This window comes from Rhopalosiphum padi, chromosome 3 (genome assembly GCF_020882245.1).
Source record: "Rhopalosiphum padi isolate XX-2018 chromosome 3, ASM2088224v1, whole genome shotgun sequence".
Lineage (NCBI taxonomy): Eukaryota > Metazoa > Arthropoda > Insecta > Hemiptera > Aphididae > Rhopalosiphum > Rhopalosiphum padi.
The window spans coordinates 16,848,782-16,903,605 of record NC_083599.1 but is presented as its reverse complement, the minus strand read 5'-3'; the positions used below and the strand labels follow the sequence as shown (position 1 = coordinate 16,903,605).

The following is a 54,824-nucleotide window of genomic DNA, read 5'->3' as shown; positions in this document are numbered from 1 at the left end:
TGACCGGTCAGCTTTTATATTTATCTATTTAAGTGTACGTATTTTTTTTAGTATAATAATGTGTATACGCGTATTATATTACACTAGCTGTCTAGCTAGCTGTGAATATTCAAAAATTCTTAATAACTTTTTTTTGTATATAATTCAATTGTTTTTCTTTATACATACCTAATTTAAAATAATATAAAACTTATTTCCTTTCATATTTAGTGACACTCATACTATAGTATGGTTGGCACAAAGTCCTTTAAAAAAATTCCTTGTAATAGTAATACACCCCTTCGAAATTGCACTGCGAATAACATCTCCTCGTTTGATAGTGACACACACCATTTTATTCCCTTGGCGGTTGTTTCCTTCGCGTAAAATTAAACAACAAAAGGTCCTGTTCTTTGTCTGGGTCGTTTTTTTGGTCTTCATTCAAATTGACAATCGTTTATCATTTCAGTTACCCTAACATCGGGCGTAGTAGAGTCATACACACACCAAAATATTCTAAAAATGGTACGATTTTTATTCAATTTATTTTAAAAAGGATTTTGTTACAAACTTAATTATTTTATGTACTCTTTCAGGTTCAGTTAATACAAATGACAAAGAAAAATGTGGTTTAAATATAGTTAACAGCTAAAATTCAATCTAAAATATTATATTTATATTATATGTATCATAGGCCATATGGAAAATTAGTTTTTTTGCAAAAAGACTAGGCTCTTTGCAATGGGATAGCCCATTTGCGAACTACTTATTCATTACTTATTAATTTTGTAAAATAGTTATTTCTATCTCATAGAAATACTAATTTTTAGATTTTCATTTAACTTTAAATTTTAAATCATTTTAAGACTTTTGTAAGTGACTTGTCATTAATGACACAAACAATATCTGACTCGACACCTTTTGCACATATTACTTAGCTGTAATAACACCCACTAATTTAAAAGTCAGAGCTATCAGCGACAGCTGTCATACTATGTTGATCAATACATACTATTTTTTTAAACTAGTTAGATACCTAGTATCTACTTGGTTTATTTACAACTTTCAAAAGAAAAGTTTTATAAAATATTACCTAAGCAAGAAAATCAATAAATAAATCTATACTAAATTAAAATCTGTAACTATTTCAATATTTTAGTAATGGAGGTATTATAATAATAATATAATACCTCAAAAATTATTATAACTTACTATTTGTAGGGAATACTAAGTCAAGTATTGATGTTTTAAAATTCAAATATGATTATTAATTATGACTGAATAATAATATACTGCAATATTATACCTATTGCAATAAATGCAATTATAACAATATAAATCACTATTGAACCTACTATGAGTAAGATATTAATATTCACTTAATCTTACATAATCTACTAGTATATTTTAATAATAATATTTTTCATGATTTGAAGTTTTATAAAAGAATGTGTTCAAATTTCTACAACAGAATGACTTAGTACTTGCTGCGCTAGTAGAGATGACATCTTACAAAAGTTTATACAATAATAGAATTTTATTTAATGGTAATTGAATGTAATAATAATATTTATAATACATTTTGCACATCAATATAATATAATAACAATCAAACAACTAGTCAAATATTCAACAACTGTACAAAATTAATGAGTAATAACTTATTACTAATAAGTAATGAATAATAATGTTACATGTTACATTTATGTTACATATATTGTACTGTGTTATTATCAATAACCCTTAAAATAAAATAATTAAAATGATTATAGTATTATTTTATTATTATAGTCATTTACCAAAATGATTGTAGTTCTTAAAAGGCCTAACTGCTGTTAGTCTGTATGCAATGAGCCTGAAAATCAGCAAGCTGTTTGGAAAAATAATAAGTAGTTCGCAAACGGGCTACCCCATTGCAAAGAGCCTAGTCTTTTTGCAAAAAAAATAATTTTTCATATGGCCTACGACATATATATAATATTATATACAATATATTTTATATAAATCTTATGGTTTCATTAAAAAAATCATTTTTCAAATTAACGAATTCAAATAAATTTATACAACTTAATTTATAATTTGTTTGGAAAATGAACTAAAGTTAGATCTATGTTGAGGATTTAGCAATTTAGTTGACATCATACATGAGCTACTTAAATACTAATTCAAAAATGTTATAGGTAAGCTAATTTATAAATATTGATTTTTAATTATCAATAATTATATTATCTTATCCACTATATATAAATTCACATTTCATATTACCAAAACAATACGGTTTTATTTGATATTAAAGAAACTTAAATTTAAATAATTAAAACTTAATCGTCATTTATTTATCATATGATCAGCGATTTTTCAAAATTCACACGTATATATGAAATATATTTATTAGAATATAAATGTAATGACTAATAACAAATTAAATCATGTTAATCATTAACTAAATATTTAATATACAATTAATTCAAATTTTTATGTTTATTATTTGAAATCTTCTTACGACATTTATGTGTGGTATATGATAAAATATTTATGTAATGAACGCTTTAAGTAAAAAAAAAAAAAACCTAACAAATTATTTATAATTTTTGCTTTTAAACGTAAATTTCGTTAGAATATACATTTTAAAAATAAATAAACACACAAAACACATAAGACTTATTATTTATACATAATGCATTATTTAGAAAAATATGTATACCATTATATTTTTCAAATTAATTAGTTTCAATTTTACATAACTCGCTTATTTTACATCTCAATAGGCAGTTTTACAAAATTAATTAGAAATGTATGCTATACAAGACCTTCTGCAGTAACAAAAACTCGAATGGAAAATTAAAATAATATTATTAACATTGCAATAATTTAGATAAGTACATAAATAAGTTTCTGGGTATTTCAAAGCACAAGGAATACCTACTACAAGTACAAGCTGTTCCAGAGGATTATACAAATTGTGGAAATTGAACGAATGGACCGCACTGAATTTCATATAAACGTTCGCGTATTACTTTCATCTAAAAGTTAACCAACATTCATTACCCTCAAAGTCTGAATTATGAATTAACGTCACACCTGGGGGTCTACTGTCGTCAGTTACTCAGATGAATTTAGTTAGTAATGTTATTATTACTTCGTGATGGAAAACTTTGTTCGTGGTAGTATCTTTGAATGTGTCAATTTACGCGGATATTAAACACGTGTACATTGTGGCAAATTATTAACATTCGAAGCTATAAAATTTAATTTAATATCTTAAATGTAAAATAGGTAAGTAATGAATAGTAAAGTTACATCAGCATGTACGAGTACAATCATATATATATATATTATATTAAGACGATTGGTTATTGGTCCACAGTCCACACATCTAGCTTTACTCACATATTATAATATTATGCCAGTATCGAATAGATTTTATAATTTAATTTAATTAGTATTTGAAAATGGTTGAATTTAATATAATATTTGTAAGTTACTTTTTAAATATAATGTCTATGATTACAAAATGTGTGTTTTTATGTTTATGTATATATTATGAGGGTTACGAAAGCAGACAATTTTGTCTAGGCACAAAGATTCGCATAAATAAGTTTATTTTATATATAATATAAAATGCATACTATAAGTATTTATAATAATTGATAATTTTTTTAAAAAAACGTATGTGGTAAAAACATATTTTTTATTTTCTTCTTTTTATACGAATAAAATTATAGATATTAATAATATTATTATCTATCATTAATTATTTACCTATTTACAAATTTTTTGGGCATTGTGCACTGTGCAGGTATTGTTTTTTTTTATTTTGTTTAATTTGACAAAGGAATTGTACGCGTGTATTGTTTTTTTTAAGAACCTATGCATGAATACTAAATTAATAATATGGATGAATCATATTCCGTTCTATAATTTAGTGTAAAAATTATTATTAGTATTTTAGTAGTTTATTATTGGTAATAACTAATAAGTTATCATTAAAATAAGAAATTATAAGAGCTAATCTAAAAAGCAAAATTCAGTCGTAACTATTATTAGTTCCTTCTCATAATTTCCTTTTGTCATAAATTAGGTAATATCGAAAGGTTAAATTAAAGCCTTTAACCACATATAAAATAAATATTAATGTATTTACCTATAATAGCTAAGAATTTAGAACAAAAATATAACCACGACTAAGTTCATATATGTAATAGGTATGTACTATGAATTATGATAATGTTATTAAATTTGTGTGCATTGGTATTCGATCTACGCAATTTTAACTTCATTTTTTGATTTTAACTTTTCAAAAATATTTAATGACATATTGACCATATATTTTATGATATTCTCAAATGCATGTCCTTCGCCACTCTAATTAAACATTAACACGTTTCCCCAACTTAAACGAATTGAATTATTAATAGAAGACGGAAATTTAAGAATTGCTTCTATTCACCACCTCCATTCAACCTAAATGTAGTACTGTAATATCCAATTATCTCTTACTCCCCACAAATCAGCGGATTAGGGCGGTTATTGAAGGAAATTGGAATCAACGAGGAAATTATGTAAAATGTCATTACTCGTAATGAATATTTCGGTAGCCACCAATCTTGCACAATTATTCGTACAATTACAAGCGACTATTTACCGTTCTCCTGCTGTGAAAACTCTAAATGTTCCAGTAACTTTTTTAACGGAAATAAAATATCGAAATTTCTTTAAATGTATGTAATATACTTAAAATATATTAGTTGTATTCAATTAACGTTCTATAAATAGTATACCTTGGAAAAATTGTTAATCATCAGTTAAGCTCTATATTAACTGCCAATAAAATACAATTTAAAAATCAAACCACTATAATATTATGTCACAATTTTTTAATTTTCAATTTATTTCTAGAACAATTATTTGAAGAACTTGAATAATATATATATTTTATAAATAAATTATCATTAAAATATATTATTGTTTTAATGATTAAAAAAAAGGTTAATTCCATTTAAAATTTTTATTTGATTGATGAGTTTTACAAAAATAAGCAAAATGCTGGTCATGAAAATGTATTCACACATGTTTATCAATAATTATATGTACGCGCGCGCGTATACCATACTCTACATGGAGAGTATTTCCAATTCCAATTGTTTTGCTATATAGGTAAACAAGACAGGCCCAATTCCGGACGTTCAAGGGGTGATAAATTAGTTCGCATTATGCGATACCAGATTATACGGGCGACCAATATTAAGTTAATGACATCAATTTGATGGATGGTCTGAAAATGTCGCGGACAGCCATAGAAAGATCTCTCTGCACGTATAAACGGCTTCCATTGTGATATTGGATTGCATTGTACTGGACTGCAAGTGCTGTTTCGACCAGAGGGAAAGGTCATCCGGGCCATAGTTTGGAAGGGGTGGTGTAAATGGAGATGAGCGTGTAAGGACATCGCTGGTTGCCGAGAAAACGTCGGGTCAAAGTACATTTGTAATCAATCAGTAGTCCTTTTGGGTAGACGGCCGAATGCGTGGAACCAGAGATTTGGAAAAACTTGAAGGGGAGGTACGATCTCTAGGTGTTATTTCTTATCAAATCCCAGTCACGTCATTCGCACTACACCCCTGCAGCGGGACTGTGTGTGGTTTCGTCAAAGTCGTTTTCGACTGTCTTCCGAAAGACCTTTCTTAACCCAACAATTAGAAAGGGTCGTTGTTGTGCTTTTTGAAAGTAATTAAACCCAGCAATATCGTTTATGTTTCTCTAGACTTTATAGAACTCACTATTGACATTCAAATTCTACTGTGACAGTCAATAGATAATAGTCCAAACGTGAGTTAAATATATAGTTACATACCTAAATATAACACAACTTGGGCGATTTTTTAAGTATTATTTTTATGTAAATAACATTATCTATTTGTATGTTCCTACATTTTTTTATATCTGGTTGAACACATTTTTAAGTAAACTACTATAATTTAATATTTGTATCGATCTTATAAGTTTAAAATAACTTAATATAATTTTCGGTTATTAAATAATAATCAAATAAACTTGCTAAACTAAACGTGTCTACCATATTAATATGTTTTGTTGTTTTTGTTTTTATTGAAAATACATTCCTTACATCACTCAATATCTATTATGTCAATCCTAATTTACAATATGATGGTTTAGGTAAAGTGAATAAAGACAATTTGGAAAGGAAAGGATATATATTATACTGAGATTGGTATGTCACGCATATATGTGAACCTAATGCGTATAAGGTACTATACTAAATATTATTGATCTATTCAATATTCAACTGTGCTAATATTTTTATTGAAGAAAATTATTTCTATACAAATGATGGCTTTAGTATCAAAAATATAATATTTTATTTTGATTAAAATAATTAACATTTATCAAAAAAAAATTATTTTAAATTGAAACTTCCGTTTGATTATATTTTAATATAATATGGTTTTCATAGATATTATTGTCGTCAATAAATTGGCTTGCTTATTATATTATATACACAAGTTGTTAATACTACATTTTCTATATTTTTGAATAAACGAAAAAAAGATCATAAATAGTTGAAAATTAATTATATACGATATACCAAACATATATGACATATTGTATATAAATTAAAACAAATTATAAATATATTTCATAGTATTTAAGAGTATTTAAGAGTATATTTTAAGAGGTCTTTAATAAAATGCTAATAATTTAATTAAAAACCTATTTGTTTAGTACCTATATAAATTTGAAAACGTAAATAAAGGTTTAACGTTAAAATACATATATGCGCTCGTTTCAGTGAATACACTTCTACACTACATGAAATAGTTATTTCTACATTGTGCATTGTATTGTAAAATACTGTATAATCCTATTGTACAATGAAAATATATCATTCTACTATACAATTTATCTAATTTATTTATTGAGTTAAAATGATTGCAAGAGATAAATAGGTATTCCTTATTTTTTAAATTAAAAACCCCATCTTTTTTATCATAACAAACATCATCGTTTAAGTTTATAAAATATTAAAAATGTTATTGTATTTTTATTAAAATTATTGTAAAATAATCGAAATTTATGTTTCAATAAAAATTAAACAAATATCAATAGAATTATGTACATAATTAATTATAATGACAAGGCCTAGATTTTAATGCAAAGTACATTCATTTTTGGTAAGTCACAGGTAATGCTTTTTAATTTCAAAATTAAATATTTTTGTATGATTAGATTGATTAATTCAACTTCAAAAGTGATGTTTTTCGCTAGTCAAAGCCCAAACTCACCGTCAAGGCATTTATTAACCTTTTAAACAATTTAAAGACATTATTGTAGTAAGAATACATATTTTTAATCATTTTTAGGGCATTTAAATATGGGCCTTATAACTATAATGTGTAATAATTGATGAAAGAGGAAAATTAATGCATTGTTTCAAGCAGGTGTTTAGTATTTACTAAGTATCATATGAGTAATAAGTTAGTCAACTCAATCTATTCCACGATAGTATAGAAAAACTATGGCTAAAAATTCAATGTTTAAGACTTCAAAAACTTGAAAACTACATACAATCACAAATTTAAATTTAAATTTTTAATTAAATTAAATAGATTTAGGTATTTAATATCAAATACATAACCAGACGAACTGAATAATATTACGATTGTACGGTAACACACGTTTAAAAAAACGTTTATTTTCATACTCGGGGAACGAAAGTAATGTATAATGATTTAAGTGTCTTTCTTGAAAATTATAAATTTATTATAATTTAAATAATCAATTGCAATCAACGGAAAATAATAAAATATAATGTTATAACAAAAATAGCTACACTCCAAAACACCGATTTTAGCAGCATTATTAACTACAGAGACATCTTGTGTTGAATTTTCCGTGTACCACTACTAGCTTCAAATATTTAGTAGTGTACAGGAGCATTTAATCGCAATTTAAGAGTAAACGATAGATGTCGATAGGTTAAAATATACAAATATTCTTTAATTACTGTTATTACAGTAACAGTTTACCGTACTAATATGTATTGGAATAATGTATTTAGTTATTCACTTGATTTATTATTAGACATAAGTGGATACTGTTTCACACATCACATATTAATAATTATTTTGTTTTCCTCACACAGTTAGGATAAACACGCACAGTTGTGTTTTATACTGATACTTTTAGCTAGATTTTAAATATTTGAATTGCTTTTCAGGTCAATTAAGACCTTGTTTTTTTTCTTGATTTGAACAGTTCGGAATACTATTTCAATAACATTACAAAACGACAAAACTGCACTAGTCGAATATTATGAAATAATTCAAATACTACTGTAATAATGTAATAAAAACATTTAAAATTGAATTCCACTGGGTTGGGCTCACTATCAAGTTATCAAACATTTAATGTAATAAAATATTAATTGTTAACCTTTATTATAAAATAATAAATAATGCAAAAAAATCCGTCGACCCTGCCAGGATTCGAACCTGGAATCTTCTGATCCGTAGTCAGACGCGTTATCCGTTGCGCCACAGGGCCGGTTGCTTTCACCAATCGTTTTTTTATAATATAAACTATTTCATAGTATATTATTTTTGTCATTAAATAAAATAATAATAGTATGACACAAAAACATACTCCTATAACTATATTGATTATATTATTATGTAATTTAATTTTCTGGAAATTATAGATAACATTAAGATAGAAACACATAGGTATAACATTGTTACGAGAATTATTTTCGTATATTAGGTACCTACTTAATTAAATTGCACAGCAAATTACCTTCAAAAATTGATGTTAAGTTATATTATTTCTAAGTCCTAAGTTAAATACCGTAAAACAGGGTAAATTGTAACATCATAGTGAAATACTGAAATACAACAACTCCCAAGGAATTTATTATCAAGCATTGTGTATATTAAGTAATTAAAATATTAAAATATTAAGTATTTTGCTATTTATAAATCTATGTTTTTCTATTAAATTATAATATAAATGATAATGAGTTCATAAAATCAAAGATTTGGAAGGCACCTAAGTTTTTTTATTTATTAACCTCAGTTAAAAAAGTTATAGATTTTATACATTTTTTACAACCAAATAGTTTGTAAATAATAGCGATTTTAATGAATTTGAAAACATTGAAATGTTCATAAAAGAAATTGAGCGTGTGGAACTTTTATATCTTATAATAGCTACAATAATAATATTAATGAGGAATTTTATACTTATTAAATTTTCAAATTTCTTAACTGAGTAAAAGTTGTTATCGTTATTAATAGAAAATTAAAATTAAAACAATCGAAAATATTAAATTTTTATAAATAAACAAAAAGTCCAAGTACTCGAAATATTTTGAAAAATTATACCATGTACAATGTACATTGACCTATGTCCTATAGGTAGCGTATATTTTAAAAATATTTGATGACAATTTTAAGTATTTCATTTTTTTTTAAATTACAACAAAATAAAAAAATCGTTTGAGGAGAAATAGTTATTTTACAATACGTGTCAAATGTCGTAGACTTTTTAATTTAAAATGTTGAAACACTCATAAAAAATAAGTGAAAATCTCCAATCAACTTTTTATAAATTATAATCATACTAATCATAGATAAATGAACTTATGAAAATTCTTGTAAAATATGTAAAAAGGAAAAATATTAAAATTTTAAAATCTACAAAATAATTGATAAAATTCATAATTTTAATAAATTTCATTAAGATTCTAACTTTAAAATTGAAATGCTCATCATTAAAAACTATTATAGATAAAAAAAAATGCCATTAATAGTTAAAACAATAAAATTATAATTCAAGCTTTTCGGCAAAACGGAACCTAAAAAAACCTAAAAATTAAAAGATGTCAAATATCTTTAAATAACTCAATAAGAGTCCAAATATTTTGAATATAATATATAATATATCATCATATTTACAAAATGTTAATTTAAAAATTTGGACATTTCATATTTGGGTGAAACGTTTATATATTTATTGACAGATATTCGTTTTTGAATTACACAAAATGTCGAAAATAAGTTTTACGTAAGAATTCCTGTTTACCCCATCATTAAGAACATTATTGATGCATTTTTCAATTTGACTTCTGATAAGTACCAATTAGATTTAATTTGCTACCAAAACTACTACTAAAATGTATTTAAAATATTATATGTTTCTTTGTTTAACAAGACGTTAAACTTTTAGATACATATTATGTCATATATATCACTAATTTAAAATGACTAAAAATAAAACTTTTTTGACAAATAGCTAAATTTATACAAAAATTTTATTTTCAGAAAATCAAATTGATATAATATATTTACATTTTACATCTATTATCAATTGGTTTTTAAAATATATTAAAAAAAAAAATGTACATAATGAGTATTTTAGTAATTTTACTACCTATAAAAAAGTTATTTAAGTAACCTTGTAACAGTTTTAACTTCAGTTAAGATACTCTCAAAACTTCATATAGGTAAACTAACTACTTATAAGTATACCTATCTAGTTATATTTAAAAATAATGATAATTAGTTAATTAAACTTTAACCAAACTATAACTCTTAACTATTATAGGTAAGCAATTAGCCAATACTTACCCTATTTAAAATGCTCACTGCTGTCCAATTTTATTTATTATTATTACTTAAATATGTTTATAATCTTGATAACTTATAACATAGGTACTAATGATAAGAAAAACAGTAATAATATTGAAAACATTGTTAAAAACTATTTTATTACCAATTGTTTTAATAACGAATTCTTCAGTATTTAAAAACATGTTTTATATTAAATTGTTTCATTATTTATTATTATTTTTAATACAACTTATAATATTCAATACTTCACAACAAAAAATATTAATTATTTATAACTTATAAGGATCAAAAATTATGGTTGACACAACTTTTAACTGCTAAGCTCTATTAAAAAGCCCCGCCGAAATTGAAATAGGTTTCTTCTGTCTATTTTCAAGGTTAGATATTTTTTAAACACTTATTTTTGTAAGTTAAAATGGTAGATATATTATTGTAGTTATATATAACTAGACCTATACGACTATATTGACTACTATCTATACTTATTATTAAATCTAACAAAACATAAAAAAAAAATATTTAAAATAAATATGTATAGTTTAAGTGTTTAGTGTTGTACCTATAACCTATAGGTTATATCTAAAAGGGAAATCGTGTTTAATAAATGGTAAGTGTACAAAAAATAAAACTAGATAGGTAACAGGTAAGTATTTCTTTAAAATCAGAATGTAAATAAAATATCAAAACTTAACTCAACCACCTCGACCTCTTTGGTTCGTGTCTCGCAATACACAAATGATTTATAAAATGTAGTTTCTATTTTGAATACCTATATAGGTATATCGTATATTATAATATATTATATATTATTTTATACTATATATATACAGTAAAAATCTTTGGATGTGTAAAAAAAACACTAGCTTAATATTATATTTAATATATATATATTTTAATTATTTTAGTTTTAAGTTACTTACCTATATGGTTCAAGGGCGCATACGGCGGTCCTAAACGGGCGTAGGGCAGTATATATAAACGAATAAAATAAACTAATAAGAATAGTTAGGCATAGAAATTGTTTTATTATTAGTCAACATGAAAATAAGTTGTGCACAAACATCAGCCATACTGATGAGTAGTGATTGGTCGTATTGTTTTTCTTTTTTCACTCATTATTAATTTCTGGAAGAAAAAAAAATGTTTAAAACAGTAGACGTGGTAAAAATTATGCATAATTTTGATCGATAGGTACTTTGATAACGATGCATTTGCACTGATAATTAAAATAAAACATAATATGTACTACAAACCAAAACGTATTTTTGAAGTGATATTTATTCATTTGAGCAATAAAATTTCGAATCTAAAATGTGTAACTATTAAAATGTAAAAACTAATTCCGATTGTTAAAATTATTATAATATTTACCTGCAGTAATACCTATTTTATTTATTTTTTATTAAAATATATAGTATAGTGTACATGTTCTGTTGGGTACGTTGTACGTGGTGTCGTGGTCTCCGTATCACAAACTTGACAAAGTGTCAATATTATAATTTATACAAAGTAGTAATACGAGTACATATCAAAACAAAATAATTGTATTATGAACGTTACGACGACGTACTAACGACAAGTAGCAAGGAACGGTAAAACCGTTGTAGTAGATACAGGCAGTACGGCATATTAATTTAAAAATAAGATGACTTGGTGACTAGTGTTATCATAGAAACTGTAGTACGTACTCAGTAATTAGCTTTGATTTTAGATTATTATATAGCAGATATCTTTGTATATTGTATGTGTATTGTGAACACTGGAGTTCAAAATCAAATAATTAACCGGTTGTACATAAAATGTTGCATTGTTGAATCCGCGGAAACCGTGATGGCGTGATCACTATAATTTCAATAAAATAAAAATGAACAATTTGCAATAGACAAATAATTAAATGTTCATAGTAAATACAATAACGATTCTCTCTTGATAATTTGCATGAACAGTATTTTAGTCACAGTTAATTACAAATGGAAATTTGATAACTTTTTTTGTGAACGGGAGAGGCGCATTGCTCCTATTACCCCCTTGTATTTTACCCCTTGATACGGCTTTACCTGTATAATTTCATTCATCATTAATGAGACCGTATGGGATGATAAGAATACTATTATACCTACTGCCAACAATTATATTAATCAATTTATACTTTTGTGATTCCGTAGCTTAATATCTGTATAAGAAAACGAAAAAACATACGTATAAATAAAGAAGCTTAAGAGAACGTATATTAGAGTAGCCAGTAGGTATAATAAAATTAATAGTTTTGGGACATTTATATTATAAGCTATAGCATTAAAGTCCAAGCATTGCAAACAGTATCTAGCCTAACAATAATACCTATATATTGCAGTCTAACCACATGATGGTTAACATACTTGTATCTAGCTATATAGTTATATGGATCTTTTGAAATTAAAATTAATTTCGCTACTATAGGAAATAAATATTTTATTATTAATCGGTACAAATAATATAGTTTTGTAATAGTATTTATTTTTATATTATAGACCACAGCTGAAAAATATACCCTAATCCAAACACTGCCCAAAAGTGAAAAAAAAAGTATCTATAAGCTCAAATACAATATATTATATTAAAAAATAATTAAAATAGAAATTAGAAATTATAGAATTTACTTTAATAAAACCAAAGATATTATCAATTACAATTTTACATTAATTAATTTAAATATACTAAGATAAAAAATTAAAATTTGAAGCCTTTATTATTTAAATAGCTCTTTCTAAAAATATAAATTTTCTCAGAGTACATGAATATGTCTACGATTACGAAAGAACTATTAATTATAATAAACATAAAAATACTAATAATATAAAATAAACATTTCGATAAAATATGATCGTACCTAATTGTTAGAAAAAAAAATAGAAATACACAATATTTGAAAATTTAATATTACGTGTGTCAAATTTTAAACTGAAAGTTGAGTAACAATTAAAATACAATGGGTTTTAATTATACTGAATCATAAATTACAACTTTTAACTTTTATCCCATTAATAAGAAACAAAAGACAAATAAATAAAATAGATTTTGTTTTTTTGGATAGTTACGTCAACAATATATCTTCATTATTCTTCTTTTGCAGGTTCCCCTACCATATTCCTAGAAATAAAAAAAAATAATAGACATAAATAAAAAAATATTAAATAGACAAAAAAATTAAATTTTTAGAAAATTTTCAACCCTTCTTATTTTTTAAGTGAATAATCAAATTTTTTTTTGTGAAGCTATTGCCTGCCTATTGACGCATTATCTTATGATAATTGATTTCTATACTTTTATAGTTTTAACCATTCACATGTCACAACGTAAATGAATTCATCGCTAGTTCTATTTTACACTTTATTTTTCATATTAGATAATATACAAATCATGAACCGGTTGTGAGCTTGTGACTAGCAGTAAAACGTTATATTATTTATTCATCAGATTTTATTTTTGTTCTTTTTACCTGCTTATACCTATACTTTTTATGTTTTCAACATACTGTCACAACTATATATCAACGCATCTATCTATACCTACCTAAATATATTGTTAGTAATTATTATAATATTGAATTTCAGAGACAGTAACTAACTAATATGCATAATATAATATACTTTCTAATCTACTGCTCTAAAAGAAATATTTTTCAAAATCAAGTTATACGAGTATAATACTACCGTCCGTAATCCATCCTATTTTAATAGCAACTAATCAATTAATTGATTATTATTTGTTCTATTCTACACTTTTAAAATTAATACTAAATTAAAAATATATAGATACTACACCCTAAGTATACAAAATACTGAATTTTTGAAAATTTTGAAATTTAAGATTATCGAATTTAGATATTTAAAGAAGAACTAAAGATAATAAATATAAATTATAATAATTTATTTAATTTTTTGTAAATAAGTAATAACATAATTGCTAATATTGTCTGTAATTGCACTTAATTGTAGTCCACTATAATAATTATCGTAGTAAGTCACGTTTCAAAGCCACAAATTTAGTATAGATACAAGTCGTTTTTAGATTTACATTGTTAAAGTTCATACGCAACGTCAGCATTACTATGCATTTTTAGTTTTAATTCATGTTTCTATCATATAACTTCTAAACACTAATAAATAACTTCAATAAAAAATTGTATACTCGACGTAACTACATATAAACCTTCGTATACTGACATGGATAGTTACCTACCATGTGCTCAAACGTTCAATCAAAAACGAAATATTTTTCAGACATATTATGATTTTATCCCCAAACGTGTTATCATTATACAAATATCAATTAGTTAGAAATATTAAATAAATTAAATATATAATATATATAATATTAACAATAGTTTTAGTGAAAAATTTAAAAAAATGGCCTATAAATTATAATATAGGTACACATGGAAATGTTGAAAGATAAAAAAAAATTGACTTATTATTTTTGCTTTTACAAAACATCTTTGTCTTACACAAACTAGCTAAAATTCGCTATCAAATAGAATATAGAAATTATCCGCTCGAATAATCTATAGTAATTCTAAAATCTAAGTAAAAACAATACCTGTGCTCAAGTAAGCTAAAAAAATGAACTCAAATTACCTATGGTAAGTACTAGGTATATTAAAAGTAGTTCATAAACGATGACTGATAAAGTGATAAATGATAATACAAAATGTAAGCTCCTAACTTTAATATAAGGAATGCATTTTTTTTTTTTAAATAAAGAAACTTGTTAATGAAAATCAAAATTTTAAAATGCTACATTTCACTTTCGGACTTTCCTTATGTTTTCTTAGTTACAAAGAAAGGATAATTGTGATATTAATTTTTATAGAGCAAAAATTATTTTAATTAAGATGAAATACGAGTTTATGAAATAACTTTTATTTTAATATGAGTAAATGATAACAATTATAGGTGGATTAAATGCATTCAAGTTTAAGTTTCACTTATAAAATTTTATTTCCCATTATTATATTGCACTGAAATAAATCTGTTTCGATAGGTAGTGTAGGAAACATTTTAGACAAAGATAATAGAAAAATAGACAGTATAAATAACAATGGTGGTTCATAGTGACATTTTTTAACAAATAATTTTGATAAAAATTGTTTATTATTATTATATTCAAAAAATGCTACCTACTTATTGACTATAATCAAGCCTGTGTGTTTTTCAGTAAATCCACAACAAAACGATCGGCAGTTCTAACATAAAGATTCATTAACTTAGCTTTAAAAATTACTGATAAATATCTCAATTTAATTTATTTTTAGTATCCTCCTGTGTACACTAGCTTTGATAATGACGAAGTTAAGCATTTTTCATTTAAACAATTGTAAATTCACAACACTTGTTAATCTTAATTTTGATTTTGTGAAGGTTTTAAGTAGGTACTATAGATATACACAAAACAATAATACGTATTTTCCTTTGTATCTATTATATTGTTATATAATATTTTGCATATTTCATTAATTTTTCCTACTTTGAAAAAAAATGCATGTTTACTAATTTTTTTTTTTATTGATCTATTCCTTTAACCTAACCTATTATGTATTTTAAATAACATTGACTATAAAACTTAAAATTATTTAATGCAGGTATTTATTGTCATCATCACAGTCACGAATTAATTTAATGACAAGGTACGATGCTCGTTAAATTTCTATCACGCTAATATGCCGAAATACTATCTAATCGTTTTATTTATTGTTTATTGGTTGGTAAATTTGTTGAACACAGTTTTTTGCCATATTTTAAATATTATAATTTTTTTATATTTAATATGTGTTTTTATACAAATTATCAACAATAATAGATATTTTTTTATTTTTTATTTTTTATGTATACTTCGTAATTTTTTTAGTGTATATTTTACCTATTTTAACTCCTATTACTTCCAAGCCCAGCCCTGATTATGTAATATTATTAAGATACGATAATCGATAATACAGTTTATTTAACCATATCTATACCTACAATCTACATATTATTATATTATAAATTTACAAACATATACCTACCTACACCATCGATTAAAAATACATATAATAATGGATAAATTATGATTCTATTCATTTTTTTAAATTACAAAATAAGTATAAGTTATACAAGAACTAGAATATTAATATAAAAATAGTATAAAATATATGAATAATATTGATAAAAATATATACTTACTTAGTACATATAAACGGTCACTTATCAAATATATTGAAAGTGTAGAAGTGTATATGGTATTTTTATAATTTATCCATATTATTAAGTAGGTGATTATTTATTAATTATTAGTTTTATTAATTTAGGATACAGCAGAGTTTGAATCTGAAACCATGCTGTGGATTTCTATATTAAATATAATCAATTTTAAATAACTATTTTTTTATGCAGATATTAAAATAATTATTTAGATTTTAGGTTCATTACCTATTAAACAAAAGTCAATTAAAATAATTTTTTTTATGAATAACATATTAGTGTAATTCAAATATACCACCTTTAAGCTACATGATGTATTAAGTATATAAGAATATAAATTGAAGCTAAGACCTAAGTTAGATATTTTAATAATTTTTGAAAAATTTTACAAATAAATTGGTAAAGAAAATTATTATACTTGGCTGTTTTTTTTTAATTTATAAATTATAATTTTTATGCTATCAAATATTACAAACACTACAATACAATTATTTAATTCATAAAATTAGTAATCACCATTTTAAGAATATAAATATAATATATTTATTACATTAATTTTTATTAAATCTCTAGAATAGCTCTATAAGCCCACTATAGACTATGTAAGACCAATACTTATTAGTTATTTATGGGCCTAATGAAAATAAAAATATACTGCAAATGTTAGTATCAAATACTTAAGTATTTCATTTACATATTAAGTCATTGAAGAGCACATAATTTTATTATTTTATAGAATTGGTATAAAAGTGGTATTTATTATTTATAATATTTATGATATTATACTATTCATAGTATATTATTAGTTTTATTGTGGTTGTCCTATATTTACTAGACAATAAACCTAAATGATTATTTTAATAAAATCTGCATAAAAATAGTTATTTAAAGTTGATTAAATTTAGTGTAGAAAATTACAGAATTGTTTTAGATCCTAACACTGCTAAATATACTCTAAATAAATAATAATAAGTATTAATTAGTAAATCATTAGGTACTTATTAATGTGGATAAATTACAAAAATATCATAAGTTTATATTTCCATAAATGATAATTAAACAATATATTATGTAAAATCTCATGCGAAAAACAAATTTTGCACTACATAATACTAGTATTATAATTTAAAAGTTGTTTTTAAAAGCACAAGTCACCAATTTATAACCACCCCTCGATAAACCAAGGGGCGAAGATTTTACGAAGTATTATTATTAGATTATACATTATTTTGTATTCCTAACCAGCCTATCCAATACTATGCTGTAAATATTTGTTAAGGTAAAAGTTTCCGGGAAAAGAATTTAAAAAAGGAGAATAGGTATACCTACTTAACTTATGACCTTTCAATTAATATTAATATACACAACATTCGATTTTCACTAACAAAAATCAAAATTAAACTATTAACCACTTAAATTGCATACACAATGTTCAAGAATGTTTGATCAAGAACTGTACAAAAAGTATTATTATTGTTAGATTAAAAAGTAAAGCATAATACTATGATATCTTATTGGCAATATAAAAAAAAAAGAAAAAAATCAGCACGCAAACAAAGCAAAACTTATGAATAGAATAGTAAACACTGATATTTTATTTTTATCGGATACGCACACTAACTGAAAAATACTTATGGGTAGGCGACTAATGGTTTAGGTAAAATGTACAACGTACAATGTACAACGTACAATGTACAAAAATACACATTCTACAGTTTGTACATAATAGCCTTTATCCATTACATTGATAAAGAGTATGAACTATGGACTACAGGATTAAGGAAATTATATTACACTCTATCTTTTTGGATATTTTAGTTTATACCACTATGATTAATTTGTATTATAAACTCTCTGAGATGTTCTGTTGGATTGTTGAAATTAGAACTAAGCATATATATTTCTTACATTACCTAAACTATAGTTTGTACCTATAAATTACAAGATATAAAACGCTTATAAATTATGTAGCAAATATAGATTAAAGTACATTAAAAATAAGTGTTTTATATATACCAATAAAATGGAGTAATATTCCAGAAACATAATAAACACCTAGTGACCGGATTACTTAGGATTATTGATGGTTTTACTAAATAATCCGGGACCGGTGGTTCTAGTTTTACTTTGGTGACTTCCGGGCATCCATTTGGGTTCATGCAGTCATTTTTATTAACTGATTGCTTTTTTTCCAAATCACATGGCATACAACTACCTTCTGAACAAGGACCAATCATTGGATTGCATAATGCTGCACGTGCAAAGATATTCAATTCTGATCCTACATATAATAACAAATCAAAATATTAGTACATTATAATATAAAATATACCTACACTATCGAGTAAAGTCTAGCAGCTATTAATTATTATATGGAACTTTTGGTAGATATAATAAAATACAAGTAGCTTAATTGAAAATATAATAACGTAAACATTTATGGAATTTCTTATACTTACTCGATATTTTTTAGAAAATTAATACAAATTATCCACGAGTATATTAATAAGATTACGTTTAACTACGATAGGTTTAGCACTTATTTATAATATTAATAGTCAATGGAAGTATTAAATAATTAAAAACTTAACAACTTTAATAATAAAAATAAGTGAATCTAATCAAAACATTTATACAAAACATAAATGTAGTTAAATATATTTTTATTCATATGAAATTGTACCATAGACTTAACATTTATAACAAAAACTAATGAAATTAATAGAAAAATGAAATCGAAGTTAGTAATATAGAAATAATTGACTCAAACATTTAAATTAGATAATCAAATATTTTATAAAATATAGTTTTTTATAAAATTAATAAATTGTTATTTTTACATTGTTTGTGAGAGAATAAATAGAATTTATAAGCAAACAAAATTCAACTAATTCGAACATCGTAAATAGGTGCGCCTATAAAGGTAGTAATATGTTTTACCGTAGAATCATTTAAGTTAATTGAGATTTAATGATTTGAAAAAAAAATATTTGTTTTTTTTTACTAGTGCAAAAAACATAATATGATACATGATATTTATAGCACGGATATAATATCTACTTAAGTCTTTTCTAAATATCATTATTAAGTACTAACCTGTGATTAATATAAAAACTAAAATATACATGGTGAATTTGCTCATGGTTGAAATCAGGAGAAGTTATTAAAATGCTATTTAATTCTTCGAATCGTCAAAACAGAATGACAACAGGTCACGTCGACTGCTGGATCATTAATGGGAAGATCGATGGCATAGCGCTAGGGTCAATCGTACTAATTTGGTACTACTGCGTCAACCTATACTCATACAGGCTATAATATTGTGACATAAGAATGCAAACGACGGTGATAGTTGGACAATTAGCATGTATACAAATTATTTATTGACAGACCACATAATTATCTTATAATGTTTACATAGGCACATAGCATTCCAATAATTCACTAAAAATCAGTAGGAAGGAACGTAATATGCATTCAATCTCTATTTATTCTTCGAACCCGTGTCTATGATGGTTTACCTATAGTATTCGAAATAATAGCAAACATTTAGTCTTCAAGACGGAAATTCATACAATGGCATGTATCTAAAGAAAATATTTGATTAAATTTAAAAACTGATAGTCTTGTATTTACTTACGTTAAATTTTAAGCTAGGTAAAAATGTTTTTCTTATCGACTATTTCTGGTTAAACATACCTAAATCATATGAGACATTTAAATAAGTAGGTAAATAATACCATGGTTTTAAACTTTTAACAATGAATACTTAAATGTTAATAATACATTTTTAATTGATGTAGTTTAAATTATAAAACTTCCACTTTTGATTTTTTAAATTCGCAGATATGGACAGTTTACTTACTGATGAGCAAATAATGTATATTTAATGTTTATCGTTTATCGCTTAGGTACCTATATATAAATTATGAATTTAGTGTAAATATATAATATAATATGTATGCGTATTCGTAGTGAAACTCTGAAACACGGGAAACATTATATTGTATAAATGTAAAATGCACAGATGACAGACATTATATTATTATTGTATCGTTTTGTGGATAAGTTACAGAAGATGACTAAAAAATCGGTTAGGTACTTCATTACCCAGTCGATGACGTCATTTAACAAAATGATTTAATCGTCCAGGTAAATGTTGTAAAAGAACACGTTTTAAACTCAAATTTACATTTTTTACCGAACTTTGACGTCGTTATTAAAACGGGTGGACAATATAAATTATTTATTGGTGCAATTGAGATTAGACACTATAAAATTTCGAGCTGCACTACATTTCCACAACATTGTAAACACATTTTTGCCATCGATTAAAGCCTCGATGATCAGCTTTATCCTTGTCTAGTAACTTCGAGGAGAGTTATTTCCTGATAACTTAATTTTGTTCGTAGCTTCATCCAGTTCTATACATTTTTTGTTACCTACATGGAGAAATTGGTGCTCTTGTATATTTGTGTTTCTAAACGCCATATTCTGTACCTGCAGGTTCAAACTTTCGAGTCCTTGTTATTTAAAATTAAATAAATATATTATAAAATTAAAATTGGATTATATAATGTACCTATTCACAAAATATTAACTACAAGTAAAATACGTAGGTACTAGGTATACGCCAAGAACCTCGAGCTCTATTAATATGGTGTCGGGGTTGGGACAAAAACAGTTGTACCAACTTCGAGCTTTGAATATTTTTCGTTAGGTCAATCTTAACATTTTTTATGTTTGTTTTTCGATTTTTGTCAACAATCTTTGATTTTTTTCAATTCTTTTACCTTAAAAAAGACAACTATTACTTTTTTGTAAATTAAATATAATAATATTTATATAATATAAAATAATATTTTTAATATTTCTTAATTTATTTTCAATCTCTGACTGTATACTTACTTTATTGTCATAATTTTCAATAATAACTAAATTAAATTATATTGTTGCCTCTCTTTTTATTGTTAATAATTTTTTTGATTGCTGCTTTTAATTATTTATCTTGGTAGGTACTTCAAACCTAAAATACTATTTTTAAATAAAACCAAAACGCTATAATTTAATTACAATTGTATTTAAATAATCTACGAATAATACAACTTATAAGTACAAATGATTATAAAATACACGCTTATCGCATTCACAACTTACTAGGATGTAAGCGTAGATACTAACTAATAAACTATTTTATATTATTACTTGAGTGGGTTATCGTTAGTCGGGTTTTTGCTCGTCTATCTGCTTTCGCCATAATATTATGTTTAACAAACAAAACTTTTTTGCGTTTACACTAGACATTCTTGAATGTCGTTCACACAATCACACCGATGTAAATAAATTGAACATCATTCTCCAATTAAATTGGTAATTAATATCAATTACTTAAAAATGTCTACGTTTACAATATTTACCAATGTTTAGGTAAATGACGTCATTAACCACATTTATATATCATTCACCGTAACATAATATACAAATATTTCTGTTTAACATTATCACAAAAAACGAATACCTATTGAAAATGAGATACATGTGACATTTTATAACTTAACCTTCACAATTAATCAGTGAAAACACATGGGTAGGTATTCATAACTACAGTATCAAAACTATAAATCACAGTATTGATAATTGAATAATTGATAATGATAATATATTAAAAAAATTAAAATTAACCCACCAAATAATAATTAATAATATTATAATTTAGATATCATATTAAATATATTCAGTAAAAACTTTATGGCTTGATATTGGTTAATATTTTTAATTTAAACACCTATAGGTATATATATAACCAATCAGTTAGGCAGTAGGTAACCACCCATATGCCATAAATCATAACTACTGCTTCTATAGTTAAAGCATAAAATTATAATTAATGAATAAGAAAAACGCTTGTCTAAAATGCGGTGTACTAATTCCCACGATGTTTGTTATATGTTGTGTAGATAGTGGATATCCGTTTTTTTGCCCACCTACATACCTAATATATTTATATTATATTACCTATTTACATTTATTTTGATTATTATTAATATTATAACTATCTATATTAAAAGTAAAATGGTTAGGTTAATAAATTAGCGTTATGTAAAAGTAAAAAAAAATAACAAATGTTACTTCAGATTGTATAACATTTATTGTTAAAATGTGTATGTATAGGTAGTAAATATCTATACCTTGTATCTCCTTATAATGATTAGATATCGTATAAAATTCAAATAACATATTTAAAATAGGGAGAGCATGAATTTATACAATTATATAACAACATATTATTTAAATTCTATGAATTACCATACAGATACCATATATATATAGAATATTAAAAATTGGAAAGTGGCGTCCGGTCATCTCTACTATTTGCATATTAATTTATTATAGTATTCAAATATTCTTTTGTATTTTTTGTAATATCATATTTTAGTTAACATTCCTCTTACATTTTCAATGGAAAACAGACGATTTCCCACAGTTAACCAAAAATAAAAAAAATAAATTAATTTCCTACTATGGAGTAAAATAGATTTTTGTCGTTATGATGGTATGTATTTGCTATTCTTTAATATACACCAACATCGATTACAATCAAACAAACACACAATTTTATTATTTCGAGTCAAAAAAAAAGAATAAATAGTTAGTATAAATAAAATAGTTATAGAATTTCAAATATAAAATTATTAAAAACTGGATTTATTTCGAAATTGTTAGTAATTCTTTGATGAGTTATTTTATTAGTAGGAAAACACTAAGTTTTTCTTTCAAATATATAAAATATTTGGTCCTAAAAATAGAATAATTATGGCAAATTCTGAGAAGATAATAAAATAACTTTCTTCTAATTTTGCTCAGGTATTTTAGCGCTTACTCAAATAGGAGTGCTCTAAAAGTTTCATATTAAGTTAAAATTTCATATTTATAAAGTGTAAGTCAAAGTTCAAAAAAAGATAACTGACTATAAAATTTAGTAAATTGTTTTGAACAATTAATCTAGATGGTCGCTAAAATAAAAAAATTTCATTTAAATATCAGATGAGGTATGATAAAATCCAATAAAGTAATTCCTAGAATAGGTGCAGTAATTCACGGCGAATAGGAAGACTTTTATACTGTTTTTTGAAAATTATGAGTACAGTTTTGATGATAATAACTATAACTTAAAATCAGGAACAATTTTTATATTTTTAAAAATGTATAAGAACAGCAATAATAACATATTATATAAATACATTTATACTTATTAAAACAAAATTATACAGCCGATATAGGACAAAGTAGGATAAAAGCCCTTACGTGAGATAAAATAGTATGATAAGATTTTCTCAACATTGAGTCAATATACGAAAAAAATTATTGCATTTTTTTCCATAGCCATATTATGTTAATTTTTATCCATAAGACTATAACCATTTTCTATATTAGTAATAAATTCTAGTTCAAATACCGTAATCGCAAAACTCATACAATCATCAAGTTTTTTTGACATTTTGTAGTTAAATATAAACAGGATTTAAGACAATTCCTTGTGGCCATTTCGACGTGTTCAATGAATATTTTAAGTTAAAAAATAACTCAAGCTTGTTATTGCAAATCGAAAATATAGAAATCGGATTATATTTCATATACGTAAACAACTTTTGAAAGGACGCAACAGCGAGACCGTAATCAAGTCATGGACTTCAGGTCTAGGATCAGCGCGAGAAACGGGTACGCCACATATCAGGAAGCCTTCAGCACAATACATTCAAAATTCAGATGTACTAGAGTTATTGAGTCCGCAGAACTTTCACGCCTCGCGATTTTAAATACACTTGTAATTATTATACTTAAGTTAAATTAAATAAGCGAACTATTTTCGATAATAAATTGACCTCGGAGAGACAAAAAGTAGGCACGCTACAACCAATACCATCATTAATCACATAGGTACTTTCAGAGCCTCGGAAAAACCCTGCCGATATAAATGATATAATATCCAAAGAAATTCATGTAACTGAGTTCAAGGCAGCTACTTTTTGGTAGCATGCACCAAATTGGGTAATTATAAAATCAAGTGCATTATTAATTCATATTAAGAAATAATGCTCTTAGACATTATAATTATTACTCAGATTACGAAAATATACAGTGACAATGACACACACTTGTCACTTTGTAGGTGCACATAAACAAGACTATTCTGATTTGAAAGAAAGCATCGATTATTCCGCCAATTTATTCGATTGGAATTTCAACCTGTTAGCAGCATTCCATTTCGACGAATTATGGAAAGTACTATACAAAATGCAAAATATACCTAACACGCATGATGCGTGAGACTAAATTAACTTCTGAAGAGTTAAAGACTTTATTATGTCAGATTGATGTTTAAATTTATTCCTTATGACACCATTCGGAAGTGATTCAACAAAGTCCGAAGCCTTGATCCTTGCCCGGCTCTATGCATTTACCATAGCCTGAAGGAGAAAGAGTTAAACAAGGAAAATCCAGACAGAATACAACGTTAGAAATAAGTGCAACATTCACTCAGGCATTTATGCAGAGATTATAAAAGAATTGTTGCCTCAACATAAAGTACCTACTTACATAGTTACATAACTACAAATGTGAAATAGGTGACGACTTGAAAATTAATTATATAACAAATAATGAACTAATATAATAATACCTTTTATCCTATGTAAGCAAACAAAAGTAACAAAAGGTTCACGTTCACCTAAGAGAAGAATGGTGTAGACCACAAATTGTTTATAGTTATTAATTATTATTTTAATATTGTATTTAAGCTATGCCATATACATATAAAGCACACATTACACATGCACACATATTAATAACAAACTCAGAATACTAGGTATCCAATTTTTATAATAGTTGGTGCAATATTTGAAATAAGATTTTCTATTTTACTAAAAAAACAGTCAAAATTAAATTCCCTTAAGTAAAATTAATAGTTTATACATTTAAAGGTTCCAATATTGTACAGTTTTGTTTATCAAGTGTTTACAATTTAAAAAAATATATAATGGTTATACATTTTACTAGCTTTATTTAAACATAATATTGATATGAAAATACTTGTTCATATACTGAAGTATTTTAAGTAATTAATAATAGATAAAAAAATATTTTAAAATAAACCAATCTTATAATTTTAAAGAAATGTTGATTTGAAAAATCAGTGTCTCAAAATATTTATTAAATTCCTCTCGAACAATCTTGATAGTGAAAAATTCAAAATAGATTAGTATCTTAATATCAACTACCAATAAATGGAAATAAAAATGAAGTTCCATAATACCTACCTACATATGGCTACAAAACATTTTGTTTTTGTCTATATTGCTCCAGAACATATTTTATATTAATGGCTAAAAAAGTAACTAATAATTCCAAAATTATGGAAATTAATTTCAATTAAAGCATGTTTATATTTAAAAAAAAAAAAATTAAAAATCTATCCAGTCAATGCACAGAAAATATTCTTTTTTATATAAAATATATTATAGGTGCTTTTGCCCTAAACTGAACCAGAGAGTCGTAATTGGGGAAATTCGGAATATCTTTGTTTCTATATAATAAACGAGATAGTCAGAGTAGACAAGTTAATGAGAATGTTGATGTAGCGGTCCCTTAAGCATTATGAATGAAATTATAACCTAGCTTGGTATAATACTATAATATATTCTGCTAATTATGTCCAATTAAAAAAATTGTGATGATTACTCATTAAATAAAACTTTTTAAAATTTTATTAAGTTTCTATTATATATACATTTACTAAATATTAGTGAACTATAAGTAAAGTACTGACAAATTTTGAATAATAATGAATGACACGTTTTACTTTTAAACAATTTAATTTGGTTTCAAAGAAAAAATTATTTTAGGTCAACACTCTTTTAAATATTTTAGTTATTCTATATAAATTTAATTAAAAATAAAATCATGACGTGTGCAGTACAGTCAAAATTTTATAGTTACCTACTCTAGAAGAATAATTGCACAATATTTTGAATTAGTTAGTTCTATCACCTCTTTAAAGTAGCATGAAGCATGAATAAAGTTAAAGTAATTTAATTATATACTCGTCTTATATATTTACACTTTACTAAGATAATTGTTATTAAACCATATATTATATTTTTTTTTTTATATAAATTAATATCAAATGATTACTGGGCCTCACTGAGAAAAAACTCGTGTGGAGGCCCATATATAAATATATATATATATATATAATAGTAAACTATTATAATTTATAATAGCATGCTGACAGTGCCTAATGGAAACAATAATTTACAATTATAAATTTATTTGAAAAAAGTGCATTTAATATTGTACTAATATAATTAACTATAAATAATAACATTAAGCAATAATCTAAATAATAATAGTTCTAATGGATAATATACTAAACAGTTGATAACTGAATACAATATTTTACTAATAACTAATAAGCAATAATAATATGTATACATACAGACATACAGAAAAAAAAATTAGAATTTTATAAAATAATAATTTATAATATCGCATATATAAAAATTAATTTAATATATATTAAACGGACATAAATTAAATAATTAAATACATAAATATAATGATTTTGTATATATTTACAAATAAGGTAATTGTCCAAATAACACAACAATATAACCTAACTTTAAGACATTAACCATCTACTGCTCATGTAGTGGATGATGAAATAAAGGATATAAAAGATAAGTAGTTCTGGAAAAATGCTGTTAAACCTTAAAGTATAACAAAGAAACATGGATGGAATATTCCACTTTATTCTAGGTACTCAAAAAACTGTTTAAATGAAATTCATAAGGTAAGGTTTCCCTGCAGCATCACAGGGTGGAACATCACGGCGTCATGACACTGAGTCTAGACGTTTATCTATGTCTAGACCGGTAGTTGACGCTAGACGCCGCATCTAGACGTTGCAGGGAAACCGTACCTATACAGAATGTCTCAGCTATACTCAACTAAGTAGACCCCTTTAGAAATACCAAGTCACCAGCAGTATGGGAATCTAAAACAACTTCACCATACTCTACAAACAATTTTTATAGTATACACAATATTTTAATTAAAAGTAGCACACAAATATCTTACAAGAATACCATTTAAAATTAATTTAATCTCTTATAAATGATAAATTAAAGTAAATTATTATGAAATATTTTATGTTTACAATACAACCAATTTTTTCAAGTGAAGAAAAATAATATAATCTTACTTCTCATTAATGTACAAAAAAAACTTTGCATCTTTTTTGGTGGGAGAGAGGAGGGGGAAATAAAAATAATTCTATAAAAGAAACAAATCACAATTAGTTAAAAAAATAATTATTTCAAATTAAATATTTAATTAATTTAATAAATATTAATATGTTATCATATTACGATGTCTTAAAAATGTATTAATAATTTAAGATATTATTTATTTATTTTTGAACTTTAAAAGATTAATTAATAATTCTTCATTTTATGTTTATTCCAATTTTTAAATTATCTTATAATTGTTACACTGAAAAAAAATTAATTTACATTTTTAAATAAATATTTTTACTCTTTTGTCATGTTAATGATGGTTTATCGTTAACAAAAAATGCATTATCTTGATTTTAAACTAAAGTATACAAAATAAATTCTTAAATGTATTCAAAATAAAAATAATAATAACGATAATTGTAATAGTTTGTACTTGTTTGTATCAATTCATTTATAAAGATAAGAATGTATTTATTTTTAATGAAGTTAATAAAGTTTCTTAAGATATCTTCTTGAACAAGATATTTTTAAGATCTAGAGCCAGAACGCTTTGAACATATAGAACCTTGTATACTTTTAGAATTAGAACGAGATCTTAATCTGGATTTCCTTGGAGATCTAGAATATGATCTATTCGATGATCCTGAGCAAACTCGATTTGAAGATAAATAATTATAAGACTTTAGAGAATTAGGAGGAGATCTAGAATAAGATCTCAATCTATTTACTTGGGGAGAATGATGTTTAATATAAATTGGCAACACACGTCTTGATGAACTTCTTCTGTATCTAACTCCGCTGCAAGCACCACGGAGTATAGAACTTACATGGCATTCTATGAATGGCAGAAACCATAGTTCACATATTATTTCATATCCATCAATTTCACCTATTTTAATTTATTTTCAATTAGATATATATAAATTAAAATTGTTAGAAATTATTAAAATTAATATGTTAAACTCACATCTATTCATTGATTCAACGGCATTTTCAGATTCTTCTGGATCAGAAAACATTATGTAAGAAAATCCTTTAGAAATTCTATCATAGTTGTTGAAATGTAGATCTAATTTTTTTATTTCTCCAAATTCGGAAAATATTTCATGAAGGTTATTAGTAGTTACTCTTCTGCTCAAGTTAGTAATACGAATACAACATGAAGTTTTTGGGCATTCAATGTTACATTCTATTGGAATGCTAGACCTAGAATTATAATATAACTTCATTTTTTTTGTACTTATTAAACACCATATTGTTATTAGTATTAACCTTGGTTTTTTTAAAGTTTTATTGAGGCTATCTGAATATTTTACAGTTACATTATACCATTTTAAATTTTTTGGAGAGTACTTTTTTATCTTTTTTATTTTGTTCCTTATTTTCTTCATTTGTCTGTAAATTAATTTTGATTAAAATTAAACAAGGGTTTATAAGTAAAGATAAACTCTATACACTAAAACATATAATACTATAGGTAATGCTATAAAATACATATTACCTATACCAACTTATACATATATAATAAACTATCTAAACTTACCTTAGTTTTTCTTTAACTAGTTTGATGTTAGAGGAATTTCTTGACCTTGATAAATTTAAAAAAGTATTATATATAGAGTTTTTTGAACTGGATTTATAATTTGAAGAAGCCATCCTAGAATACATATTAGTAATTTTATGATATATTAATTAAAAATAAATCCAATTAAATTGTTTTCATTTCTTACTTATTACTCAAAATATGACTGCCAAACAATAAAATGTTTTCTTTATGGTACTTTTTTCTTCTTCTTCTATAATGATGATTTTAATCAGTTAATGTGATATTTTTGTACTTGGATTTTTTGACCTATAATAATTAATTAAGTATAAAGATTAATAATATGACATTATAAATTACATGATCATTAGTAATTTATTATATAGTTTAAATAAAATATGACGTATATTAACATTTAACAGTACATGCCAGTTAATAAGACCTCTTTTGTAATTTATAAGACTCTTAACCTACAATATGTTGCATTCAATACATACTATTTTGTTACTAATTTAGTATAGCTGGATAATACGAGCATATAATTTAGAATGTAATATGTGATAAAATACAAGTTTTTAATAATTTTGATTAAAATAATGCTAGTTTATTGTAACTAATATCCTAACATAAATCTTAAGCCTACACAGTTTTAATATTTTAAAAGGAGTAAAATGAATTAATTTGATTAGTAACCTATCAAACATTTTAAGTGTGATATTAATAAATTAAAAACTTATATTATTAAATAAAAATGACTTCTCATTTAAATGAAAAAGTTAAAAATCATCATAAAAAAGTTCAAGTAACTCTAATATAAATTGTATAATAAACTATGGTGTAACATGTATTATATAAAATGTACAAACACTCCATGTTTAAATTCTTAATTTTTACATTAGATAATTATAAGTTATTCGGTCTTTTAAGATAATTAAGGTATTTGATAAAATAATAGATTATATTTATAAATAACATTTAGATTTTTAACATACTTTTTTCTTAATATGAATCTATCATAATACAAATTATTTCCAAGATTTAGTTTTTGTCCATAATTTGTAATTACTAATACAGGTCAAAATATATGTATATCTGTGGCTACAAACCTTTTTTTATTAGGTAACATATGAAGTTTTGTGTAAAATTAAATTAAATAAATCTTTATCAGAATTTGGTAGATTGAATATTCACATTTTATAAAACAACCGATTAACTATAACTAATTTTTTGTACTCAGAATGTAATAATAATGAATCTAATCGGAAACTAAAATAGCACCTTAAGCACCATTATCTCTAATATCTCTAATAGGGACTATATGTAAAATATGTGCGTAAACAATAGTGGTAAAACTAAAACTATTGAGAACATAATATACAGTCATAGCTGTTCAGATGATTTTAATAAAAATTATATCTGTCAAACTGCTATTAAAACCATACTGAATAGTGAGTAGTGAGTACATAGTTAAAAATGTTTAAGAACATTTCATTATCCCTTCTATAAGGATAAAAAAAATTGATTTTATTATAGTTAAAATTACTTAGTTATACATTAATAAGGATTACAGGTATGTATTGAAAATCTAACATAGATTAGGTTGATTGTTATTTTAACATGCCATACAAATTATATTTCATAATATAAATACAAAAAATATTGAAGAACATAGTTTATTTATGGTGATATATTGGTAATTAAAATGTCGATAAAAAACAACAAAGTTGATCAAAACAATTCACAGGGAAAAAAATCAAATTTAAAGTTTGTTATTTAATTGGTAAATATATCAATGAAACTGAAGTACATGTAAGAAATAATGCAATCAGCTTTATTTAGAAAACTTTATCCTTAACATTACTCCAATTTTTTTCTATTTTCTATAAAGAGTTATAGATAGTTATATCATAAGGACAATAAGATCATATTTTTACATTAACTACTTCAATTGTTATAAATTATAAACTAATCTAAAAATCCAAAAATCTTTAATGTTGTTCAATATTTATTGTTTTAAAAAGATAATTGCTTAAAAAAAAAATTATAATAAAAAAAAAATTTTTAAAAATGTAGGTGGGTATAAAAATAAAAATTAATAAATATATTTGGATAAAAAAATCTAAGAAAATGTTCAAAGAAACACATGATCAGTACCTTACACAATTTTAGTAATATCACTAATATTGCAAATTGGGTAAAGCAATATATTGAGTTGCTGTTTTTCATTCCCACATCATTACTGACAATAGGTCATAATGAGATAGTCATTAAATCGTATAAAATTATTACAATGTTAAATAATTAATGTGTAGACAAATTGTCACGATTTGTGCAAGTACTTACTAGTTAATTCCGTTGTTTTTTAAAAATGTCGACGACATCTGATGAATACTATAGAATTTGCACACATCACACGAATACGGGATGTCCTGGCGATAAAAAATAATATCGTTTAATGTTATAGTTATTGGTAGTCTGGTTAACTGGGTATTTACAACGAACGCGATATGATATTTTTGTTGTAATGTCGCAATAACGACGAACACGGTTGTCCCGCAATCGTGATCAATCGCAATAGGTAATATAAAATATATAACGATCAGTCCGACGAGTATCGACAGCCCCGGACGGTCTGGTGAAATCGCAGCTATGGCTGCTCTCACAAGTGAAATGGTCGACAATGCGCAGGTCGGCGGGCATCCAGCACCCGGCCCAGTTTTGCTGCGACGACAGCTCTTTTATATATATATACAGGAACACCTACAAAACAACGAAATCCCAATTGATAAGACCAATTTTGATAATCTGAGTGGTCGTATTTTTGGTTGACGCGTGATAACTTGTTAGGTGTGTGCGATGCAAACGTCAATACGTCGTGTACCGTACTGCGCAGCGTCAAAAATTGTCCAGGCCAGCTGATCCAGGCCCCCACAGGTATCCGTAGTATGAGCGGACGATACCGCGCCGGCGCCGCGCGGTGTCGGGACCTTTTCCCGATCGCCCACGATGGCGCCGGAACTCCGAAAAACATCATTGTTACCGGCCATCGGGTAAGTTTTAACAGTTCACGTGCCCGGCATTGTGACTGTTGTTGTGTTTAAAATAATGTGCTCGATACTTTCATACTGTAATATTATACACACCATACCCATTACCCACCCACGACCCACCCCAACTACACCACATATAATTCATCATTACAATATTGTGTATCAGTCGCAATCGCCATACTTGAGTATAGTATTTACTGGGGGGGGGGTAATAGATGATCCCCTTGGTCTTTCTTTTTTCTGATAAGTTTAATAATGTCGTACCTACGTATATGGTATATTACAGAATAAAATTATGGAAAACGCTATATTAAACGATAATATTATTATATATTGAATATTGATATATTTAGAATTTGGAAATATTATGGTTGATACCCGAACGTAGTCCATACACGGATACACGACTTACTGGCGTATACTGCTAAATATGTTTATGATTGAAAACAATTCGTAGGTATCGTAAATCGTAAAATGCCGTCAATCGTTGTTATTGTCAATAATGACCCAGTTATTATCATGCTTTTAATAATAAGCGTTCGGTTGCTATTTCAAAACATATTGCGGGACGAGGGCATATATATATATATAAATAGGCATTCTAAACAATAAATTCCAAATGTTGAATGCCGTCGTTTATTAGATATAATTATTAATTAAACGCATTCCTGCGTTTTGATTGAAGAAAAAAAAATATTGAATACTGAATAAGATATTGAAGACATTTATTGGCATTGTACAAAATAAGTGATTCATAATATTTAAAAAAAAAAACTATGTAGGTACCTATATTTTTTTTAATTTAATATTATATCACAGCCTTGATTATTACTATAAAATATTCTTATTAGGTACTTTTTTCTTTTTAATATAGATATTTCTAATTTTGATCTTTCTAGTAACTGCTTTTTTTAGTGTACACGATATATTTACCAGCTTTTCCTCATTAAAAAATATTAAATCTATTGAATCTGATGGTATATCTGATATCCTCTTCCGTAACCTAAGGCCTTTTTTATTAGGTATTTCCTTTATGGTTTCTTTTCAGACGTTCGCTTAATGAGATACTACCTTTCCTGATTTTCGGCAAATCTCCTCCACTTTGAAATCAGGTGACGCTTTTTTCCTATAGGTATATTTAGTACGTGACTTCCCACGTCGCCGAATCCCAATTTGCCGACACCCCAGTTCGCCGACTATTTATTTACATGTTCCCAATTTGCCGACTTATTAAAAAATAAAAGTATATATAAATTTGTCACGTATAAATGGTTATTAATATATTGTCAGTAGATATATTACCTATATAAAAATAAAAGTAGGTTATGCTATATTATTATACATAGAGCTAAGGCATATATTCTTCGAACAGTATTTTTACTTCATCATTGTGTATAATAATCGTGCACTAATCCAAATGTTTGTACTTGACGCCATATAGATTTCCCAAAATGAAAAAGGCATCCTTTTATTTCTGTGTAGTATCTAAATAAATCTTTTTTGGCAACAATAATTCATATTTCAAAATCAATTTGAAATGTTTTTAGTTTAAAAGCCAAATCATTTCTCAAGGCAGCTTCTTTAATTATATTGAACATTCTCTTATAAGTATTATTATTTATTGCCTTTATTCGGTAAAAGAGCATAAAACTAAATATAAATAAATATATGAATTTAATATATTATAATGTATAAAAATATGAATATAAAATAGATATATATTATATAATATGTTAATATATATATTAATTTTTGAAATAATAACATACCATAACCATTGGCACTATAACACCCATTAAAAAACAGTGTAATGTGTATATTTGCATAAATAATTGGGGGGCGGATTTAAATGTACCATCCACTGTCGGCGAATCGTAAAAATTGAAACTTTATTAATAATTTGTCGGTGAACCAAGACATCAGCAAACTAAACTGTCGGCAAAAAGGGAATATTTTAAAAATATTTTAAAATTGGTATATTTGTCGGCGAATTGGGATTCGGCAAAGTGGGTATGAACCATTTAGTATACACATGCCATTTATGTATAGCACAATATACTATAGACTATAGAGAATAAGTAATCAAAGAAAACATCATCTTCGCATTGCATTCAATCATTTCTAATTAAAGTCAAGTTTAATACGAATATTTTATTTATATAATGTATTATATGATTACAGCATTACAGTAACCTATTCAATGACAATGTATAGCTTTAGATAGGTACATTCAAAATGTTTACAATAAAGCAGTGCGAATTCTCCATTTTAATTAAAAAATTTAAATTATTTTACATATTATGTATAAAATATTTAGTATTGTAACAAAACTTAACTTTATTATTTTGATTGATGAAATGTTAGCTGTTTTTTTTTTCATTATGGTAGAAATAATTATATATATTATATATACATACATTTTATTGATTACATTAATTCTTGTTGATATACATCGTATGTTATTTAATAATTCTTTCGAATTTTACAAGTAATATTTTGTGGTATCACAATATTTAAGGGGGGAGAACATATAGATGGTTATAATAAATCATAAATGGCTCACTGAATTTGTATAATGGTTACGGCGAATGAGTTAAGACGTTATTCACCAGATTTCCGCAGTTGATAGGAATAGTGTGATGTACTGATGTTGGTTGTCGTTATGGTACGGTAGGGTGACCATACGTCCCGTTTAAAACGGGATTGTCCCCTTTTTGATCATCGTGTCCCGTTGTCCCAAAAAACTTCGAACGGGACGCTTTTTATCCCGTTTTTAGAAGATTGTTCCGTTTTAATCCCGTTATTTCCAAATAATTAAATTATAATTTATGTTTTTTTGTAAAAGAATAAAATAAATTGATGAACCAAGTATAAAACAGTTTATATTTAAAACTTGAAACCAAAGTTATAAATAACAGACTAAAATTTCCGTGGAACGAACGTCGAGTGCCGATGCCGAGGAACAATACAATACAATGTATATAACATATTAAAATATATTATGTTGACATGCGGATTATTGACATTTGAACAACAATTAATACATTTAAATAAAATCTAAATGTAAACCCCAATACGACTCGCATAAAAACCGGCCTTCGGGCGAATGGTGTGGCGTACTCTGGTGTTAAATTCTGAAGAACCAAACTGCAGCCATTTTTTGCGTCATACACGATTTAGAGAAGATAGGTGACACCACTTGGAAATATTCCGGTCACATATTATCTCGGCAATTTGATAGTACAAATTACAAATGTTTCATGCAGGTAGAGCCACCATTCGCCCTAAGGCTGGTTTTAATATTGTGAATACATTATTTTTAATGTAAAATACTCATTTAATCAATTGTATATATATATTTTTTAAATTTTACATGATTTTCAGTTGAAATAAAAAAAACATAACCAAAAGTTATATCTTTAGAATGATGCCTTACATTTTTAATTTTACATTCTGGGACAGATTACTTTTTGGAGTATTTCAATAGATCAAAATTTAAATTTGGGTAGTGGAGTGGAGTGGGTGACGTAAAATGTAGGTCTACTACATGTCTACATCGCAAACTTAAGTTAAATATTACCAGGGCTCGGTACTTTATGAATTTATATATTTGTTCGGGAAATAGATAGAAGAAATCGGATTCAATATTAATTTATTTTTTAATATATAAAGGGCTCGAATTTAACAAATTGTATGGCATATTTTCGAATATTATAGTATTCTTATTATTCATGCAATGCATATATTGTAAGTATTTATTCGTCTTCATTTCATTTTCTATAATTTGTTAATTAAATTAATATAAAAAATGAAATTATAAAAGATTAGGTACTTCTAACTTATAAACAACTCATCCGAATTTCAATTATTATTTATGGAAATACTCTAAAAAATGTTTTCCTTTAGAATATAAAAATTTATAATTTTGTCACAAGTAACAACATGAAAATATATAATAATACAAAATATTTAAAAATATAATCATTTTAAAAAGATGTTTAATTTCACTGGATTTTATGTAAAAAAAAACTATTTTCAAAAACAAAATTGCATAGGTACAAATAAAATTGAAAAGTAACGATATAACTTACGTACCGGCAAAATTATCTAAAAAAAAAATTATAATTTTCACTAATAAGTAATTAATCATTAATAATAATAATTGAAATGTATAAAAATATATGCAATTTATGGATTTTAAAATATTCAGTAATTTATTAAGATAGCTACGTTGATATATTTTATTTTAATATTTTTTAACAAAACTTTTAGTTTATACTTTACTTATATGAAAAAATTCATCAAATTATCACACTTATTTTGTGCCTATTGCAATATTGCACATATATTTACAATAATAAAATGTGCGTATCATGCGCTCGTCGAACGATTTTTTAAAATTTAAATGACTGAATGTATGTAAGGTATTGAGTGAATTTGAAAAAAATTAAGTGTACTTAGAGATGTGAGTTTGTATTATACATTGGTATAAAACTGTATTATACAAGGTATTATACACATGGTATAAAATAATTTTATACAGACAGTATAAAAAAAAAAAAAATTAAGGCGTTATTTTTATTAATTACACGATATTAAATTATTAATATCGATAATATAAAATATAATCGATAATTAAGATATTAAATTATTAACATTTATTATCTTAACATGTTTTACTCATTCTAAAAATATTCATAGCGGTGTAGTTTTATCGTTATCGAATTTACGTACATTATTATATTTCTATCTTATAGGTTCTATACGGTATAATACAAGTATAATAAAAGTATAATACGGTATTATACAGAAAAAAAAAAAAAAATACTGTATTTTAACATCTCTATATTATCGTATTTAATAATAAATGTCGAAATCACGTTATTTTAATTTTTAATGTATGGATCAAATTTTACAAAATACGGACTACTAACTACTAAGTACTAATACATTAAAAATATATAAATACCTACGCATACATATATACATTATGTCATTATAGTAACAATAAAATATAATGTAATAATTAATGAGCATATAATGTAGATAAATAGGGTATATTGTATATTATTATCTAGGGATCAACATTTCCGAAAAAACACTGAATTTTTCGAAAAAATTTGAAACATTACGTTTCATTTGAAATTTCCGAAAAAAATGGTTTTAACAAAAAAAACCTTTTTACTTATTAACTATTTTATATTGGCATCAGTAGTTAATGTACATCAGAAAGACAATAAAAAAATCATCAAAAGTGATCATGAATATTTTTCATCATATGACATGTAATGGTTAAGTTATAACCAGTACTGATGCAATTGTAAAATGTAACGCCAGGGTAATTGAGCAATAATATTCCAGTGGTCGACACCAATCTTGCGTTTTAGATATGGCAGGTTTGAAAGTAAAAGAGTGATCGACTGATGGTAGCCGATGACCCGATAGATCTGCAAGACCTAAAAAAACTTATCGGTGACTTATATAGGGAGTTTCTGTGACGAAAGTTCAGGAAAGAAGGCAAATGCTCTGTGATCTACAGCCGTTGATACACCGACGTTTAAACAACGCTATCTGTGGGCATCATTGTGCGACGCGCGTCGTTTAGAGCAGTCCATCAGATATTCAAGTGTCCAACATAAGGGGTTATTAAAAATTATTATTTTATTTTTATTCAAAACAAACCGAAAAATGTATCTGTTTTTTAAATGATTTATTTAAAAATGAAAATGTTTTTTGAGTAGGTAAGCAAAAATATTTATATAATTTAGACTTTAATTTTTGCGTCAATATTATACCATTGAAAGTTACGGGAGTGGTGTCATCTATATTCTCTACATCGTGTATTGACGCAAAAAATGGCGGCAGTTTGGTACTTCAGAATTTAACACCAGAGTACGCCACACCATTCGCCCAAAGGCCGGTTTTTATACGAGTCGTATTGGGGGTTTACATTTAGATTTTATTTAAATGTATTAATTGTTGATCAAATGTCAATAATCCGCATGTCAACATAATATATTTTAAAGATTATTATAAAATATTTATAATTTTTGATATTTTACATTAAAAATAATGTATTCACAATATTAAAACCAGCCTTCGGGCAAATGGTGGCGCTACCTGCATGAAACATTTGTAATTTGTACTACCGAACTGCCGCCATTTTTTGCGTCAATACACGATGTAGAGAAGATAGGTGACACCACTTGGAAATATTCCGGTCACATATTATCTCGGCAGTTTGATAGTACAAATTACAAATGTTTCATGCAGGTAGAGCCACCATTCGCCCTAAGGCTGGTTTTAATATTGTGAATACATTATTTTTAATGTAAAATACTCATTTATTCAATTGTATATATATTTTTTTTAAATTTTACATGATTTTCAGTTGAAATAAAAAAAACATAACCAAAAGTTATATCTTTAGAATGATGCCTTACATTTTTAATTTTACATTCTGGGACAGATTACTTTTTGGAGTATTTCAATAGATCAAAATTTAAATTTGGGTAGTGGAGTGGAGTGGGTGACGTAAAATGTAGGTCTACTACATGTCTACATCGCAAACTTAAGTTAAATATTACCAGGGCTCGGTACTTTATGAATTTATATATTTGTTCGGGAAATAGATAGAAGAAATCGGATTCAATATTAATTTATATTTTTATATATAAAGGGCTCGAATTTAACAAATTGTATGGCATATTTTCGAATATTATAGTATTCTTATTATTCATGCAATGCATATATTGTAAGTATTTATTCGTCTTCATTTCATTTTCTATAATTTGTTAATTAAATTAATATAAAAAATGAAATTATAAAAGATTAGGTACTTCTAACTTATAAACAACTCATCCGAATTTCAATTATTATTTATGGAAATACTCTAAAAAATGTTTTCCTTTAGAATATAAAAATTTATAATTTTGTCACAAGTAACAACTTGAAAATATATAATAATACAAAATATTTAAAAATATAATCATTTTAAAAAGATGTTTAATTTCACTGGATTTTATGTAAAAAAAAACTATTTTCAAAAACAAAATTGCATAGGTACAAATAAAATTGAAAAGTAACGATATAACTTACGTACCGGCAAAATTATCTAAAAAAAAAATTATAATTTTCACTAATAAGTAATTAATCATTAATAATAATAATTGAAATGTATAAAAATATATGCAATTTATGGATTTTAAAATATTCAGTAATTTATTAAGATAGCTACGTTGATATATTTTATTTTAATATTTTTTAACAAAACTTTTAGTTTATACTTTACTTATATGAAAAAATTCATCAAATTATCACACTTATTTTGTGCCTATTGCAATATTGCACATATATTTACAATAATAAAATGTGCGTATCATGCGCTCGTCGAACGATTTTATAAAATTTAAATGACTGAATGTATGTAAGGTATTGAGTGAATTTGAAAAAAATTAAGTGTACTTAGAGATGTGAGTTTGTATAATACATTGGTATAAAACTGTATTATACAAGGTATTATACACATGGTATAAAATAATTTTATACAGACGGTATAAAAAAAAAAAAAAAATAAGGCGTTATTTTTAGTTATTACACGATATTAAATTATTAATATCGATAATATAAAATATAATCGATAATTAAGATATTAAATTATTAACATTTATTATCTTAACATGTTTTACTCATTCTAAAAATATTCATAGCGGTGTAGTTTTATCGTTATCGAATTTACGTACATTATTATATTTCTATGTTATAGGTTCTATACGGTATAATACAAGTATAATAAAAGTATAATACGGTATTATACAGAAAAAAAAAAAATACTGTATTTTAACATCTCTATATTATCGTATTTAATAATAAATGTCGAAATCACGTTATTTTAATTTTTAATGTATGGATCAAATTTTACAAAATACGGACTACTAACTACTAAGTACTAATACATTAAAAATATATAAATACCTACGCATACATATATACATTATGTCATTATAGTAACAATAAAATATAATGTAATAATTAATGAGCATATAATGTAGATAAATATGGTATATTGTATATTATTATCTAGGGATCAACATTTCCGAAAAAACACTGAATTTTTCGAAAAAATTTGAAACATTACGTTTCATTTGAAATTACCGAAAAAAATGGTTTTAACAAAAAAAACCTTTTTACTTATTAACTATTTTATATTGGCATCAGTAGTTAATGTACATCAGAAAGACAATAAAAAAATCATCAAAAGTGATCATGAATATTTTTCATCATATGACATGTAATGGTTAAGTTATAACCAGTACTGATGCAATTGTAAAATGTAACGCCAGGGTAATTGAGCAATAATATTCCAGTGGTCGACACCAATCTTGCGTTTTAGATATGGCAGGTTTGAAAGTAAAAGAGTGATCGACTGATGGTAGCCGATGACCCGATAGATCTGCAAGACCTAAAAAAACTTATCGGTGACTTATATAGGGAGTTTCTGTGACAAAAGTTCAGGAAAGAAGGCAAATGCTCTGTGATCTACAGCCGTTGATACACCGACGTTTAAACAACGCTATCTGTGGGCATCATTGTGCGACGCGCGTCGTTTAGAGCAGTCCATCAGATATTCAAGTGTCCAACATAAGGGGTTATTAAAAATTATTATTTTATTTTTATTCAAAACAAACCGAAAAATGTATCTGTTTTTTAAATGATTTATTTAAAAATGAAAATGTTTTTTGAGTAGGTAAGCAAAAATATTTATATAATTTAGACTTTAATTTTTGCGTCAATATTATACCATTGAAAGTTACGGGAGTGGTGTCATCTATATTCTCTACATCGTGTATTGACGCAAAAAATGGCGGCAGTTTGGTACTTCAGAATTTAACACCAGAGTACGCCACACCATTCGCCCAAAGGCCGGTTTTTATACGAGTCGTATTGGGGGTTTACATTTAGATTTTATTTAAATGTATTAATTGTTGATCAAATGTCAATAATCCGCATGTCAACATAATATATTTTAAAGATTATTATAAAATATTTATAATTTTTGATATTTTACATTAAAAATAATGTATTCACAATATTAAAACCAGCCTTCGGGCAAATGGTGGCGCTACCTGCATGAAACATTTGTAATTTGTACTACCGAACTGCCGCCATTTTTTGCGTCAATACACGATGTAGAGAAGATAGGTGACACCACTTGTAAGTATTCCGGTCACATATTATCTCGGCAGTTTGATAGTACAAATTACAAATGTTTCATGCAGGTAGAGCCACCATTCGCCCGAAGGCTGGTTTTAATATTGTGAATACATTATTTTTAATGTAAAATATCAAAAATTATAAATATTTAATAATAATCTATAAAATATAACATATTAAAATATATTATGTTGACATGCGGATTATTGACATTTGAACAACAATTAATACATTTAAATAAAATCTAAATGTAAACCCCAATACGACTCGCATAAAAACCGGCCTTCGGGCGAATGGTGTGGCGTACTCTGGTGTTAAATTCTGAAGAACCAAACTGCCGCCATTTTTTGCGTCATACACGATTTAGAGAAGATAGGTGACACCACTTGGAAATATTCCGGTCACATATTATCTCGGCAGTTTGATAGTACAAATTACAAATGTTTCATGCAGGTAGAGCCACCATTCGCCCTAAGGCTGGTTTTAATATTGTGAATACATTATTTTTAATGTAAAATACTCATTTATTCAATTGTATATATATTTTTTTTAAATTTTACATGATTTTCAGTTGAAATAAAAAAAACATAACCAAAAGTTATATCTTTAGAATGATGCCTTACATTTTTAATTTTACATTCTGGGACAGATTACTTTTTGGAGTATTTCAATAGATCAAAATTTAAATTTGGGTAGTGGAGTGGAGTGGGTGACGTAAAATGTAGGTCTACTACATGTCTACATCGCAAACTTAAGTTAAATATTACCAGGGCTCGGTACTTTATGAATTTATATATTTGTTCGGGAAATAGATAGAAGAAATCGGATTCAATATTAATTTATATTTTTATATATAAAGGGCTCGAATTTAACAAATTGTATGGCATATTTTCGAATATTATAGTATTCTTATTATTCATGCAATGCATATATTGTAAGTATTTATTCGTCTTCATTTCATTTTCTATAATTTGTTAATTAAATTAATATAAAAAATGAAATTATAAAAGATTAGGTACTTCTAACTTATAAACAACTCATCCGAATTTCAATTATTATTTATGGAAATACTCTAAAAAATGTTTTCCTTTAGAATATAAAAATTTATAATTTTGTCACAAGTAACAACTTGAAAATATATAATAATACAAAATATTTAAAAATATAATCATTTTAAAAAGATGTTTAATTTCACTGGATTTTATGTAAAAAAAAACTATTTTCAAAAACAAAATTGCATAGGTACAAATAAAATTGAAAAGTAACGATATAACTTACGTACCGGCAAAATTATCTAAAAAAAAAATTATAATTTTCACTAATAAGTAATTAATCATTAATAATAATAATTGAAATGTATAAAAATATATGCAATTTATGGATTTTAAAATATTCAGTAATTTATTAAGATAGCTACGTTGATATATTTTATTTTAATATTTTTTAACAAAACTTTTAGTTTATACTTTACTTATATGAAAAAATTCATCAAATTATCACACTTATTTTGTGCCTATTGCAATATTGCACATATATTTACAATAATAAAATGTGCGTATCATGCGCTCGTCGAACGATTTTATAAAATTTAAATGACTGAATGTATGTAAGGTATTGAGTGAATTTGAAAAAAATTAAGTGTACTTAGAGATGTGAGTTTGTATAATACATTGGTATAAAACTGTATTATACAAGGTATTATACACATGGTATAAAATAATTTTATACAGACGGTATAAAAAAAAAAAAAAAATAAGGCGTTATTTTTAGTTATTACACGATATTAAATTATTAATATCGATAATATAAAATATAATCGATAATTAAGATATTAAATTATTAACATTTATTATCTTAACATGTTTTACTCATTCTAAAAATATTCATAGCGGTGTAGTTTTATCGTTATCGAATTTACGTACATTATTATATTTCTATGTTATAGGTTCTATACGGTATAATACAAGTATAATAAAAGTATAATACGGTATTATACAGAAAAAAAAAAAATACTGTATTTTAACATCTCTATATTATCGTATTTAATAATAAATGTCGAAATCACGTTATTTTAATTTTTAATGTATGGATCAAATTTTACAAAATACGGACTACTAACTACTAAGTACTAATACATTAAAAATATATAAATACCTACGCATACATATATACATTATGTCATTATAGTAACAATAAAATATAATGTAATAATTAATGAGCATATAATGTAGATAAATATGGTATATTGTATATTATTATCTAGGGATCAACATTTCCGAAAAAACACTGAATTTTTCGAAAAAATTTGAAACATTACGTTTCATTTGAAATTACCGAAAAAAATGGTTTTAACAAAAAAAAACCTTTTTACTTATTAACTATTTTATATTGGCATCAGTAGTTAATGTACATCAGAAAGACAATAAAAAAATCATCAAAAGTGATCATGAATATTTTTCATCATATGACATGTAATGGTTAAGTTATAACCAGTACTGATGCAATTGTAAAATGTAACGCCAGGGTAATTGAGCAATAATATTCCAGTGGTCGACACCAATCTTGCGTTTTAGATATGGCAGGTTTGAAAGTAAAAGAGTGATCGACTGATGGTAGCCGATGACCCGATAGATCTGCAAGACCTAAAAAAACTTATCGGTGACTTATATAGGGAGTTTCTGTGACAAAAGTTCAGGAAAGAAGGCAAATGCTCTGTGATCTACAGCCGTTGATACACCGACGTTTAAACAACGCTATCTGTGGGCATCATTGTGCGACGCGCGTCGTTTAGAGCAGTCCATCAGATATTCAAGTGTCCAACATAAGGGGTTATTAAAAATTATTATTTTATTTTTATTCAAAACAAACCGAAAAATGTATCTGTTTTTTAAATGATTTATTTAAAAATGAAAATGTTTTTTGAGTAGGTAAGCAAAAATATTTATATAATTTAGACTTTAATTTTTGCGTCAATATTATACCATTGAAAGTTACGGGAGTGGTGTCATCTATATTCTCTACATCGTGTATTGACGCAAAAAATGGCGGCAGTTTGGTACTTCAGAATTTAACACCAGAGTACGCCACACCATTCGCCCAAAGGCCGGTTTTTATACGAGTCGTATTGGGGGTTTACATTTAGATTTTATTTAAATGTATTAATTGTTGATCAAATGTCAATAATCCGCATGTCAACATAATATATTTTAAAGATTATTATAAAATATTTATAATTTTTGATATTTTACATTAAAAATAATGTATTCACAATATTAAAACCAGCCTTCGGGCAAATGGTGGCGCTACCTGCATGAAACATTTGTAATTTGTACTACCGAACTGCCGCCATTTTTTGCGTCAATACACGATGTAGAGAAGATAGGTGACACCACTTGTAAGTATTCCGGTCACATATTATCTCGGCAGTTTGATAGTACAAATTACAAATGTTTCATGCAGGTAGAGCCACCATTCGCCCGAAGGCTGGTTTTAATATTGTGAATACATTATTTTTAATGTAAAATATCAAAAATTATAAATATTTAATAATAATCTATAAAATATAACATATTAAAATATATTATGTTGACATGCGGATTATTGACATTTGAACAACAATTAATACATTTAAATAAAATCTAAATGTAAACCCCAATACGACTCGCATAAAAACCGGCCTTCGGGCGAATGGTGTGGCGTACTCTGGTGTTAAATTCTGAAGAACCAAACTGCCGCCATTTTTTGCGTCATACACGATTTAGAGAAGATAGGTGACACCACTTGGAAATATTCCGGTCACATATTATCTCGGCAGTTTGATAGTACAAATTACAAATGTTTCATGCAGGTAGAGCCACCATTCGCCCTAAGGCTGGTTTTAATATTGTGAATACATTATTTTTAATGTAAAATACTCATTTATTCAATTGTATATATATTTTTTTTAAATTTTACATGATTTTCAGTTGAAATAAAAAAAACATAACCAAAAGTTATATCTTTAGAATGATGCCTTACATTTTTAATTTTACATTCTGGGACAGATTACTTTTTGGAGTATTTCAATAGATCAAAATTTAAATTTGGGTAGTGGAGTGGAGTGGGTGACGTAAAATGTAGGTCTACTACATGTCTACATCGCAAACTTAAGTTAAATATTACCAGGGCTCGGTACTTTATGAATTTATATATTTGTTCGGGAAATAGATAGAAGAAATCGGATTCAATATTAATTTATATTTTTATATATAAAGGGCTCGAATTTAACAAATTGTATGGCATATTTTCGAATATTATAGTATTCTTATTATTCATGCAATGCATATATTGTAAGTATTTATTCGTCTTCATTTCATTTTCTATAATTTGTTAATTAAATTAATATAAAAAATGAAATTATAAAAGATTAGGTACTTCTAACTTATAAACAACTCATCCGAATTTCAATTATTATTTATGGAAATACTCTAAAAAATGTTTTCCTTTAGAATATAAAAATTTATAATTTTGTCACAAGTAACAACTTGAAAATATATAATAATACAAAATATTTAAAAATATAATCATTTTAAAAAGATGTTTAATTTCACTGGATTTTATGTATAAAAAAAACTATTTTCAAAAACAAAATTGCATAGGTACAAATAAAATTGAAAAGTAACGATATAACTTACGTACCGGCAAAATTATCTAAAAAAAAAATTATAATTTTCACTAATAAGTAATTAATCATTAATAATAATAATTGAAATGTATAAAAATATATGCAATTTATGGATTTTAAAATATTCAGTAATTTATTAAGATAGCTACGTTGATATATTTTATTTTAATATTTTTTAACAAAACTTTTAGTTTATACTTTACTTATATGAAAAAATTCATCAAATTATCACACTTATTTTGTGCGTGTCATGCTTATCTGTTAAAATGTGCGTATCATGCGCTCGTCGAACGACTTTATAAAATTTAAATGACTGAATGTATGTAAGGTATTGAGTGAATTTGAAAAAAATTAAGTGTACTTAGAGATGTGAGTTTGTATAATACATTGGTATAAAACTGTATTATACAAGGTATTATACACATGGTATAAAATAATTTTATACAGACGGTATAAAAAAAAAAAAAAATAAGGCGTTATTTTTAGTTATTACACGATATTAAATTATTAATATCGATAATATAAAATATAATCGATAATTAAGATATTAAATTATTAACATTTATTATCTTAACATGTTTTACTCATTCTAAAAATATTCATAGCGGTGTAGTTTTATCGTTATCGAATTTACGTACATTATTATATTTCTATGTTATAGGTTCTATACGGTATAATACAAGTATAATAAAAGTATAATACGGTATTATACAGAAAAAAAAAAAAATACTGTATTTTAACATCTCTATATTATCGTATTTAATAATAAATGTCGAAATCACGTTATTTTAATTTTTAATGTATGGATCAAATTTTACAAAATACGGACTACTAACTACTAAGTACTAATACATTAAAAATATATAAATACCTACGCATACATATATACATTATGTCATTATAGTAACAATAAAATATAATGTAATAATTAATGAGCATATAATGTAGATAAATATGGTATATTGTATATTATTATCTAGGGATCAACATTTCCGAAAAAACACTGAATTTTTCGAAAAAATTTGAAACATTACGTTTCATTTGAAATTACCGAAAAAAATGGTTTTAACAAAAAAAAACCTTTTTACTTATTAACTATTTTATATTGGCATCAGTAGTTAATGTACATCAGAAAGACAATAAAAAAATCATCAAAAGTGATCATGAATATTTTTCATCATATGACATGTAATGGTTAAGTTATAACCAGTACTGATGCAATTGTAAAATGTAACGCCAGGGTAATTGAGCAATAATATTCCAGTGGTCGACACCAATCTTGCGTTTTAGATATGGCAGGTTTGAAAGTAAAAGAGTGATCGACTGATGGTAGCCGATGACCCGATAGATCTGCAAGACCTAAAAAAACTTATCGGTGACTTATATAGGGAGTTTCTGTGACGAAAGTTCAGGAAAGAAGGCAAATGCTCTGTGATCTACAGCCGTTGATACACCGACGTTTAAACAACGCTATCTGTGGGCATCATTGTGCGACGCGCGTCGTTTAGAGCAGTCCATCAGATATTCAAGTGTCCAACATAAGGGGTTATTAAAAATTATTATTTTATTTTTATTCAAAACAAACCGAAAAATGTATCTGTTTTTTAAATGATTTATTTAAAAATGAAAATGTTTTTTGAGTAGGTAAGCAAAAATATTTATATAATTTAGACTTTAATTTTTGCGTCAATATTATACCATTGAAAGTTACGGGAGTGGTGTCATCTATATTCTCTACATCGTGTATTGACGCAAAAAATGGCGGCAGTTTGGTACTTCAGAATTTAACACCAGAGTACGCCACACCATTCGCCCAAAGGCCGGTTTTTATACGAGTCGTATTGGGGGTTTACATTTAGATTTTATTTAAATGTATTAATTGTTGATCAAATGTCAATAATCCGCATGTCAACATAATATATTTTAAAGATTATTATAAAATATTTATAATTTTTGATATTTTACATTAAAAATAATGTATTCACAATATTAAAACCAGCCTTCGGGCAAATGGTGGCGCTACCTGCATGAAACATTTGTAATTTGTACTACCGAACTGCCGCCATTTTTTGCGTCAATACACGATGTAGAGAAGATAGGTGACACCACTTGGAAATATTCCGGTCACATATTATCTCGGCAGTTTGATAGTACAAATTACAAATGTTTCATGCAGGTAGAGCCACCATTCGCCCTAAGGCTGGTTTTAATATTGTGAATACATTATTTTTAATGTAAAATACTCATTTATTCAATTGTATATATATTTTTTTTAAATTTTACATGATTTTCAGTTGAAATAAAAAAAACATAACCAAAAGTTATATCTTTAGAATGATGCCTTACATTTTTAATTTTACATTCTGGGACAGATTACTTTTTGGAGTATTTCAATAGATCAAAATTTAAATTTGGGTAGTGGAGTGGAGTGGGTGACGTAAAATGTAGGTCTACTACATGTCTACATCGCAAACTTAAGTTAAATATTACCAGGGCTCGGTACTTTATGAATTTATATATTTGTTCGGGAAATAGATAGAAGAAATCGGATTCAATATTAATTTATATTTTTATATATAAAGGGCTCGAATTTAACAAATTGTATGGCATATTTTCGAATATTATAGTATTCTTATTATTCATGCAATGCATATATTGTAAGTATTTATTCGTCTTCATTTCATTTTCTATAATTTGTTAATTAAATTAATATAAAAAATGAAATTATAAAAGATTAGGTACTTCTAACTTATAAACAACTCATCCGAATTTCAATTATTATTTATGGAAATACTCTAAAAAATGTTTTCCTTTAGAATATAAAAATTTATAATTTTGTCACAAGTAACAACTTGAAAATATATAATAATACAAAATATTTAAAAATATAATCATTTTAAAAAGATGTTTAATTTCACTGGATTTTATGTAAAAAAAAACTATTTTCAAAAACAAAATTGCATAGGTACAAATAAAATTGAAAAGTAACGATATAACTTACGTACCGGCAAAATTATCTAAAAAAAAAATTATAATTTTCACTAATAAGTAATTAATCATTAATAATAATAATTGAAATGTATAAAAATATATGCAATTTATGGATTTTAAAATATTCAGTAATTTATTAAGATAGCTACGTTGATATATTTTATTTTAATATTTTTTAACAAAACTTTTAGTTTATACTTTACTTATATGAAAAAATTCATCAAATTATCACACTTATTTTGTGCCTATTGCAATATTGCACATATATTTACAATAATAAAATGTGCGTATCATGCGCTCGTCGAACGATTTTATAAAATTTAAATGACTGAATGTATGTAAGGTATTGAGTGAATTTGAAAAAAATTAAGTGTACTTAGAGATGTGAGTTTGTATAATACATTGGTATAAAACTGTATTATACAAGGTATTATACACATGGTATAAAATAATTTTATACAGACGGTATAAAAAAAAAAAAAAATAAGGCGTTATTTTTAGTTATTACACGATATTAAATTATTAATATCGATAATATAAAATATAATCGATAATTAAGATATTAAATTATTAACATTTATTATCTTAACATGTTTTACTCATTCTAAAAATATTCATAGCGGTGTAGTTTTATCGTTATCGAATTTACGTACATTATTATATTTCTATGTTATAGGTTCTATACGGTATAATACAAGTATAATAAAAGTATAATACGGTATTATACAGAAAAAAAAAAAATACTGTATTTTAACATCTCTATATTATCGTATTTAATAATAAATGTCGAAATCACGTTATTTTAATTTTTAATGTATGGATCAAATTTTACAAAATACGGACTACTAACTACTAAGTACTAATACATTAAAAATATATAAATACCTACGCATACATATATACATTATGTCATTATAGTAACAATAAAATATAATGTAATAATTAATGAGCATATAATGTAGATAATATGGTATATTGTATATTATTATCTAGGGATCAACATTTCCGAAAAAACACTGAATTTTTCGAAAAAATTTGAAACATTACGTTTCATTTGAAATTACCGAAAAAAATGGTTTTAACAAAAAAAACCTTTTTACTTATTAACTATTTTATATTGGCATCAGTAGTTAATGTACATCAGAAAGACAATAAAAAAATCATCAAAAGTGATCATGAATATTTTTCATCATATGACATGTAATGGTTAAGTTATAACCAGTACTGATGCAATTGTAAAATGTAACGCCAGGGTAATTGAGCAATAATATTCCAGTGGTCGACACCAATCTTGCGTTTTAGATATGGCAGGTTTGAAAGTAAAAGAGTGATCGACTGATGGTAGCCGATGACCCGATAGATCTGCAAGACCTAAAAAAACTTATCGGTGACTTATATAGGGAGTTTCTGTGACGAAAGTTCAGGAAAGAAGGCAAATGCTCTGTGATCTACAGCCGTTGATACACCGACGTTTAAACAACGCTATCTGTGGGCATCATTGTGCGACGCGCGTCGTTTAGAGCAGTCCATCAGATATTCAAGTGTCCAACATAAGGGGTTATTAAAAATTATTATTTTATTTTTATTCAAAACAAACCGAAAAATGTATCTGTTTTTTAAATGATTTATTTAAAAATGAAAATGTTTTTTGAGTAGGTAAGCAAAAATATTTATATAATTTAGACTTTAATTTTTGCGTCAATATTATACCATTGAAAGTTACGGGAGTGGTGTCATCTATATTCTCTACATCGTGTATTGACGCAAAAAATGGCGGCAGTTTGGTACTTCAGAATTTAACACCAGAGTACGCCACACCATTCGCCCAAAGGCCGGTTTTTATACGAGTCGTATTGGGGGTTTACATTTAGATTTTATTTAAATGTATTAATTGTTGATCAAATGTCAATAATCCGCATGTCAACATAATATATTTTAAAGATTATTATAAAATATTTATAATTTTTGATATTTTACATTAAAAATAATGTATTCACAATATTAAAACCAGCCTTCGGGCAAATGGTGGCGCTACCTGCATGAAACATTTGTAATTTGTACTACCGAACTGCCGCCATTTTTTTGCGTCAATACACGATGTAGAGAAGATAGGTGACACCACTTGTAAGTATTCCGGTCACATATTATCTCGGCAGTTTGATAGTACAAATTACAAATGTTTCATGCAGGTAGAGCCACCATTCGCCCGAAGGCTGGTTTTAATATTGTGAATACATTATTTTTAATGTAAAATATCAAAAATTATAAATATTTAATAATAATCTATAAAATATAACATATTAAAATATATTATGTTGACATGCGGATTATTGACATTTGAACAACAATTAATACATTTAAATAAAATCTAAATGTAAACCCCAATACGACTCGCATAAAAACCGGCCTTCGGGCGAATGGTGTGGCGTACTCTGGTGTTAAATTCTGAAGAACCAAACTGCCGCCATTTTTTTGCGTCATACACGATTTAGAGAAGATAGGTGACACCACTTGGAAATATTCCGGTCACATATTATCTCGGCAGTTTGATAGTACAAATTACAAATGTTTCATGCAGGTAGAGCCACCATTCGCCCTAAGGCTGGTTTTAATATTGTGAATACATTATTTTTAATGTAAAATACTCATTTATTCAATTGTATATATATTTTTTTTAAATTTTACATGATTTTCAGTTGAAATAAAAAAAACATAACCAAAAGTTATATCTTTAGAATGATGCCTTACATTTTTTAATTTTACATTCTGGGACAGATTACTTTTTGGAGTATTTCAATAGATCAAAATTTAAATTTGGGTAGTGGAGTGGAGTGGGTGACGTAAAATGTAGGTCTACATGTCTACATCGCAAACTTAAGTTAAATATTACCAGGGCTCGGTACTTTATGAATTTATATATTTGTTCGGGAAATAGATAGAAGAAATCGGATTCAATATTAATTTATATTTTTATATATAAAGGGCTCGAATTTAACAAATTGTATGGCATATTTTCGAATATTATAGTATTCTTATTATTCATGCAATGCATATATTGTAAGTATTTATTCGTCTTCATTTCATTTTCTATAATTTGTTAATTAAATTAATATAAAAAATGAAATTATAAAAGATTAGGTACTTCTAACTTATAAACAACTCATCCGAATTTCAATTATTATTTATGGAAATACTCTAAAAAATGTTTTCCTTTAGAATATAAAAATTTATAATTTTGTCACAAGTAACAACTTGAAAATATATAATAATACAAAATATTTAAAAATATAATCATTTTAAAAAGATGTTTAATTTCACTGGATTTTATGTAAAAAAAAACTATTTTCAAAAACAAAATTGCATAGGTACAAATAAAATTGAAAAGTAACGATATAACTTACGTACCGGCAAAATTATCTAAAAAAAAAATTATAATTTTCACTAATAAGTAATTAATCATTAATAATAATAATTGAAATGTATAAAAATATATGCAATTTATGGATTTTAAAATATTCAGTAATTTATTAAGATAGCTACGTTGATATATTTTATTTTAATATTTTTTAACAAAACTTTTAGTTTATACTTTACTTATATGAAAAAATTCATCAAATTATCACACTTATTTTGTGCGTGTCATGCTTATCTGTTAAAATGTGCGTATCATGCGCTCGTCGAACGACTTTATAAAATTTAAATGACTGAATGTATGTAAGGTATTGAGTGAATTTGAAAAAAATTAAGTGTACTTAGAGATGTGAGTTTGTATAATACATTGGTATAAAACTGTATTATACAAGGTATTATACACATGGTATAAAATAATTTTATACAGACGGTATAAAAAAAAAAAAAAATAAGGCGTTATTTTTAGTTATTACACGATATTAAATTATTAATATCGATAATATAAAATATAATCGAAAATTAAGATATTAAATTATTAACATTTATTATCTTAACATGTTTTACTCATTCTAAAAATATTCATAGCGGTGTAGTTTTATCGTTATCGAATTTACGTACATTATTATATTTCTATGTTATAGGTTCTATACGGTATAATACAAGTATAATAAAAGTATAATACGGTATTATACAGAAAAAAAAAATACGGTATTTTAACATCTCTATATTATCGTATTTAATAATAAATGTCGAAATCACGTTATTTTAATTTTTAATGTATGGATCAAATATACATTGTAATATACATACAATATTATAAAGACATCTGAAAATTAATGTATGTGTTTATATAATTATATATTTGTACAATAACTTTTATATATCAAAATTCTGATTTCAAAAAAGTAATTTTCGCACAATGCATATTAGATATTTTATGCATGATATATGCTTTACATGTTATAATAAATTAATATTTACTTGATATCTAAAAACATTATCTTAAATCACATATCTACGTATCCAGTGCCACAACTATTAACTCTGAGGCCCGTGTGTAAAATTTATTTGGAGGCCCAAAATTAATATTTTTGTTTTTTGTATTACTACGGCAATTAATCAGTACTTTTTTAGTGTTTTACTTGTATGGAATAATTTCTATTATTATACGTACTGTTGTGGACTGTAGCGTTTTGTTTGGATTTTGGTTCTCGAATAGGAGTAATTAGATTTTAATAAAATTTAACGCACCTTGTTTCAATCCCAAAATATACTTTTTTTTTTATTGCGATTCCGCGAGACGGTGCTGATTACATCGATCGTACGCGACTGACACAAAAGTCATACAATACAATATAGGTAATACTAAATATAATAATAATAATGTGTTATCGGGATCGGCACGCATTACGTCTTTATCAAAACCGAACGAAACCAACACAAATTACAATTTATAAATACAAATTAATAATAATAATAAAATAATATAATATATTATCATGCGTCAACACCGCCTGCCTTGAAATATTTTAATATTTAAACAATAATTAATAATAATAACAATAATAATTCACACAAGAAAATATTCATAATATAAATGTAGATATATAAATATAAAAAGAAAATTAATTTTACCAAATCGTATAAACATACATTTGAACTTGACCCATTAGTCATTATAATACATGAGAGGGCTATTTTTTTATTTATTCTCAAATATACAATAAATCAAATATCCAAAAACAAGAAAACAAAATATATGAATATAAATTATATTTAACTCATCGCTATACAAGTGTAAAAAATATTGTAT

The 54,824-nt window shown here is 25.5% G+C and overlaps 2 protein-coding genes and 1 non-coding gene across 4 annotated transcripts; all 3 read right to left on the bottom strand.

Moving 5' to 3' along the window:
• Positions 1-8,471: 8,471 nt before the first annotated feature.
• Trnar-acg (transfer RNA arginine (anticodon ACG)) lies at positions 8,472-8,544 on the bottom strand. Its single transcript has one exon. It is a non-coding gene; the product is annotated as a tRNA-Arg (tRNA).
• Positions 8,545-13,473: 4,929 nt separating this feature from the next.
• Positions 13,474-20,073, bottom strand: LOC132926814 (uncharacterized). The gene is made up of 3 exons (XM_060991220.1): positions 19,943-20,073; positions 18,863-19,127; positions 13,474-13,757 (listed from the first exon to the last, which is right to left on the bottom strand). The coding sequence occupies exons 1-3, from the start codon at positions 19,986-19,988 to the stop codon at positions 13,724-13,726; spliced, it is 345 nt and encodes a 114-aa protein (XP_060847203.1). The 5' UTR covers positions 19,989-20,073; the 3' UTR covers positions 13,474-13,723.
• An 8,323-nt stretch (positions 20,074-28,396) lies between these two features.
• Positions 28,397-32,575, bottom strand: LOC132924627 (RNA-binding protein with serine-rich domain 1-B-like). 2 transcript variants are annotated; one of them, XM_060989041.1, is made up of 7 exons: positions 32,179-32,575; positions 32,027-32,112; positions 29,871-29,992; positions 29,684-29,797; positions 29,413-29,535; positions 29,108-29,346; positions 28,398-29,029 (listed from the first exon to the last, which is right to left on the bottom strand). In XM_060989041.1, the coding sequence occupies exons 4-7, from the start codon at positions 29,794-29,796 to the stop codon at positions 28,668-28,670; spliced, it is 837 nt and encodes a 278-aa protein (XP_060845024.1). In that variant the 5' UTR covers position 29,797; positions 29,871-29,992; positions 32,027-32,112; positions 32,179-32,575; the 3' UTR covers positions 28,398-28,667. The 2 variants fall into 2 exon arrangements, with proteins under 2 accessions (XP_060845025.1, XP_060845024.1); XM_060989042.1 differs by lacking the exons at positions 32,027-32,112; positions 32,179-32,575 and having other exon boundaries at positions 28,397-29,029; positions 29,871-29,897.
• Between the last annotated feature and the right edge of the window lie 22,249 nt (positions 32,576-54,824).

What these genes read in the sequence shown, in the direction of transcription:
- LOC132926814 (XM_060991220.1), bottom strand. Translation starts at nt 19,988, where the DNA reads ATGAGCAAATTCACCATGTATATTTTAGTTTTTATATTAATCACAG. An exon ending in AGTTTTTATATTAATCACAG is followed by an intron (nt 19,128 to 19,942) that starts GTTAGTACTTAA and finishes TATTATATGTAG; the next exon opens with GATCAGAATTGAATATCTTT. An exon ending in AATATTACTCCATTTTATTG is followed by an intron (nt 13,758 to 18,862) that starts GTATATATAAAA and finishes TTTTATTTCTAG; the next exon opens with GAATATGGTAGGGGAACCTG.
- LOC132924627 (XM_060989041.1), bottom strand. Translation starts at nt 29,796, where the DNA reads ATGGCTTCTTCAAATTATAAATCCAGTTCAAAAAACTCTATATATAAT. An exon ending in AAAACTTTAAAAAAACCAAG is followed by an intron (nt 29,347 to 29,412) that starts GTTAATACTAAT and finishes TTATAATTCTAG; the next exon opens with GTCTAGCATTCCAATAGAAT. An exon ending in CGTTGAATCAATGAATAGAT is followed by an intron (nt 29,030 to 29,107) that starts GTGAGTTTAACA and finishes AAATTAAAATAG; the next exon opens with GTGAAATTGATGGATATGAA.